The sequence below is a fragment of the Danio rerio genome, chromosome 1, assembly GCF_049306965.1.
Source record: "Danio rerio strain Tuebingen ecotype United States chromosome 1, GRCz12tu, whole genome shotgun sequence".
NCBI lineage: Eukaryota > Metazoa > Chordata > Actinopteri > Cypriniformes > Danionidae > Danio > Danio rerio.
The window spans coordinates 22,800,769-22,861,419 of NC_133176.1; the positions used below are offsets into that span (position 1 = coordinate 22,800,769).

Sequence of the window (60,651 nt, forward strand, 5' to 3'; positions counted from 1 at the left end):
ATTTCATCTGAGCGATCAAAGCTCAGTCCACTCGTCTAAATAATTTTTGTCATGTCTTTAAGATTCTACTTGGTCCCAATGAGCTCTTACAGATGCAGGATTTTGCAAGGAATGTGTTGCTTCAAAGGTTTATGTACAATTTTGCGATTGTTTCTCTTATTTCAATTCACATTCTTTTGGATTAAGTCTTTTTTAAATTTATGAAATATTTGATCAAGTATGTTTTTCAGATGACAGACTTTAGTGTATGGCAAGCATTTTAACAGTTAATATGCTGCTACGAGTGCTACTCATTTTTCTGATACTATCCCAGTTTAACAATTTTAAGGCTCTAAAAATGTGCCCGTTCCTATTAAAGCTATATAACATTACTTTTTAATGTTTTTAGAATGACGATGCATTAACATTATGTTTTAGTTATAATAATGTTGTTCAAAATGTTTTCATAACATTTCAGTCTCATGTTACAGAGCTAAGCATTACTGAGTACAGCCCTTTTTGAAAATCAATATTTGTATCCATTTCTCAGTGAATATAGGCAATGTATTTTGGTGCATTTAAACAAAAGGGAATTATTAAACAGATTTATTAAAATAATATTTTTGTCACAAACAAATTTAGAAATTGAAAAATAATACAATCAAATCAAGCAAAATATTGCAAAAAATTAAATTAAAAACACAACCTACAAAATTTCAACTAAATTTAAAATGTTTTGCTTCTCTTGATTATTCCTCACATATAAATTTGGGTGTGGTAATTTTGGGACCGTTATCGTAAGTTATTTTGTTAGATAAGCTCCAGATTTTGCTTGAGTACTGACTAATCTAATGTATCTGCACAAATATAATATTGTATAGCTAATAAAATATGAATTTAAAAGATAGATTTGTGAGGGGTGTACTTATATATGCTGAGCACTGCATATGAATGTTCTCAGAACATTATTTCTAAGGTTATTAGAATATTCCATCCACATTATGGAAATGTTCTGAGAGCGCTTTCATAATGCTGTCGCTAAATTATTAAAAAGTTATTACGAAGGGTTCTTAAAACATTCAAAATGTAGTATTTTAGACTATGCATTAATGTTATTTTTTGGTTATGAAACGTTACTCTAAATGTTTTCATAACATTTCAGTCTCAGGTTATATTCTTGTTCTATACAAAACACTTGTTTTAAATATTATTTAAAACATCGGTCACGCTTTATTTTGATGGTCCATTTGTTGACAAGTTATACTGTTGTTAAGTCACATTGCATCTACATGCCAACTAATTCCCAGTAGATTATAAGAAGACTGTTAGGTTGGGGTTAGGATTAGGGTTAGTGTAAGTTGACATGTACTTGTAAAGTTCCTTATAGTCAGTAAAATGTCTGTTAAAGGAGCAGTATCAACAGATATTAAGCAGACATTCTACTAATACTCAAATGGACCATCAAAATAAAGTGTTACCAAAACATCATTTACATTATATAAACATTTTAAGAACGTTTTTATCAATATTCCAAAAACATTATTTTAATAATGTTGTGTGTTAAAACTGAAGAAACATTATGGAATGTTCTAAGAATGTTAGCTGGGATTCTAAAGTACTAGGATGTATTTAATAGCTAGTGCTTATTCTGTAGTTACTTGTACCTTTTTAAAATATGCAACTTATTCGTTAGATATTGAACTCTTCTGTTTTATTATTAGTAATCTAGAGAGTTCAATTAAATATCTTACTAGTAAAAAAAAAAACTTGCTATAGTCAAAAATATAATATAATACATGTTACTAATTTGTATTGAATAGACACTGGCAGCTAATCGATAACTACTATTCAGTAATTTATTCTGGCAGGTAATGATATGTACTAGTGTTGAACAAGCACTGGCACATGAAGAATTGTCACAATTGGAATACATATTATTGAAAATAGAACAATGACAGATCCCTAAAAGCCAATGCCAAAAATGTTGAATTTCTAATAGAAAAGTGACTAGTCACTAATGAATAGTGTCTTTAATATTAAGGGCAAGTGCCCAATGAATTAATGCTAGTATGTAATAAATATGTAACAAATTAATCCATGATACACTAAAAATATTTATAAATTTAGTAGTTTTCCGTATTTTGTGATTCATGTTTTTTTTTTCTTCTATTTTTCCCTGTTTATTTATGCTTTTGAATTGCATTATGGGGCCTTAATCTACTTTTATAACAACATTTACTCTTAAAAAAAGTATATATTTTTTTACATTACATTATATTATTTTTACAGTACATTATATTATTTCAAACTACACTGTAAAAAATGCTGGGTTCCACACAATCAATTTGTGTTGGGACTAGGCATGGGCCGGTATACGATTCTGACGGTGTGACAAACTAGGGTAAAAATATCATGATTCCAAGATTTCATGTTGTGAATACTGCTCTTAAATAAGGTTTTTTTTTATGTCTGGGTAAAAAACAACAATGTTTTAGGTAAAAACAACAATTAAACATGGTATATATTTTTTAACATTTAAAACATTTTTAAACAATAAATGTCAGGCTAAATAATTTAAATAGGCAATGGACTTCTGCTGTCTTTATTAGCTACAAAAATACAGATTTTTTTTCAACTTGAAAAGACATTTTGGATATCTTTCTTTTCTTTAGATATAAAGTAAGCCTCTACACTGTTCAGCTCTACAGCATGCAGGATGTTGGTTTATAAGAGATTTGTTTATCAGATGTTTACTGAATCATAGGCTGACCAGTAACGTGCAATGTGGAGGTTCCTTTTCTACTGTTGCCCTAAAAAAAGTAAATTAACAAAACTTACAAATACCTTAGAAACAATATAATAGTAATTTGAACGGTTTTAAAAACTTGACTTTTCAAAACCACGGTAAACCCTTTAAACCAGTTATCGTTCCATGCCTAGTTAGGACAACATGAAGGATTTAAGTTATTTATTTATTTTTTTTTACAAATTTAAGTGGATTCAGCATAAAACAATGAAGTTGTCCCAAAGAAATCTCAATAATTGTGATGCTTAAGTTTATTTTAAAAAAAAATTTTTTTCACAAAAATGTCAATAAAAAGCACTTTTTTAAAATGTGAATTTGAATTTTTAACATTAAAAGTCAACAGAGCAGAGATCAAGGGCTCATAATACAATTCACAACCGTAAATAAACAGAAAACACTTGTAAACCACAAACTATGGAAACTTAAAGATTATTACAGTGTAGTTTCTAATGAATAAGTTCTAGTACAGGGGTCTCAAACTCGCGGCCCGCGGGCCATTTGTGGCCCTCAGTGCAATATTTTGTGGCCCGCGCCGACCGCTGTACACTGACAGAATCAGCGGAGCGGGAAGCGCTCTCTCTCCCCGCTTCGCTGATTCTATCCGTACACAGCGGTCACTGGCATTCCCCGCCCGCCGTGTTGTCGCGCGCGTTCTTATCAGCTGTGTTGACACGCGCGTACTCAAGAGCGGTGTTATTGCGCGCCTACTGAAGGGCGGGACCGAGGGTGTGTCGCGTCGCGGGGGCACTTTTGATCATTTTGGAAGGGCACTTTCGCAAGACTACAAAGGGCATGTGCTCTACACAGGTTGAGCCCTATGTGTGCACGTGCCTGCTCTGCATCTTAGATATATCATAGGTAGATACAGACTGTTACAGACTGATGTGACTGGAGTGGGGTGGGGGTGTTTTATTTATACATATATACACCTTTTTTTAGGTGAGGGAATGGAAGTTTTGAGTGAGTTCCCCCACTTTTTTCCCTAGGACTTCAATAAGTCAAAGTACAGGTCTAGACTTAATGATGATCATCTTCAAGCCATACTGAGGGTCTCAACTGCTTCCGCTCTAAAGCCAAATGTGGTTCAGAAGAAGCGCTGTCAAATCTCTGGCAGCAAGAAATAGGCAAAAGATGCCATGTTCAGAAGAACTGTTCATAATCTTCACTCAATGTTCTATTAATGTTCAGGACACTTCATGTTCAGAAGAAATAATTAAAACTGTTAATAATGACATTTGAGGACTTTTTTTTGTGAAATCCCTTATGCGGCCCAGCCTCACCCAGACTTTGCCTCCTGCGGCCCCCAGGTAAATTGAGTTTGAGACCCCTGTTCTAGTATCTTTCAAAATGGTACTAGTATCTAATGTTAAAATGGCTTGCCATAACGAGTGTCACTCACAAAACTCAGAGATCTAGGCTACTCATTTTTAAAGACATCTTGGACACGTCTGTGTTAACTGTGGACATGGCGACCATGTCATATTCGTTTTCACGCGTCGACACAATCTTGCAGAGTCGGAAGGCCCTCAGGTCACGCTGGAAGTTGCGGTTCAGAAAGCCGTAGAAGATGGGGTTAATGCAGACCGAGCACATCGCGGTCAGGTGACACAGAGAGAACAGAAGGTTGTGGGTACAGTTCATCGCCACTTCATGATTCCAGTCGATGACTGCATTAAACACGTTCAGCGGGAGCCAGCAAACTGCAAATGCCACCACAATGGAAAAGAGCATGATGTTTATCCGTTTAGACTCACTGCTACGGTATTTGTTTTCACGGATTCTTTCCATCATGTTGTTTCGCCGCTGCAGACGAGTGTATATCTGTGTGGGAGAGAAGAGGACAGACAAATCAAATCATTCATACATGCATTTAAGGGTGAACATCAGCATATACAGAATTCTCTCTTTCCTTGTATGTGTGTGTGTGTGGTTGAGTATAGCACAAGTAATGGTTCTTTTGTTGTTCTTTTGGGCGGTTAAGGTGCTACTTGATTTAGTTTTATTTAGCACCCTTTTAGGAGTGTATTCAAACAAAAGCTCAAACAAAATCCAGATTAAAATTCACAACAAAACAAACCAAAACCTAATACAAGTCATAAGACCAGGGTAACAGTAAAAAGGTCACTATGAGTCCTGGCTGGACCAGTTGACATTTCTGTATGGAGTTTGCATGTTCTCCCCGTTTATGTGTGGTTTTCTCCGGTTTCCCCCACAGTCCAAAGAAGTGAATTGGATGAGCTAAGTTGGCCTTTGTGTATATGTGAGAGTGTATGTGTGTTTCACAGTACTGGTAAAACCTATGTCAGAATAAATAAGGGACTAGAAAAATGAATGAATGACTGAATGATTGTAAGAAAGACATACAAACAAACTTTTAAACAAAGGAAAGCCGGAAACGAGCCATTAAACAAAACTTAGCGAAGCAAAAATACCAATAAAGCAAAAGCAAAAACACAACAAAGAATAACAAAAACAAAAAGAAAAGCAAAAAAAAAAAAAAACAGAAACTTATTCAAAGGAAAGCAAAATTCTCAAAAAAAAATTATTTAGAAACAAACTTATTTTATGAAACTTAAACAAACATATTTAGAAATTGAAAGATAATACTATTAAATTCAAGCAAAATATTGAAAAAAAAATTATAAAACAAAAATACAACCTACAATTTTTTAAAAACAAAACAAAAATAAAATGAGAACAAAGCAAAAAAATAAAAATAAACAAATTAATAAAAATAACAACTAAAGAGTAGAACAAAGGAAAGTAAAAATTGCAGCACAATAAAACAAGGTTAAAACATTTTAGGCAATTTATATCATTTGTATATCTGTGTGGATGAACAGAAGAAAGATTAACAATTATTTATACATGTCTTAATTAAGGGTGAACACAATTATTTCTGTAGACATTTAGAAAAATATGATACGCCATGTCCATCAGCATGCATTCATGAGACTTTTTCTCTTTTATATATTTTTGTATATCTAAATTAAGACAAGGCAAGGCAGGTTTATTGATATAGTACGTTTCATACACAATGGCAATTCAAAGTGCTTTACAAAAACAAAAATAAAAAAGACAAGTATAAGAAAATTAAAACAAATAGTAAAAATGATTAAAACAGATTAAAATGTGTTAAAACAGGTTATAAAAGACTGAAAAAGAAAAGAGAGACATAATAGTGTGATCTGTCGGACATAGCACAGTGCTCATTCAGTAAAGGCACAGTTAAACAGGTTACTTTATTTTTTAAATAAAAAATGGGATTAAACAGGTTTCACTATTAACTATGTAATAATAATAATTATTGGTAATTATTATAATTATAATAATAATTGGCTTTTGAGACTTTTTTATATCTTACAATTGTATGCTTGTTTGCTGTATTTTTGACATTCTCTTCAGATATAGAGAAAAAAAAAACTGAATTTTGAGCTATAAACTCAAAAAAGAAAAAGTGGAGTATAAAAAATCCACAATTGCCATATAATAATTTGCAATATTTTTTACAAACACTATTATACTATTCACACTACTGACAAACGCTTTCCAAAACTTGCTCATCCACACTTAAATAAAAAAATAATAAAATAAAAAATCATCTTAATGATCATGCATAAATCCTATTAAAAGCTCAGCGAGAGATGATAGTGAGAGACTAAACATAATAAAGCTCTATCCCCTACTGACACAATTTTATTTTTTTTAAATAGTAAATGATTTACTTGTCCAGGTCACATTTCACTGCCATTGAGCTCTCGATTACCTTTTTGTGTTGATGACTGCAGATATGAGTAGATCGTTCGTTGCAGAAATATAATGCAAGTGTACAAAGTAACATGTACTGTATACCATCACTGTGAAAAGGTACAGCACATAGCAGGAACACAGCGGTATATTATTTACAGATACCACTGCTTTCACAGTCCACAGTACGGTGGACAAAAAGGTGTTTTCAAATGTATCAGCTCAGGAGAGTGTCTTCAAAAAGCTGTGCTTTCACAGAAAAAATACATGTCTCAGTGTGGACAAAAGGTCACAACAGAGAGAAAAAAAATGCTTTTTTGCAAAAAGCATTTTGTAATGTATCCACTCTACTGTAGACGTAGCCCATATATCAAACAATGTGTTGTGCTGGAAAATAAAAGATAAGACTTCCCTGTTCTCCAAAGCTCATATCAGAGTTAGGATTTTCTGTATTATTTTATTATATGTAATTTTATTATGTAAATTGTTCATGTTTTAAATATAAAAATAGTTTATCCTTGTCTCCGAATTGTTGTAGTTTTACCCCTTTATAAGAGACTCAGCAGAAAAAGTTACTGGGTGTTATTACAAGACTTTTATGAATTTAAAGAATATATTCTACAAAATATCTGTGAAGTTTTCTTATACAGTACAGTTCCTCACTTAATAACGAGTAACACTGTGTAATAACAACACAAGACATGACACCATGACATGCAATAAAAAGTATCTTTTCCATGTTTTTGTCCTAACTATTTGCGATGGCGACATACAAAATTTCTATTTTAGAAATGCTTTTTATTTCTTAATGTCAGCAGAACAACAGCCTATAGCAATGATCACCTCAGGTACATTATGTGCTTTATTTACAGCTAAATGCTCCCAATGTCAGTTTAAAAACCATTTTATGTGACATTTATATCCATACTGCTGAAAGCAGCAGCAGATAGTTCACCTCAGATCTTGAAAATAAAATAACAAAAACAAAATTGTCACCATGGTGATTTAGTGCAAACCAATGACTGTAAAAAATATGGACGACGCTGCAGCATCTTTTCCCATTGAACAATTTGAAGGCAAAATGCCTCGTGACGAGCACAAACAGTCACAAAAGACTGCTGAAACTGGAGTCTGCACTTTAAAAAGTGAAAACTTAAACAAATTACTTCGACTTGTTACAATTAAATGAATTAAGTTTGATCTCCCTGCGTTCGCGTGGGTTTCCTCCGGGTGCTCCGGTTTCCCCCACAGTCCGAAGACATGCAGTACAGGTGAACTGGGTAGGCTAAATTGTTCGTAGTGTATGAGTGTGTGTGTGAATGTTTCCCAGAGATGGGTTGGCGGTTCATTCCGCTGTGGCGACCCTGGATTAATAAAGGGACTTAAGTCGACAAGAAAATGAATGAATGAATGAATTAATTAATTAAATTTGACAAACTTAATTTATGACAGTTTTCAGTAATTAATTTAGTTCTTTTAGGTGTAACAAGTTTTAGTAATTTATTTAAGAAAACAAGAATGGAACAGTGCATACAGTACAGTACAAATCATTTAATTTATTATTGTTAATATAATGATAATAGTAAAAATACTTTTTTTGCAGTAAAAATATTTCCGTTCTATGTTAATATAATAATAAAAATAATACTGCTTTTATGTTTTGTTGCAAGCACAAGTATTACTCCTTAGTTATAGTGAACAATACTTGTACTTGCCAAAAATAAATTACAAAAACTTGTTCCACTTAAAATAACTAACTCAATTTACTACTGAAATCTGTTATAGATTAAGTTTGTCAAAGACATAAATAAATACACACCATGGATAACGATTTACCATGCGGGAACAATCATGCAGCATTTAAAAGATAAATACAGCAAGATGTCTAAATATCCACAGGATATTTTCACATCTCATCCCTGCACTATAGAAAATAATCCTGGTCAATTTGTACAATAAACTTAGCAGTATTAATACATCAGCTGATGTCCGTCAGCTGCTGCAACATCATAATTGTTTATCATTTTTTTGCCTCCGTTTTCATTAGGTTAATTGATGCCCTAATTATATATGACAAAGAGGAATTTACATTTGTTTTAATGTTTAGTAGGAGTTTTCAAATAAAAAGCCAATGGTAAATAATGTAAATAAATAATCTTAACATTCACAGCTGTATTTGTTATATAAGATTCTGTTTCTAGAACATTAATATTTCCTAACAGCAAATTCAGTAGATTAACTCAATAACATTTTGAAAACTCAAAATTTCAGAGACGTCCTGTAAATCAAATTCAAACAACGTTACAGGGGATCAATGTGGAGATAGGCTAGCATTAGTTTTGTCTTCCTACGTATTATTTCAGACCCATTCATTCATTCATTTATTCATTTATTTTATTTTTGGCTTAGTCCCTTTATTAATCTGGGGTCGCCACAGTGGAATGAACTGCCAACTTATCCAGCATATGTTCGATGCAACCTTCCAGCTGCAACCCATCTCTGGGAAACATCCATACACACCTATTCACCCTCATACACTACAGACAATTTAGCCAACCCAATACACCTGTACCACATGTCTTTGGGATGTGGGGGAAACCCACTCGAACGCGGGGAGAACATGCAAACTCCACACAGAAATGCCAACTGACCCAGCCGAGGCTCGAATCAGTGACCTTCTTGCTGTGAGGCACAAGCACTACCCACTACCCCACCGCGTCACCCTATTTCAGACCCATAAAGAGAATTACTGCTAGATAACAATCACCTGTATTTACCCCATCATGGCTAGGCGTTGTATCAGCAAACTAATAAAGCCAGATGAAGCCCTGACCTTACCGAATAAACAGTGCTCCACCAGATCCTGTAGGTCAGAAAGTATAGTTTACTGCTGAACTCATTTTATCATGGTAAAATAAAACAGAAATGGAATAATAACACTTCAATCTCCTCGCGAAGCTCCGACGGTCAGCTTTGAGAAACTTTCAATCACAACTGTCTATCATGATGACACGCCCCGTTCTTATAGCATTAAATTACTGGCTAAAAACATATTCGTTACAAAAACAAAGATCTGCACCTATATCAGTGGGATAACCAGTGCCTTAAATTACCAAAACCATCTTTCGGGACATTTTATTGCAAGTGTAATAATTTTTTTATTTGGGCTCAAGTCTCCTTCATTTACACAGAGGAGGTGGCCTTTATGACTTGTATTGCAGGCAGCCCCAGGGGGTGATCTACAACCGGGACCTTCGCTCAAAAGCAGACATATAGCGCACTTGGTGCAAACCAACAACATCAGTAATTTTGTAGCCTATTAATAATGTTAAAGAGGTTAAATATGTATTAATTCTATTAAAAGCCTTTACCAGTTTATTGGGATTGCAGTGCGTGGAACCTAAATGTTTCTGCTGTGTTGCACCATGGTTGGTGCAGAAAGCCAAACTGCTTGTCGATGAAATATTGTAAAGTGTGAACAGTGTAGATCATGTAAAATTTATGATTTTTTGGGGGGGGATTTTGAACAAATAAAAACCATTAGCCTACACTATAGGTCTCAAACTATAGATTGTTCCAAAACAAAACAAACACAGCGGATCCAAATAATTAAGGTGTTCAAGACGATTAGTGACTAAGCAGGTGTGAATTGGAGGTGGTTGAAGCTAAACTACGCAGAGCTGCGACTCTCTAAGAATTGAGTTTGAGACCATTGCCCTACACCAGTGGTTCCCAACCTGGGGTCCGCGCCCCCCTAAGGGGGGCGCCAGAGTTCACAAGGGGGGCGCGGGAGAGGATAAGTGTTGAGGTAGAAAAAGGCATAAAAATGCTCCACTATTATATAGGGTTGTACAATTAATCCAAAATGCGATTTCGATTTCAAACAATTATAAAAAAGCATTAATCAAGATAAACGATTATATGCATCATATACCGCCCCCTTTCCAGTTGTACAAGTGTTGCAAAAGACCGCGTGTCTATGTGTGTGTGTGCTACACGCACACGCAGTCAGAAGCATGCGGCCGGTCAGCATTCGCACACTGAGACGAGCAGAGGAGCGCAGACATCTAAAGTCATCTTGAGGTTTAAAAGACGTGAAAGAGAAACCATTAAAGAGACAGCGCAAAATATTCCTGCTGCCGCCTGTTTTTATGATTAATCAAACAAGGAGAAAATGTTTCTCTGCTCTTGACTGAAGGATTTTTGTAGCTAAAGTGTTTTTCTTACAGTGGAGATGCTTAAAGCACAGTTTGTTTTATATTTTTATTCTATTGTATTTATTTCTCTTTCCTTTGCAGGGTGGAAAATAACTGTGTGTATACACTTGAAGTCAGAATTATTAGCCCTCCTGAATATTAGCAACCCTTTTCCTGCCCAATTTCTGTTTAATGGAAAGAAGTTTTTTTTAAACTTATTTCTGAACATAATAGTTTTGATATCTCATGTCTAATTACTGATTTCTTTTATCTTTGCTATGATGACAGCACATAATATTTTACTATATATTTTTTCAAAATACAACCATTCAAATTAAAGTGCAATTCAAAGGCTTAATTAGGGTAATTAGGCAAGTCATTGTATAACAGTAGTTTCTTCTGCAGACAATCAAAAATATATATTGCTTAAGGGGGCTAATAATATTGACCTTAAAATAGGTTTCAAAATATTTAAACCTGCTTTTATTCTAGCTAAAATAAAACAAATAAGCCTAGAAGAAAAAAAAATATTAGAGAAAATACTGTTAAATTCCTTGTTCTGTTAAACATAATTTGGGAAATATTTATTAAAAAAAAAAAAATTCTCAGCAGCGCTAAAAATTTTGACTTTAGCTGATAATCGTTTTGAATAATTGTGATTACAATTATGACCAAAGTAATTGTGATTATGATTTTTCCCAAAATCAGCCCTACTATTATATATGTATTTTTAAGTACCAAAAAAAAAATCAACACACATGCTTAAAATTCCAACATAATAGTAAAAATAATTAAAATAAATAACTTTAAATTATTTTTTACATTTTGCTCACTTGCGCAATGTGCTTGTCCAACTTCTCGTAAAGGCAAAATCAAAACAAAAATGGCAGAGAAACGTCAATGCAATGATTCTTCAGAGGCGAAGAAAAGCCAAGAAAAGATAAGACAAAGCCTATCTAAATACACATAAACACACACATACAGTAAAATATATATATATATATATATATATATATATATATATATATATATATATATATATATATATATATATATATATATATATATATATATACGGCACATATGTGTGTGCGTGCGTGTGTATTTATATGGTGGGGGGGCTCCAATGTTTGTATTTGTTCATGGGGGGGCCCCAGAGAAAAAGGTTGGGAACCACTGCCCTACACTGTAAAAACATTGTCATGATTTCAACGGTAAAAAACTGTACAAGTGCACTGTTAGACATTTCTGTAAATTACACAGTTATTTACTGTATTTCACCCAGTGTAATACTGCAAATTCCTTTTACAGTAAATAACTGTATTTACCGTTGCATTATGGGAATTTAGTGTGACGTCGAACAACATATACAGCGATGTACTGTATTTGTAAAAATTCGTGTATTATACTGTAATTTCCACAACTGCTTCAACGCCACCTTGCGGCGATTCGACTACTCTGCACCACATTTTGCCTGAGGACTCTGGAGCAATTCTGGAGGACAATTTATTAGTGTGCCTGAAGAACATACTGGATTTAACAAACTTTACTCTGGTAAGCTGAGGCAGTGTTTCATTTTACAGAATGTTTTGTGGACGAGAATAGAACATAGTAAAGTATAAAGTTGGCTATTATTATTTTCTCTGGCTTGGCGTTATTTCGCCCATTTGAGAAATATATCATCTATTAAGATGTTACCTTTATTTAATTTATTACATTAACACTACTATTACTTTAAATAAGACTGTTTATGACTATTAGCCATTGTTCTCGTCATATCTTTTTATTTATTTACATAGGAACCAGCGGGTTTTGGTTTAGGAGGGAACCAGAGGTATGCAGACAGTTTTGGAGGACACTTAGCACGAGACAACGGTCCGGCAGAGAGTGTTTTCCCCCAGAAGAATATGAATGAAAGACCAACAAATAATCCAGGTAAAAGCGCGTCTGTCTGTGCTGACAACACTCGACATTGATTTGAGCACCTCTATTAGCATTTGTTTGCTCGGCAACATTGGCTGAAGCGATCTTAAAATGGTAATGTTAACTGTTAGCTAAACTGAGCTAAGTTTATACTGAATTGGACTCAAACTCATTTTAACGTGCAACATTTAACTTATATTGATTTATACTATATATATTAGATGTTGTGAACTTATTTTTCTCTGGTTTAGAGTAACTTATAACGTTAGCTTGAGAAAATAACATCGCGACGTAACCTATAAGAACGTTAACGTAAATCTATAACGTTACAATATGCATAGAGGTAAAGTTGGTTTTATATTCCCACATTCGTTCATTTAGAAGACTCTATACTGTTTACCATGTTACTTTGAATATTCGATCAGAATTAGCATGCCAGTATGACTTGAAATCAACATTAACACTGTTTATTTGACCGTGAGCATGTTGTACTTTGATAGTCATTAGCTGCTAAAATGATTTCGCTATTTAGAGTTTGCAAATAATACTTTTATGAAATTAAATTATTAAGGGGGAAGTCTGAATCTGCTAATATAAAACCAATTTTACCTCTATGCATTATGCTAATAACCACCTTTTTGCTATTTATTGTTTGCTAATTATTTTTTTTATCACAACTCTTGACATTTGGTTTAACATAATTGTTACCATTATATTTTTTTCTGTTTAGATATGGCACTGGCACAGCAGCAGGTTTTGTCTGAAGAAACAAACAGCATTTCAGAGATCTTGATCAGCACAGCCTTATGCTTAAAAAATAAGCAAGACCAGTAAGCAACCAAGGTAAACAAATAAAAAAAAGTTGTGTGGAGGTTGTGGATTGTAGCATGGTATTCTTATCTGTATTTTTGGCTTTTTTATGGTCTCAATATAGAATACTGGGAGCCTGCCTGTGCAAACTGGACCTCATACAACAGTAAGTACTGTACATCTATTTGTTTCTCAATATATTAACGTTACTTTTAATACAAAATGTGTCACATGTTTAGTTGCTAGCTAAATAAAAAAATCGTTTTCCCTTTTTTATTAAACCATTTAGTAGTTTTTTTTTTCATCTTTGTTTATAATATTTTTGAGCAGATTGAGGTCTGTCATGGGTCAGACATTTCAAAATACAATAATTAGTATTGGGATACATGCATTTGTCTATGTATTAAATGTCTTTTTCCCCATTTCATGTTGCCTTAATATTTTGTAATAAATAAAATAATACAATTTTTTGTATAAATAATTCCAGAGGATGAAACAAAATGCACAGCAACAACCAGAGTGAGCCAGAAGATAGCAGGAGAAGTACTGAAGAGAATGACAACCATGAACAACAGTGAGTTATCCTTCTTTCACCAGCTAACTGAGAACTTGGATTAGGTGAGACACTCTCAATAGTTTTATCAGTATTCAGTCAGTTTTAGTTTATTAGGAATACATAAAACAAATAGTCTAATCTGTCCTGCAGTGAATCAACCCATCACAAATGCTACAATGTTTTTGTAAAACCTTGTTAGGGAAAAAAATAAACAGGACATTCTGGTTAGTTATCTTTTAAACATGGTAGTGAGCAGGTTATGAGCAGGAGCCAGTTGCTCAGTACCAGCTGAAAACTACCCCAACCTAGCTGCCATGCTTCAAAATAATTAACCAGTATATGATTTATTTTTTTTAAACAAGCTTCTTCTATGCTTATGTTAGTCTGTTTGTCCTTATCCAGAGTTCTTCATAATCCTGGACTGGGCCAAATCCTGACCAGATGCTGTGGTGGTCATGGAGGAGTGAATCCTAAAAGACACACGTGATCAATGAGTTTCCGCATTGATCCAATGGGCCAGCCTGACCACCCGCTGGTGAACTTTCAAGCCTCTGGTGCCTAGACTGCGGCATTGCACAAGTTTGGCTAGAGGAGAACTGGTCGTGCCCAACTGAGCCTGGTATCTCTCAAGGGATTTTATTCTACACTTTCGTCAGTTGGTGAAGTTTCTTCCATGCCACTGTCGCCACTGGATCACTTGGCTACGATCGGTGGATCGGTGGATTTGCTCTTCAGTGTTTGGACTTTCAGCAGTGACATTTACTGCTTCAATTCTGAAAACTGGACTGAAGCAGCTTCAATTTACAAGAACTTCTATGTTAAGCTGCTTTGACATCATTGATCTACATTGTAAAAGTGCAATAGAAATAAAGATGAATTGCATTTGAACATGTGAATTCAGACCTTGTTGAGCATTTGACACCAGAATTAGTAATATTTTAAAGTTGGGTTGTTTCTGAGTCGGCTAATAGTTACAAATATTTATTTTTCCAACAATATGCAATTCAGAAGTTTAAATTTTTATTGTACATGTATGTTCTAGTGCTTTGTGTGATTTATTTATTTTTAATGTGTTGATTTTAATGCTTAATGTAATTTTCACACATTTTCCTTAAATGCTTTAAGCATTTTTAATGTTTTAAAGAATGGAATATTTTGTAATTGTGTCTGGTTTAATGTCAGTAGTACTTAGTACAATTGGGTTTTTTTTTCTCAACAATATGCAGGTCAGACACTTAAATTAGTTTTGTACATGTATGTTAATGTGCTTTGTCATTTTCAATGTTTTTTTTTCTTAAAATAAAATATTTTGAATGATTGAAATGTAATGTTTTTACACATTTTTAAGCTTGTTTTAAGCATCTCCAATGTTTTAAATAAAGAGTGTTTATTTTGTTAATATTTTGTAATTGTGTCTTTTTTAGGTCTATAGTATTAAAATAATATTAATAAAATTATATTATAAAATATTTAGGACAAAATTAAAAGGTTTACAGTAGCTAACTGTTAACTTAGGTTTTTACAGTAGTTAACCATTTTCAGACACTACAGTAACATGCTGTAAACGGATTTACAGTTGTATACTGTAAATCTAAAATACAGTAACTTACTGGCAACAGTGTTGCCAGTAAGTTACTGTAAAAACCCTTTGAAATGTCTAACAGTGTGCAACAGTAAACGTGTTATATGGTTAACAGTAAGTTTCTTTAATATTTGAGGCAACACAAACTGACAGACTGAATAAAACAGCCATATTACCCAGCAGCCCAAGACCAATTACTCACTGGAGCTAAGCACTGTAAGCAGGGCTGAGCCTTGTCAGTAACTGGATGGGAGACCACATGGGAAAACTAGGTTGAAAGTGGTGTTAGTGAGGCCAGCAAGGGGTGCTTAACCTGTGTTCTGTGTGAGTCCTAATGCCCCAGTAAAGTGAAGGGGACGATATACTGTCAGTAAACGCTGTCTTTTGAATAAGTCGTTAAACTGAGGTCCTGACACTCTGTGGTCATTAAAAATCCAGTGGCACTTCTTGTAAAGAGTAGGAGTGTAACCCCAGTGTCTTGGCCAAATTTCCTCCATTGGCCCTTAACCATCATGGCCTCCCAATCATACCCATCCAACAAATTGTCTTTATCATCATCTCTCCACTCCATCTATAGCTTGTGTGTGGTGAGCACACTGGCACTGTAGTCCTGTGGCTTTTGTTTATGTGACTTTGGGTGTATGGCCATACATGATAAATGTGCTATATAAACACATATTACATTACATTACATTACATACAGTATATATGGTGAGTAACTGTAAATCGACTCTCCCAAAATTCTCTGCAAAAGACTTTTTGTTGCTGTTGTTGACATTACTATGGTTGTTTTTAGTTATTTTCTCATCAGTGATTTTTATGTTATATTTAACATACATAAAAATTTTTTTTTTCATTACTTTAGTGTTATTTGTACCAATAATACCATAATGGTATTAAGTAGTTGTGTGAAGGATATTTGTTTCTTTGCTTGTAAAAAAAGCTGTTTGTTATGTGCACTGGTTCATAATTTTTTATGTTTTTGTCTGATTCAAGAGTTAGCTGATGATTGATTATAAAGCTTGTTTGGCATGCTGTCCCAAGAGAGAGCATTAAGCTCATAAGATCCTTGAGCCAGGGGCTCCCTCCGGTTTGCAAGGCGAGAGGAGAGTTTGAGCTCAGGTAGATCTCGAGAACTCCCCTGCTGTAGTAGCTAATGAACAGATAGTGATTGCTCTTAAGAGATAACTGCATACTAGGAGCATGTCTATGGTGCTGATTTGGACTATTCAATTAACTTAAGTTGCATGTTTTTGGACGATGGGAGGAAACCGGGGAACCCGGGGGAAACCCACATGAGCAAAGAGAGAACGTGTAAACTCCGCACAGAAACATCAGCTGGCTTTGTAAGGGGTGGAACCAGTGACGTTCTTGCTGTGAGGCAACAGTGCTAACCACTGTGCGACCCATCTAGGAAAGGATGAGGAGTAGGGGTGGAAAGGGGGATTCTTCAAAACGAAGATGGCTGTTATATGGAACTTATGGTATTTATTGTGGCCTAGGATTCGTCTGATTGGTGAATCATAAATTGAATAATGCAGGACCGGCTGCAAGCAATCATAAGCATGTGATCCTCTCGAAATTAGTTTATAAATAAACTTTACATAACAGTAGTACTTCAAAACAGAGGTGCATTAATGCTGAATAAATTAATAAAATACAGTAGCATAGTATAAATTCATTTGATAATTTTCAACTGTATTTTGTAATGGTAACATTCTGGCAACCACAACATTTAAGTTTTTATTTTATAATTTTTTTTTACAAAATAATGGTCAAAAGTTTTCCAAATGTTTGTTACGGATAAACTATATACTTTATTTAGAGCTGCAGTCTGAAATCAACACCCTCCTTCAACAACCTCATACTCAACCCTACAACACGCTGTCCAGAGCTCATAAACTATAGCTGACCCTGAGGGCAGGCCATCATTAAGAACACAGTGGGGGGAGAATCTTCTCTGACATTTCAGATGATGATCTGAGTGTGTGTGTTTTCAGGCTCTATGTCTTTTATATTATTGAGGCAACACAAACTGACAGACAGAATACAAACGGCTCTCTCTTTATGGGCCACAAACAAACACAGAGTTGCAAGCTACATAACGGTGTTACAACATGATTGTGTAGTCGCAGAACATTAATATGCCTCAGTAAACACAATAAACATGTTAAAAACAAATCAAGGCTAATGCAGGGAGATCTCTCCTATTCTACTCTAATAGCAAAAACAAAAGAGGACTCATTAGCTCTTGATTGTTGATATTAGAGTTAATGAAATCAAATCAAAACGATCTTCTTAATTAAAGCATTGTTAATTGTTAAGCAATCATTTGTTAAGAAATTGCAAATGTGTTATTATAACATTTACACATTTACATATCCCTTTGAAGGGATAGTTCACCCAGAATAAAAATGTACTTCGTGATTTTCCTTTTTCAACAGAATTTCTATCTATTGTCAAACATAGAATCTCAAACAGGTTTGGCACAAGTAAATCATAACAGAATTGTTTGGATGAATTATCCCATTTAGCTGCTACGTTGTTGGGAAGGGTTTAAAAGATGCATTTATTTATATATCAATGAAAAATATATATTTAAAATAATTTTTGCTAATTAAAATTATGTTAAAATAAAATATTAACTATAGATTAAAAAGTCTAGTCTAAACTTAAAAATAATAATAACAATATTTTCCAGAGATGGGTTGCGGCTGGAAGGGCATCCGCTGCGTAAAAACTTGCTGGATAAGTTGGCGGTTCATTCCGCTGTGGCGACCCCGGATTAATAAAGGGACTAAGCTGACAAGAAAATGAATAATAATAATAATAAAAATAATAATAATAAATGGTAACCATATATATTTATATTTACACTCACCGGCCACTTTATTAGATACAGCTTACTAGTACCGGGTTGGACTCCCTTTTGCCTTCAGTACTGCCTTAAACCTTCGTAACAGATTCAACAAGGTACTGGAAAATTCCTCAGAGATTTTGGTCTAAATTGACATGATAGCATACCGCAGTTGCTGCAGATTTTTTGGCAGCACATCAATGATGCAAATCTCCCGTTCCACCACATCCCAAAGGTGCTCTACTGGATAGAGATCTGGTGACTGTGGAGGCCATTTGAGTACAGTGAACTCCTTGTCATGTTCAAGAAACCAGTCAATGTTTTTACAATCTTCTATTGTCCAATTTTAGTGAGCCTGTGCGAACTGTATCCTCAATTTCCTGTTCTAAGCTGCAAGGAGTGGCAGCTCCTGTGGTCTTCTGCTGCTGTAGCCCATCAGCCTCAAGGTTGGATGTGTTGTGTGTTTAGAAATGCTCTCCTGCACACCTCAGTTGTAATGAGGTTATCTGAGTAACTGTTGCCTTTCTATTAGCTCAAACTAGTCTAGCCATTCTCCTCTGACCTCAGGCATCAACAAGGCATTTGCGCCCACAGAACTGCCACTCATTGAATATTTTCTCTTTTTTGGACCATTCTCTGGAAATCCTAGAGATGGTTGTGCTTGAAAATTCCAGTAGATCAGCAGTTTCTGAAAAACTCAGACCAGCCTCCATTATTCCATTAGGTCATTTGTCATCTTATTCCATGGTCATTTGTCATGGTCATTTATTACAGACAAATCAAAACAAATTTTGCTCTTTGCTTCACTACATTTGACAGATTTTTATATTTTTATACACGTAAGAGAGAGATCACATCTGTGCATGTAAATGACACAGGCATATTTAATAGCTCATAGTAACATGTTAGCAACCTTTTCGCAAACATTTTTGAGCCTACTGGGTGTTGGATAATCCTCATTGGTTCCCTGGTGAAGCACACATCAGTGTCCTTCATTGGCTTTAAAGTGATTTACCCAAGAAAAATGCTCATTTTAGAAGAAAAGTTCAGATGGCACTTGGAGGATTTTCTATCTGGACTCTTCATATATACCCCAAAATCTTAATCTTTATAATATTTGATGGGTCAGATCAGCTTATACATTAACTTAAAAGAGTCTAGAAATTTTAATTTAAAAGTTGATTATCAAGGTGACATGATGGCTCAGTGGTTATAGCACTGTCGCCTCACAACAAGAGAGTCGCTGGTTCAAGTCCCGGCCGGGTCAGTTGGCATTTCCGTGTGGAGTTTGCAAGTTCTCCCCATGTTTGCGTGGGCTTCCTCCCGGTGTTCTGGTTTCCCCCACAGTCCAAAGACATGCACTATAGGTGAATTTGGTAAAGAAAATTGGCCTTCGTGTATGAAAGTGTGTGAATATAAGAGTGTATGGGTGTTTCCCAGCACTGGGTTGCAGCTGGATGGGCATCCGCTGTGTAAAACATGCTGAAATAGTTGGCGGTTTATTCTACTGTGGTGACCCCTGATAAATAAGCAGAAGGAAAATGAATGAATGATTGAAAATTGATCATTTATGGAAGTTGCTAACTTGTATCATTTCATTTCATTTCATTTGATAAAATAAAAGAAACACATTTTGAGAATCCAAAATATTCACTGTGTGATGAAGTCGGATAGAATGCAGATTGAACGGATTTATAATTCAAGCTAATAAAAACTAACCTTTTGCTTATTCTGTTTGCATATTCTATAAAGGATGATAGTTAACACATTAAACAATCACACAAGCATCTTTTTCCATGATAAAAGTGCCTTTTTCGATCAGCATGTGAGCTTGATTAATTGTGATGATGTTAATTCTATTATTTAATATTTCTTAACAGTTTATTAAGTCAATATTATTACTAAATATTGTATGTTTTTTGTGTTTTGCTGATAAAAAAATCCAAGCAAAGTTTAGCCATCTATATATCTTTTACTGCTGAGTTTCAATCTTTTATATTTATTTATAAATGGCGTAAACCAGCCAAGAAACCAGCACAAACAAAATAGTTTATGTTACCAAAATGATTTAGATTGCCAGTATTGCACACTTGATTTTGCATTCTCAGAAGCCTGATTTATCTTTCCCAATGATGAAATAGAAGTCTGCCCGCTTAAAATCTCCACCCACCATGTGTTCATAAACATGCCTTATTATCTTGACAAGACAAAGGAATTAATCAATAGTTTATTAGACACAACAGACCAAAGTCTTGCAAGCCCATTTGACTCAGACTTTTATTTTCCAGCTTTGCTCTCCTGCGTTTTTCGGTTCTCTCTCTTCATTTGATGAATGGCAGCACTGGCACAGAGTCCTGTGACCTGAAATAACTGCATGACACAAATCCCAGAGGCAGAGAGAGAGAATGAATGCATGCGTTTATCTGCAACTTATTATTTACTTCAGCTCAAATCTAAGAGCCAGCATTAGCCCAAGTGAAATACTGAATCTGTAAATAGCATAGTATGTAATTTAGCATGTTCTCCCCATGTTTGCGTGGGCTTCCTCCCGGTGTTCTGGTTTCCCCCACAGTCCAAAGACATGCACTATAGGTGAATTACTGAAATTACTGAAAGCCCAAGTGAAATACTGAATCTGTAAATAGCATAGTATGTAATTTAGGTTTCTTTCCATTTTTTTGGTTTTCATGGATAGCTAGCTTTGTTTAGTGGCTGATTAAATGTGATTCTAGGTCAATTTTACTGACAGCTGAACATAAAAAAGTCCCTCAATCATTAGGATTCATAAAGTCGTTGGCTCATACAGAGAAAAAGAGAGAGAGACTGATCTAATAGAGTCCGACACTTGCTGCCCTGACTGGACAGCCAGAATCTTTGTTGGCGTCACAATCTGAAGTATTAGACTGTGGGATGGTTGGAAGACAGTCGCTCCTAAGGATTTGACCGAATAAAAATGCTGTTGTCATACTCTTTGGTACTGCACGTAAAACCGTAATATTGGGCAAAGTGATTAATTGTCTTCTCCATGCCGAATTTGAGATTGCATGAACTAAAAAAAAAAGTGTAAAAATAATGCAACCCAGGCTTACTGGAAATACGTGCCGAGGGTTACATCTTTGTGAACCGTAAAACATTGCTCCGACGACACTTACTTGCAAATTTTGTTGACAAATCCACAATTTTGTTAACAAATCCACATTTTTGAGAATTTCAAATACTTTACTGGTCTACATTTTCTCATATGTGCCATTTACTTGTAAATCCACTAGAGATTTACTACGTAAATTTTTCCATTTTCTTGTCGGCTTAGTCCCTTTATTAATTAGATTAGATTAGATTAGATTCAACTTTATTGTCATTACACATGTACAAGTACAATGCAACGAAATGCAGTTTAGGTCTAACCAGCAGTGCAATAGCAGCAAGTGCAGGATACAGGAATAAGTTATAAAGTGCAGTTATAGAAAAACTATGGTGATATTTACAGATGGATGTTCTATCAAAATTATATACAGGTTGGATAAGCTATGAGCAGATTTACAATATATGAATATATGTGCAGGTTGCTATTAATAATCAGTAGAGTGCAGATAAATAAACATGATTACAAGTGTATACGTTACAATATATGAATATATGTGCAGGTTGCTATTAATAATCAGTATAGTGCAGATAAATAAACATGATTACAAGTGTATATGTTACAATATATGAATATATGTACAGGGATAGATGAACATGATTATAAGTATATATATCAAATTTTAAATGTGCAAATGTTAAACAGTGCAGTTATTGCGAGGAGTTTAAGTTAGAGGAGAGTGGGGGGTGTATTGGGGGGGCAAAAGAGTCAGTGTGGGGCAGAGTTCAGGAGGGAGACAGCTCTGGGGAAAAAGCTGTTCCTCAGTCTGCTGGTTTTTGTCCGGGGGAGCCTGAAGCGCCTGCCGGAGGGCAGGAGAGAAAACAGTCTGTGAGCGGGGTGAAAGGTGTCCTTCAGAATACTGCGTGCTCTGCGCAAACAGTGTTTCTTCTGGATGTACTCTATGGCTGGCAGTGTGGTCCCTGTGATGCATTGGGCAGTTTTTACCACCTGCTGCAGTGCCTTACGCTCAGCAACAGAGCAGCTTCCATACCAGACTGTGACACAGTTTGTCAGGATGCTCTCTATTGTGCAGCGGTAGAAGTTCACCTAGACGGCTGATGAAAGCTGGTTCTTCTTCAGTTGCCTTAAGAAGAATCGGCGCTGGTGAGCCTTCTTGATCCAAGTGTGCCGCAAGCCTACGTTTGAGTGAAGGTTTCGGCCGTTAGATCGCCCCCTGGGGGCTGGCTGCAGTACAAGTCATAAAGCCCGCCTCCTCCGTGTTAATGAAGGAGACTTGAGCCCAAATAAAAAAAAAATATTACACTTGCAATAAAATGTCCCGAAAGATAGTTCTGGTCGATTAAGGCACTGGTTATTGTGCTGAAATAGGTGCAGATCTTCATTTTTGTAAACAGTTTGTTTTTAGCAGTAATTTAATGCTGGGCGTGTCATCGTGATTGACAGCTGTGATTGACAGTTTCTCAAAGCGCGGCGTCTGAGCTTCGGCAGGAGACTGAAGTAGACTGAAATGTTATTATTCGATTTCTGTGTTATTTTACCATGACAAAATGAGTTCAGCAGTAAACTATAGTTTCTGACATACATGATCCTGGTGGAACACTGTTTATTCGCCAAGTTCAGGGCTTTTTTCGGGCTTTATTAGTTTGCTGATACACGCCTAGCCACCCAGATAGCAAAACACAGTTCCGGCTAGATTCTCGCCTGCCGGAGACTTATCTCTTAGAGCTCAGACTGACTAATGTTACCTCTGCTGGACCTACTCCGGATGCCTGGACTCACTACCCAATTCCAGCCCGAGTCAATCGAGCCAGATGCGGCGGCCGAGCGAGCAGGCGCTGCCGCATGCGAGCCGGAATCAGCCCGCGACGCCGCGAGTAAGTTATGCGCTGTGGCCCGGAGCTGGCGCGATTGAATATATAAAACCCTCATATTTGTTAACGTTATTACATCCATTTGTGTTGATATGACAGCAAACGCATGCTGAGAAGTTCGGGGGGCGTAGTTGATTTTACATAAAGCGTTTGATTGGAAGCTCGACTCTGCTCATTTTCGCGGCTCCTCCTCTGGCTCCATCAGTCAATCCTTCTGCGCATGTCTGGCTCCAATTTCAGCAGTCTTTTGCGACAGTTTTTGCCCATCAAGCAGGCGTTTTGCCCTCAAGGCGTTCAATGGGAAAAAGGGCTGTCGCGTCGTCCATATTTTTTACAGTCATTGTCTTGATCAGGCTGGAGGTGTTGGTGGTCCAGGAAAGGTCCTTTGAGATGTGGGTCCCCAGGAACTTAAAGGATGAGACAGGCTCAACGGCCATCCTATTGATGTGGATGGGATCATGTGAGCCTGTTCGTCCCTTTCTGAAGTCCACAATGAGCTCCTTGGTCTTGTTGGTGTTAAGGAGCAGATTATTGTCGGTGCACCAAGTGGCCAGATGCTCCAGATCTCCTCCCTGTGACCAGATCTCCTCCCTGTAGGCCGTCTCATCATTGTTGCTGATTAGACCAATCACTGTGGTGTCATCTGCAAATTTGATGATGGTGTTAGATCTATTAACAGACCTACAGTCAACGGTAAAAAGGGAGTAGAGGAAGGGGCTCAGCACACAGCCCTGTGGTACACCAGTGTTAAATGTGACGGTGGTGGAGCAGATGTGACCTGATCTAACATTCTGAGGTCTGTTAGTCAGAAAGTCCATAATCCAGTTGCAGAGTGATGTGTCGATATCCAGGTCTCTTAGTTTGATCAGTAACTTGGAGGGTATGACAGTGTTGAATGCTGAGCTGAAGTCCACAAACAGCATTCGTGCATAAGTGTTTTTATTGTCCAGGTGTGTGAGTACAGAGTGCAGTGCTATAGAGACTGCATCCTCTGTGCTCCTGTTGCCACGGTAGGCAAACTGATGTGGGTCCAGTGCTGATGGCAGAGATGGCAGAGAGTCTTTTAGATGTGCCAGGACCAACCGCTCGAAACACTTCATGATGATGGGTGTGAGTGCTACAGGCCGGTAGTCATTCAGGCATGTTGGGCTGGAGTGTTTGGGCATTGGCACAATAAAGGTGGTTTTAAAGGTTTTTTGGCACAGTTGCTAGGTTGAGCGACGGGTTGAAAATGTCTGTGAATACCACACGCCCAGGAATACCGTCTGGTCCAGCAGCCTTACGCACATTGATACGACTCAGTGCCGTGTGTACTTCTGAGGAGGTGAGTGTGATAGGTGAGTGGTCGGTGGAGGAAGTGATCCTGGTGTAGGGTTCTTTATTGTCTCTATCAAAGCGGGCGTAAAAGTCATTTAGCTCGTTCAGGAAGGAGACGTCTGTGGCTGTGGGTGTGGACTGGCTGGGTTTTTAGTTGGTGATGGCCTGGATGCCCTGCCACATGCGCCAAGGATCAGAGTTGGAAAAGTGCTCCTCTAGCTTTAGCTTGTAGCAGTGCTTGGCCTTTTTGATGCCCCTCTTCAGATTAGCCCTGGAAGTGCTGTAGGCCTGTGCATCCCCTGGTCTGAAGGCAGTGTTGCGTGCCTTCAGCAGGAGGCGCACCTCCTTGTTCATCCATGTCTTCTGATTCGGGTATGTGGTGATTTGTTTCTGGGTTGTAACACTGTCTATGGTGGTGTTGATATATTCCAGAACAGAAGAATTGTAACTGTTAATGTCTGTGTGAGAGCCGTGTGTGGCCTGGGAAGCAAACATACCCCAGTCTGTGTGTTGAAACCTGTCCTGAAGTGTGGAGTCTGCCCCCGCTGGCCACACTTTGATGGTCCTCACTGATGGCTTCACACGGTCGATGAGGGTTGAGTATTTGGGGGTAAGGAACAAAGAAAGGTGATCTGACTGACCCAGGTGGGGGAGGGGGGTCACAGCATAGGCTTCAGCTATGTTTGTGTAAACATGGTCCAATGTTTTGTTTCCCCTTGTGTGGCAGAGAATGTTTTGATGGAATTTAGGGAGCACTGTTTTTAAGTTTGAGTGATTAAAATCCCCCGCAACAATAAAAGCAGCCTCCGGGTGAGCAGTCTGTTGTTTGCTGATGGCTGCATGAAGTTCGTTCATAGCCAGCTTTGCATCAGCGTCGGGAGGATTATAAGCAGCAGATATTATGGTGGATGTGAACTCCCCGTGGTAGGTAAAAAGGTCTACATTTAACCATAAGGAATTCAGGTTAGCAGAGCAATGTCTCCCAACGACGACAGAGTTTGTGCACCAAGCTTTGTTAATATAAATGCATAATCCTCCGCCTCTGGTCTTCCCGGAGTCATACGCCGTTCTGTCCGCTCGGAATGTGTGGTGCTCCGTTAGCATTGTCTGGTATCCCGCTGTTTAGCCATGTTTCTGTGAAAATCATGACGTTACAGTTCCATAATGTTTTGCTGTGGTTGATGCGCAGTCGAATCTCATCCATTTTGTTCACCAGTGACCGTACATTGGCGAGAAAGATGCTGGGTAAAGAGAGCCGATGTGGTGTTAGCTTTAGCTTAGCTCTTAGCCCGGCGCGCTTCCCCCGTCTTTGTTGACGTTCTCTGCGCGGTCTGCGAGCACTTCCGCCCAGGGCAGGGCGCCCAGCTGTTCTGGCGATCTCATGGATGAGTCGAAGATTGCTAATAAAACTGTCCGGAATGCACAAACCAATATCCAAAAGCTCCTGTCGGGTTAACGATGTAAAGGCACCACTGTTCTGCACGAACAGACCCGAAATGAGCAGGAATAGTACTGCAAAAATGCAGAAACTGGAGAGACCCTGAGCCTCGCGTTGTACACGCGCCGCCATCTTGGATCGATCTTTAGTTTCCTCTGTGTGCTCCGGTTTCCCCCACAGTACAGGTGAATTGGGTAGGCTAAATTGTAGGTAGTGTATGAGTGTGTGTGTGTGTGGATGTTTCCCAGATATGGGTTGCGGCTGGAAGGGCATCCGCTGTGTAAAAACTTGCTGGATAAGGTTAATCTGGGGTCGCCACAGTGGAATGAACCACCAACTTATCCAGCAAGTTTTTACACAGCAGATGCCCTTCCAGCCGGAAACCGGAGCACCCAGAGAAAACCCACGCGAACATAGTGAGAACATGCAAACTCCACACAGAAACGACAACTGAGCCGAGGCTCGAACCAGCAACCCAGCGACAGCACCACCTACTGCGCCACTGCTTCGCCCTAGAGATCCCCTAGAGAATCTCATATATTCTACCGGGCTACATTTTGGACCGACCCACACCTTTCCCTAAACTTAAACTACAATGTTTTCAAATGCAAGCAAGAAGAAAAACGTACATGGTTTCTGAAACCATTCTTCACTGGATTCAAACCCAGTCCACTTTTTGCCCCAAGTACAACACCATGCAAGATGAGCTACCAAGCACACTGACCAAAACACCATCCAGATGATATGGAGATAAGCAGGTAAGGCGAACTCATTAAATTATGGATCACAGATGCATTAGAGTTGTTTTTGTAGTATTTATTTGGTGCTACATGAACAACCGCACAAAAAGAATAATTTCCCAGTCCATAATGTATCCCTGTAAATGTTTGACACTGTAGTAGGAAAACAATAGTTGTCAGTGTGACAGAGGTCAGCTAGTGATGTGCTGTACTTCACTCCTCGGACCTCTAAAAGGTCAATCGAGAGGCGACAGACGCTTGAAGCCATGGTCTTTAGCCACCTTGTTAGCAATCACCTCCCATGTGGAGAGTTGTCCGTTCAATTAGAGTGGGTTGGGTGGTGTGGGACCAGCGGAGTTACATTGGTGTCATGACCGGGATAAGAGTATGGTTTATGTGGATGAGTGTAGCTGGTGCTGTGCAGGTAAACCTCACTCCTCTGACCTCTAAAAGGTGCTCTAGCAACAGACACTAGGGGTCATGGTCTTGTTACAGCAACTGACTACCATCCGGAGAGTCGCCGTTTCAACTGAAGTGGGTTGGATGGTGAAGGACATTGATGCTATTACCCAGATTAGGAATTAGGTTTAGGGGTGAGTGTAACAGAGGCTAGCTAATTAAGTGCTCTGTAGGTAAACGTCACTCTTCTGACCTCTAAAAGGTGTTTTAGTGATAGACGCTAGAGGCCATGGTGTTTAGTCTCCTTGTGATAGCAACCAACTCCCATGCAGAAAGTTGATGGTTTGATCCCAGTTTGGAGCAGGTTGGGTGGTGTAGGACCAGCGGGGTTACATCAGCATCACACCAACCCATAGCGTTAGTTTGACACAGAAATGTATGTCAAGGCACATATTTGCAGATTCCCTCAAACAGGCTTGAAACAGGTAAAGGGTCAGTAAATGATGACAGAATTTTCATTTTTGAAATGCGCGCATACACACACACACACACACACACACACATACACACACACACACACACACACACACACACACACACACACACACACACACACACACACACACACACAGCATGATGTAGGCTGAACATGGACAAAAATAAAGCCAATCAGAGTGACGTTAACCTATTTTGCTCGCCAGATCAGTTGTGGATAAAGGCTAATTTCGTATTTAACCTGAGAATGGAGTGTGATAGAGTTGTATCGCATTGTATTTTATAGCTATAGCCAAAAAATAAATAAATAAAAATTCCAGCAGGAATTAATATCAACCTCTGCATGTACAGATGACAGTTTATCTCAGTGATTTGACAGGATTCAGCAGTATACAGCAGTGTTTTTTGAAACACAAACACAATAAATTACCCAAAGATGTAACAAAACATAACTTTTGCCTCTTCAGGGAGGAGATGAACAAATGTGTAATCTCTAATTCTTACATTTTGCATCCTGAGACCAGTTTGAAAGTGCCTCATGCTGTCTTTGCCCACTAAAGCACAGTAAACAATTTGGGGCTCATGTTTTTAAAATAAAAGTCCAAAATATATATAGTACCTAATATATGATTATAATAACTAAGGGAGGAAAATGATCACTGTTGTATCACTAGAAACATGGTTGCTTATTAAACGCAGCCTAAGGCATGCATATTAATGATTTCAGAGCAGCATATCAGATTTTGTTCTCTTGATGACACCAGCTACTCGTCAGGTCTGGATGAGCGACCTAAAGTAGGCATACATGCAAATGCAGAGGGCATGGCCAGTGAGTTTCATCACAGTTTGTTTTGTCTTCTGATTGGCCTGTTGTCCATTGAGGTTTTACACTTGTGGAATTTACATGAAAACAAGGAAACAGTTCTGTCTGAGGTTTACAGTTTCCGTATTTCCATATACTGATCTTTTATTAATTTACTATGCCTTGGTATACCCAGATTTTCATTGCAGGGTGCCTTTAATATTGCAATAATTGAAAGAAAAGAAGCTAACAATGCCTGCATACTACAAGACATATTCATTATCTTTTTGGCTTAGTCCCTTTATTAATCTGGGATCAGCGGAATAAACCGTCAACTTATCCAGCACATGTTTTATGTAGCGAATGCCCTTGCAGAATACACTTATTCACACTCATACACTTCTGACAATTTAGCCAACCCAATTCACCTGTACCGCATGTCTTGCGCAGGACTGTGAGGGAAACCGGAGCACCCGCAAAAAACCTATGCAAACACAGTGAGAACATGCAAACTCCACACAGAAACGCCAACTGACCCAGCCAAGACTACTACCTACTGCGCCCCTGCATCGCCCACTACTGGACATTGTAGTAGCTAAAAAGAAGTAACTAGACAACAGAGCTAAATTAGAAAGAAAATGAAAAGTGCTTATTTTTCTATGGCACAATTTGATCCATTCACACACAGACACACACAACTTGAAAATAATAGAGACCGAGATGGGAAAACAATGCAAGTGAAAAAAACGAGAGACTGATTGGGACAGATATGTATGTGTGTGCGAGTGGGTGTAAGTGCAGTTCCATTTTTAAACTAGCCGCCTGTGGTTAATTAGGTGTAAAAGTGACAAGCATCCTTGATGAAACTCGGCCATTTCACTTGAACACCAACAAATGCTCGACAGCACTTGACAGTCTGAAGAGTGTACCATCGTCACGATGACGGCAGAATGCTCATTCTGTCACCCCCCACACGCATTTTCAGTTTTACAACTCTATTAGCATAATAATCTCCATATTAAACCCATTACTGGAAGCTGGAGCTTTTGCACATGAATCCTCCCTTTCATTTATGCCATTCGTTTACACAAATTGTATTTCCTTTGTATTATCACATATCTCTTTGTTTCTATATTACTATGTTTCTATTATTATTACTATTTTTGTACCCTTTGCGGAGGAGCAATGATAAATCATTTTTGTGATCTCGGAGGTCGAGTTTTTTAATGATCGTTTTTTTTTTCACTCTCTTCTTTAGATGTTCTTTCTCATTTATTCTGCCATTCTTTGACCAATTGCATCTTCTCTCGCTTCTCTTTCAAAACCTGCATCAGCCCTGGGTTTGTGTTAGCAGTGAGCTGATGTGGCAGGTCATGTTGGCTGCTGGTCATTTTCAGTTAGAACATACACTCTGTTTCACTGAGCCACGTTGAAAGCCACTGGATTCTGGGACAGGGGAAAAAACTCAGCAATATTTTTTGACAATACAGAAGACCTGATGAGACATGGCTTTTTTGTTTGTGAATGTGTTTCCAAAAATCTAAAATATTTTATTAAACTATTAGATACCATATTTTATCCAGAACCCACAGAAGATACATAATAGTTACATAAAAACAACAACAACATGCAAATAAAAAGTCATCAGGCTTTCAATTGTTTTCCATTTGATTGCAACCCCTTGGGTGTTAACCTTAGATTGGCGACACCGCAATAGCGTCAGCTGCAGCAGATTGATTTTATGGCACCAGATTAAACTTTTAAAACACCTTTATGGTACTAAAATACATTAAAAACAAATGCAGACCACAATTGTACATGGCGGTCTGCAAACGAAAGCAAGAATAGACTTGTGCTGTAAACATTGTGCCCACCAGCCTTATTAGTCAATATTAAATAAAACAAATTAATAAGTGACTATAAAATATATATATATATATATATATATATATATATATATATATATTTGTTTGACTGTTGCACTTGTATTTCTGTTTATAACCGCCATGAGTGGGGGTCATGAGTCACTGGCATTGGTTTTTTTGGGGTCGCAGGCTGAAAAGTTTGGGAACCACTGGCCTAGTTAACCAAATTAACCTAGTTAAGTCTTTAAATGCAACTTTAAGCTGAATATTGGTATCTTAAAATATCTAGTAAAATATTATGTACTGTCGTTATGGCAAATGATAAATTAAATCAGTTATTAGAAATAAGTTATTAAAACTATTATGTTTAAAAATGTGTTGAAAAAAATCTTCTTTCTGTTAAACAGAAATTGGTGGAAAAATATACAGGGGGGCTAATAATTCAGGAGAGTTAATAATTCTGACTTTAACTGTATGTTTGACAATTGACAGGTTTGACAGGTTGCTGTTTGAAGTGGTGTTAGTGAGGCCAGCAGGGGGTACTAAACCTGCAGTCTGTGTGAGTCCTAATGCCAGAGTATAGTGGACACTATACAGCAGTTTCTAGGTAAAATTAACTATATGGGGCAGCATGATGCCAACAACTTTTGTTCCTTTCACACTAATGATATGTACAGAGATATTTAACAACAACAAATAAATACCACAAGACAACTTAAAAGTGTAATCAAATATGTTTGCCAGTCTATTTCCATATGAACAAATGTTACGGTCAGTTTCCCTTGTGACTGACTTTTTGTATGGTGATGTACCTGAGATGCAGAGTGCTCATACTTGTATCTGTGTATCTGAAACGTACATAAAACAAACCCTACGTAACAAACACTATAAAAGATGTTGGGTTCCACCCAATGAATTTGTGAAGGAATTAAGGTAACGTGTTAGTTTTTACAAATTTAAGTGCATTGAACATGAAACAATTAAGTTGTCCCCTCAAAAAACTCAAGAACTATGGTGTTTCTGCTCATTTTAAATCAGTTCGTACATACAGCAAACGTGGACAAAAACTTAGAAAGCACCTTAGTCTAGAGGATTTATTATCAGTGGATTTGTGAAATGTGCAGCATAATTGTTTTATGTGTAATCTACTTAAATTTGTAACAAATAATGTTAACTTAATTCCTTCAAATCGATTGTGTTGACAGTTTATTTTTAGTCGGCCCGGATCGGTTTGATTGCATTTCTGAGACTGCCATTCTAGTGTGGCAAAAAATATTCTACTTAGCATTTAACTTATGCTTATGCCACAGCCATATCACCCTGCAGCCCAAGACCAGTTACACGCTGAAGCTAAGCAGGGCTGAGCCTGGTCAGTACCTGTATGGGAGACCCAGTGGTGTAGCGGACGGGCCCCGCGATTTTCAATAATTGAAAATCTGGCAACCGCAATAATCAAACTCTTGGGAACAACTGTGGTCGGAACCAAAGTTCACAGGTCTGTGTTCTCTGAACACCTCTCAAGCGATGGACTACTTCATTCTGATTGCTTGCCGCCAATGTTGCCAACTTAGCGACTTTGTCACTAGATTTAGCGACTTTTCAGACCCCCCAGCGACAAATCTAGCGACTTTTTTGTGTGTTATTGGGGATTTTTTTAGATTGTAATTTGTCCATAGTGTACCGTCCCTACTCTTCTCAACAAGCTGCGTCGCCCCTCCCCCGCCTCACAGCACTGACAGGCGGCCCAGTCAGTCCTCGTACAGCAGCCTCTCCCACCTGCAGCCCGAGAGCAGATCACCCCTCTGCGTACCGACGACAAATGATTTAGCACAGGCAGTGTGAAGGTATTTCCCTTGTACAGTCAAACCGATCTGCTTCTCCTTTATTTTAACAATTTAATTGGACCGTTTATTCTTTTCTTGTTCACAATCACAGATATTTTAGTGACAGTTTCTGAACTTGTCTGAGTTTATTACATATGAGAGAGTACTGCACATTCACTACATATCTATAATGACATACTGTATTCAAACAGCAATAAATTTAGTTAAATAAACATGCTTATATAAATCCCCCCCCCCCCCCCCCCTCGAATTCATCAGGCGGCCCCGTCAGGGGGCCTCCGCATTTTGCGCTACGCCACTGGGGAGACCACATGGGAAAACTAGGTTGCTGTTGGAAGTGGTGTTAGTGAGGCCAGCAGGGGGTACTAAACCTTCAGTCTGTGTGAGTCCTAATGCCCCAGTATAGTGAAGGGGACACTATGCTGTCAGTGAGCGGCATCTTTCAGATGAGATGTTAAACCGAGGTCCTGACTCTCTGTGGTCATTAAAAATACCATGGCACTTCTTGTAAAAGTGTAGGGGTCTAACCCTGGTGTCCTGGCTAAATTTTCCCTTACCATCCTGGCCTCCCAATCATCCCCATCCACCTAATTGGCTCTATCACTATCTACATCTATAGCCCGTCTACATCTATAGCTGGTGTGTGGTGAGCGCACTAGCACCATTGTCCTATGTCTGCTGTCGCATCATCCAAGTGGATGCTGCACACTGGTGGTAGTGTGGAGAGACCCCCCTCATGATTGTAAAGTACTTTGAAATGCGCTATATAAATACACATTACAACTTAACAAAAATCATTTCAGAGTAAAACAGGTCATTTGAGAGGGAAAAAGGTTTTAACCGTTTGAGATTGGTCTGAATAATGAGTATCCCGACTCCCTATGCAATTCGTACTAAATGGTATGAATGAGATCATACAAATCATCTGCTAAATCTAAAAGTTCGGAATTTTCATTGGATTGCATAGACTTTTAAAAAAGGGAGCTGATACATTTACTGTATGTCAATATGTTATGTACGCTGTGCTTTTTCTGCGTTTCAGTTATACGTCCTTGTACAACTAAGAGAGTTGTAGCAAGCAAACTGCACCAAAAGAGATCATATTTTGCAGTACAATTGAAATAAATGTTCACACCCTGAACAACTTTTATAATTATACAATTGTCACGGACGGGTCTTTAACCCGGGGCTCTGGTGTGGAGACCGGTACATATCTCACTGAGCAACAAGGGGAGTTGTGTTGGACCCAAACGAAAGCACTACAAGAGGGAATCCAAAACAAGCATTTATTTAAAAAAAAAAAAAAAAAAAAAAAAAAAAAACTACTCAAAAAATGAGGTAGCGAAACAGACAACTGTTCTTGTCAGAATGACTGAATGAGGTTAATTCAAAAGGTTTGTATAAAATATTCTAACAATATAATAAACATGTAAAGAAAACTCCACAAGGGGAGAAAACAAATAGACAATAAGGCAGCCAGCAACAAGGAAAATAAAACAATCTTACTAGACTTAGCTCAGGAGATCAAGGGACCGCAAGGGAAGTTCACCAGGGATGACTCAAAAACCAAGTGAGGAACACAGACAAAGCGACAACTCAAATACACAGGCTGGAATAAGTCACAGGTGATCAAAATGAAGTAAACAAGAACACACGAGGAAAAACAAACGCAAGAGGAACATGGGGACCTCTAGCGGAATGGAGACAAAGTGCAGCATAGTGACAATTATAATATATTTTGACAGTTTTTTTTTTTATTTAATTGTGTCAAAACTTCACTAAAGGACACAGTCTAGTACCTGTGTCATTATTTAAGTCTGACTTTCATGTAACTATTTGCTTCAAATCAAAGTGAATCCCCTTGTGGATGTTTGGCTTGACTCATGGTAATAACACTTTAGCAAAGACTTTTTTAAAATCCCTATAGGAAAAATCAATGATAAAAGTACTTTAGAAACCATTACGGCTAAAAAAGTGGGTAAGCACTAATGCACTCTATTGAGCCTGCATAAATACAACAGTATTGAAAAATCTCAGGTCTCAAAACATGCATGCAAGAAAGTGTCATCGAAAAAAGGTTTATTTAATCAAGCACCTTTCTGAATGCTCTTGATTTTGCCCTCAATTGAGGCTATTCTAAACACTGATTGCTCTAAACAACTGCTGCTTTTGCTTTTGCTTTTAAAATATTATCAAATAATGGAGCTTCAAGCAGGGATGTTGAAGTACCGCTGTCTGTAAAATACTGATAAACCCGTGTCAGTGGAATGAATGCATAAAGACCTGAGATGATTTTATCTAGTAATACTTCAGCCGTGCGTGTTTTCTATCAGCTGCTAGCACCAGATTCACAAATGTATCACTCTTTGAAGCATACCAGTCAAACAGATTAGCAAAATGTCTGAAAGGGTTCCCTCAGTTTGATTCATTCGAATGGTTCACTCGCAAACAATCATATTTGAATGAGTTTTTGCATATTTTATGTGTTAAAGATTATATCAAGGATATGGACAAATAAGGAAACAGAACCTATAAACAACGAAGGAGCTCTTAATGTTATGTATGCTGTGGTGGGGTAAAGATGATTTTTATATTTAAAAAAAATGACTTACAGAATGTCATGAGAGTTCAATTTCATGAAATCAAGTCAGTCATTCGCATCACTGGTCAGTGTAGGTCAAACACTGACAGACTCTTTGCTCTTTTTGCTTGAGGCTTTCTAAAGTGCCTTGTTACTGTAATGTAATATCCATCTTTCACTGTGGCAGAAATTTAGTGCTAGGGGATTCTTGGGAGAATGTGAAAACAAAAGCTGTCAAAATTCATCAAAACATATCAATTACAGACTTTCCTGCTGTATGGAAAAGTGTACCTTGAATAAAATGTAAGTCCTTTTTCATATAAATGCCAAATGCACACATTAAATAAATTAAATATCCTTAACACAGTTGAAATAATTACTGTTCATTCATACTGTAAAAAAAGAATGAAGCTATTTTGATTGCATTGACAGCCGTTATTTTCAATAGTGAGGCGAAAAAAATGTTAATACAAAATCTAAAATTACTGCAGTAATAGAAAAAAAAAAATGTCGATTAAAAACAATGATAAAAATTCATTAAATAATAATAATATTTTGATACAATTTGAACAATTGTCAAATTGTGTGTAATTTGTGACCATGGAGTCTTATGTTGCACATGTATATTTATAGCCCAAAATACAAATACATGAGTCAAAATTATTATTTACATATTTATTTTATGCCAGAAAGCATGAATGTTAGGTAAATATCACGTTTCATAACAAAATTTTGTCAAATTATTTCTATAAATAACTGAAAACATTTTGATTAGTGATTTGCAGTGCTAAACATCTGATTTTATTATTTAAAGGGGATTTTCTAAATACTTGCATTTCTTGAACTGTCAGATTTCAGTTATCTCTGTCAAATATTGTCTTGTCCTAACAATACATTAATATAAAGATATTTTTTTTTATTTCAGATGTTTGAATTGGGTTTTATGCCTCAGGTTGAGGGGGGTCTCTCATAAACAGTATAAACAAAACAGTAAAAAGTATAAAAAAAACTTCTCTATTACTAAAACTACTATACTTTATTCTAACTACCTATTAAAAATGAGCTAAAACAACACAATTCTTGAGTTTTTTTTTTTTTGGGACAACCTGATTGTTTTATGTTCAATAATCTTAAAAATGTAAAAAAATAAGCTAACTTAATTTGATTTGTGGCAACGCAGTGGCACAGTAGGTAGTGCTGTCGCCTCACAGCAAGAAGGTAGCTGATTTGAGCCTCGGCTGGGTCAGTTGGCGTTTCTGTATGGAGTTTGCATGTTCTCTCTGCGTTTGCGTGGGTTTCCTCCGTGTGCTCCGGTTTTCCCCACAATCCAAAGACATGGGGTACAGGTGAATTGGGTAAGCTCAATTGTCCGTAGAGTATGTATGTGTGTGAATGAGTGTGTATGGGTTTCCCAGTGATGGGTTAGGGTTGGAAGGGCATCCGCTGCGTAAAACAAATGCTAGATAAGTTTGCGGTTAATTCCATTGCGGCGAGCCGAGGTTAATAAAGGGACTAAGCAGGAAAGAAAATGAATGAATTAATAAATAATTGATTTGTGAAGGAAAAATATGAAGGGATTGTTTGCAGCCTTTTTTACAGTGTATGCAATACACACTCAGAAAAATGACATTTGCCATTTGTTCAAACTACTTATATAAAATTGAGTTTTGTTTAGGACAATGCACAATCCACTTAAAATGTAATAACAGAAAGTCAAGACAACAAATAAATTGTAGTAAGTTAATAAGATTTAAAAAAAAAATTGAAACCTGTTTTTAAAACAAAGTTGACTAAGCTAAAGAACTGGTTATTTGTAGCGAGTTAGGAATCAGCTGATTGGTAAATCATGCATTAGCTAATGCAGGACCAGCTGTGGTCAATCATAAGCACAAGATCCTCTTGAAATTAGTTTAGAAATAAACTTCACTAAAGTTAATATTTTAGTCAGTTTGAAGTTGAGATTACTAGAAAAGTTCATTTGAGTCAACAAAGAAATAAAATAATAATAATAATAATAATAATAATAATAAGGCAGCAAGACTTTTTTACAGTGTAATAAGTTAACTTGTTAATTCCTATATGTTGTCCCAAAACAAATTGATTGTGTGAAATCCAGCATTTTTACAGCGTAAGAAAGAAATATGAACCATGTAAATTATTAAAAGACTCTTTCACTTTTTTCTCATTTACTTCTTGCCATTAGACTTCATTATTACAGCCTCTTAAAGCTCTATGATGGATCACCACTGACTATTAAATTGAAATCTATCAAGTGTGCCAGCTTAACATTTACAAATAAGTACCAGGTCCACTTAGATAAGCCTGAATAAATGTCAAACTGCAAAGCTCTCGGTGATGTCTCACCCACCCTTAACCTCACCGGTCAGACATATAAGCTGAACTCCAAAGACAAGAAAAAGAAACAAACAACATGCACACTACATCTGCTTGAATATCTTCCTCTTCCTCTAGAGACGTGTACCACGCTGTGATGCACCAGTCAGGATGATGTAGGAGGGATTTGTTCTGTTCAGACTAACATTGGAATATGGAATAAATTGGGCTCTCCACAGCCCACAGAGTGTCTTTAAACTGAGTGACAGAAATGAGCCTTCCCTGTAGCACTCTGAAACGGTACATTTTTTTAATGCTATGAAAAATTGTATTAATTTGTTTTACTTTTTTGGGTGATGTAAGTAAGGGGATGAAAAATCTACTAAAATATTGTAAAGTGAGCCATTAGGAAAGAAAATAATATGTGAGACCTCTATAATATAGCAATGTTCTGATTTTGTTTTAAGCAAGAAGGTCGCTGGTTCGAGTCAGTTGGCATTTCTGTGTGAAGTTTGCATGTTCTCCCCGTGTTCACGTTGGTTTCCTTTGGGTGCTCCGGTTTCCCCCACAGTCCAAAGACATGCGGTACAGGTTAATTGGGTAGGCTAAATTGCTGGATAAGATGGCGGTTCATTCCGCTGTGGTGACCCTTGATTAATAAAGGGACTAAGATGAAAAATTGACCGTAGTGTATAAATGTGTGTGAATGTGAAAGCATATAGGTGTTTCCCAGTATTATGTTGTGGCTGGAAGGGCATTGTGTAAAACATATTCTGCAATAGTTGGTGGTTCATTCAGCTGTGGCAAACCCTGATAAATAACGTACTAAGCCGAAGGAAAATTAAAGAATTAATGAATTTAAAGCCTGTATTTATAGTGAATTAAAGGTATTCTTAAAGAGATAGTTCACCCAAAATTTAAAGTTTACTCATTCTCGAGTCAAGTGGTTCCATGCCTTAATAAATTGTCTTTTTCTATTGAACACAAAAAAAAGATATTTTGAAAAATGTTGGAAACCGATAAAAATTAGACTTCCATAGTAGAAAGTCAATGGTTACAGCTTTCCAACATTTTTCAAAATATCTTATTTTGTGTTGAACAGAAAAAATAAACCCCAACAGGTTTGTGACATTAAGATTTAGTAAATAATGAGAAAATTTTCAGTTTTGGGTGATCTATCCATTTAAGTCATGAATAAAGACAGGCCATTGAAACATTAGAAAAGTAATTCACACCAGAATTATGTTGAGAAGCATATGCAGTATTTTCTAACAATAATTCTGATTATTTTATGGGTTTACACACCTGTTCAGATGTTGTATTGTAAGACATTTGTCAGGTTTTTGTCCTCAACGATGGGCCATTGAATTATTTAGGAAAAATAATGCACACTCAAGGTAGTGAAGCAGCCATTGGAGTGGCCATTACCCCGATGTGCATTATTTTCTAATAACTCAATGGACCAGAGTCTATTATTCTGCTAATATGGTTACTACGCCTAAAGAGATTGTTGATGTTGTATTTTCAAAACATTTTCCATATTATTTGTCCTCAAACATCTCATGTGTGTGTTTCTGTTACATCTCATTCAAAGCATTCTGATATATATATATATATATATATATATATATATATATATATATATATATATATATATATATATATATATATATATATATATATATATATATATATATATATATATATATATAGTTTTTTTAGAAGCATTCAGCGTACTGATATGAAACTGATACAGTCAAACCTGCCTGGAACTACTTTAGCTCCGCATTTATCTGTAAAATAGAATGTTCAACTTCTCAATGTATTATAATGCATGCAAAATGCAAAACCTAATCAATAATCCTAACAATGGCAGGACACAATATCATTTTATCCACTTTAGTTACAATGGATTATATATACCATAGTTTCATGCCTTAAGTTTTCCTGGGTTTCATATCTTGATATTGCCCTCCGAAAACAAACAATCAATAAAAGAATCAAGATTCATTCATTTTACTTTCAGCTTAGTCCCTTTATTATTCTGGGGAATGAACCGCTAACTTATCCAGCATATGCTTTATGCAGCGGAAACATCCATACACACTTGTTCACACTCATACATGGACAATTTAGCCTACCTAATTTACTTATACAACATGTGTTTGGACTTGTGGGGGAAACCGAAGCACCCAGGGGAAAGCCACACAAACACAGGGAGAACATGCAAACTCCACATAGAAATGCCAACAGACCCAGCTAAGGCTCGAACCAGCAACCTTCTTGTTGTGAGGTGAACATGCTACCCACTGCGCCATCGTGCAGCACTAAGAGCCCAAAAAATCAAGTTAAAGTTTACAATTAAATTTTTGTAACTTTTTGATTTTATTTATTACTTAATTTTTTTTTTTTTAAAGATTTGTTGTTAGATTCCTTAGAATCAATTTAAATCTGTTAAAATCCAATCCCATTATATTTAATCAGTTAAAAGATATGAATATGGTGGAAAAAGACAGATCCATTTAGTTACATTTTATGAGATTGGTTTACTTTTGGGGGCAAAATTGATGCAGATCCATACTCCACACAATAAATTGATAAATTAATGAATTTATGACTTAATAAGACACATTTAAAACACATTAGATATTATTACATAAATCTTGTTCTGATTTGTTTAATTTATGATTAACTAACCCTTTAACTGCCTGCTCGACCAAATGGTTGACTATATTTTGACTATATTTTACTGGGAGGTTTACCTAACTTAACTAAACCCAATTGAGCCACCTCTACTGTCTGGTTGAAGTTGGAGTCAGAATTATTAGCCCCCCTTTGATTTTTTTTTCTTTTTTAAATATTTCCCAAATTATGTTTAAAAGAGCAAGGAAATTTTCACAGTATGTCTGATAATATTTTTTCTTCTGGAGAAAGTCTTATTTCTGTTATTTTGGCAAAAATAAAAACAGTTATAAAATTTTTTAAACACCATTTTAAGGTCAATATTACCAGCCCCTTTGAGCTATATTCTTTTTCAATATTCTACAGAACAAACCATCCTTATACAATAACTTGCCTAATTACCCTAACCTGCCTAGTTAACCTAATTAACCTAGTTTACGCCTTTAAATGTCACTTTAAGCTGTATAGAAGTTTATATAAAATAAATCAGTTATCAGAAATGAGTTATTAAAACTATTATGTGCTGAAATGTGTTAAAAAAATCTTCTCTCTGTTAAACAGAATTTGGCGAAAAACAGGGGGGCTAATAATTCAGGGGGGCTAATAACTCTGACTTCAACTGTATGTTATGTCAAAAAAATTCACTAGCTGTCAATAACAGCACTCGTCACAACATTGCTCCTACCATTAATGTCAAAAACAAGGAAATCACTCCTGACATGTAAATTGTTTTTGGTGAAAATTTGCAAGGTAAGCATATATTTTTCACATATTACCCTCTAAGAGCCCTAACTTTACAAAGTTATGTTACTTGGTGCCTTGGAAATTATTTAGTATGTTTGTAGAAATTAAAAAAAACATGCTCAACCAAATGGTTAATTTGTCACTTAACGGTAAAAGTAGAAAAGCAAAAAAAAAAATGTTATAACACATTATAACAACAGTACATGAATAATGATGTATTAATATAACAACTAAGCATTACTTATGATATGAACTAATGATGAGTTAATGCATGAGATAATCATCAACTAACTTTAACTACAACATGAGTGACATGAGTTCATGTGTGAATAACGGCTAGCTTAATTACTTGTTAGAACATGATTGTTTGTTAATTAATGTATTAATTACCAAAATTAGTTTATGCTTAATTTAACTATCATGATCTCATGATATGTTAATGTATAATTATGTCATGACTTTACTGGAAGGCGCACATCATCATTTATCCATTCTTAACTACTTATGAACTCCTTATACACATCCGTCTAGTGCGTTTACACTGACAAAAAATGTTTTGTCAACATCAACATGAACAAAAGTTCATGAGGAGTTAAGGATGAGTTAATGGTGATGTGCTCCTCCAAGTAAAGTCATGACATAATTATGCATTATTATGCAACTCATGTGTTCATGTTGGTTACATTTAGCTTAAACTTAAATGTTAATTGATACATTAATTAACATGTACTAACAAGTAGCTAAGGTAGCCATTTTTCATACATGAACTCAAGTTCATGATTAGTGCATGCCTTAACTTCATTAATTCATAATAAAGTAGTTTAGTTTACATATTCATACATCATTATTAATGTACTGTCATTGTAAAGTGCTCCCTTAAATGTTTTCATATCATGCATTTCTGCAGTCAGAATGGAATGTTCGCTGAGAAATATTAACTCCTGATCATTCACAGAATAAATATGACACAGCTTGTTATTTATTCATGAATATGCTGAGATAGTTTCTTAAATATATATTTTTATTGACACTTTTGGGATATTTTTTTGAGTAAATTTAATAAATTCTTAAAGTTCGTTAGTTCATTAGTAATTTTAAAAGTATGTAATCCAAATGAATGAAAACTTTATTTGCAATCAAAATGCATACATCTCATTTGTTACACCTAAATATTTTTATTTTTGTTTAGAGAGCTGAACAGCATCACATTATATTTTATGGTTTATTAAAGGGTAAAATGACAAAACCAATGACAAAATTTGTATTTAAAACATATAAAAAGCTTTTTGATGTGTTCATAATGTGGAAATACTTTAGTATGAAAACAAATTGCCATTTTTAAATCAATTTTAATCCTACCCATATCTTAATGAATTCCTCCAACAGCTAAATTACTAACCGTTGTGCATTATAATTCATCAGGTAAACTAATGTATTTCAGTCACTGTCACAAATCAAATTAAACATCATATTATACAGTCACATTGTGTTTTTATATCTATGAAATTGACAAAACTAGAGCTGTTCTTTGTGACCTCAGCCTTTAACCACCAAACGAGGAAGAAAAATGACCATAAAATTGGTCTGTATGATTCATGCACCATGCTTTTGGTGAGGAACAGACAGAAATGTAAGTAAATTATTCTCTGAAAATCTTGATCTCCATGGCAGCTCTCAAATCAACTGTTACGCCTGTGACTCCTCTGATGACGTCTAGGGTTTTACATCATGACATTAAGAGACATTCAAAGACCAAAGCATCTGCAACATGCGTCATACAGTTGGTGACATTTCTGATTAGCCATTTCTTAATCAATGAATGATGACTTCAGCACAAGGTCAGTCTAAACCTGTCAATCAAATATGAGGGACACGTCCACTTTTATGGATTAACAGAGATGGATTACTTTTCTATAAATCTCTATTTTTGTTTGACTGAGGAAATGATGGCATGAATGTAAATGATAAGAGATTTGAGCTTTCAGGTATACCTTGAAAATCATTTAATTGGAAAAATGGTAATAAAATAAATTTAAATATCATTATCATAAGTAAATAATGGCTGAATGGCAGGTAATTTTGTTTAACTACCACTAAAGTGTTGTCAATGTAGCTCACACATTTTTTTAGAATCATCGATTACTTTTTATTTATTCCAAATTACAAAGCAACAAAAAAAAAAAAAAAAAAAATACAATGGTAATAACTAGTCAATAGTAACCAAAACTGGTAACCATTCATTTATTCATTTTCCTTCGGCTTAGTCTCTGATTTATCAGAGGTTATGAACCGTCAACTATTCAGGCATGTTTTTTAATGCAGCGGAAGCCCTTTCGGAAGCCATTTTTGACAGCACTATCTACTGCACCACTGCATCGCCCCTGTAAATTACAACCTTTAACAATTCATATGATTTATATATGAGATTAGAATGCATGTTAGCAATGTGGTTTTATGTTTTAGAATAGAATTTTTAATGTTGTCAATAATATTTGTAAAGGAAACAGGCTCTATATGTGCCGTTTACATATATTTCAGTTAATATAGAAATTTTAAGTCGTCACTACATCATCACTACATCATTCATTCATAGTTCAGACATGAGTTATGTCATTGTTTGGGAAACCCACCACAAGCTGGGACTCAAGTCAGCGACCTTCTTGCTCTGAGACAACAGTGCTAACCACTTAGCTACTGTGCTGCCCAACTGGTAAACAGTGTTCTTTAATACATATCCTATTGTTTTCTGCATAAAGTTGAAAGTCTTTGAAATAATATAACTGTGGGAAAGTTTAACCCTTTATCAAAAAAAAAAAGTTAAACATAAAAAGTGTTTTGAGATGGATTATAGGTAATTGGATGTCAGTCTGATAGGGTATATTTACCTGGACATAGTAAATTTAAGACCAGTTTAAAATTATTTAAGACCTACAACGCATTATTTCAGTGAACTAAAGACTTTTTAAGCCGTAAAATTTAGTTTTTGAAATTTAAGACTATTTAACACCCTATTCAGGTTTATATAATAGTTCAAATAAAAGAACCATTTATTTAAATATACAATTAATATCAAAGTAAAAGAAAATAATTTTGCATTATTAATGCATCCTTGTAAATAAATATATTATTATCTATTAAAACATACAAACCAAAAAGGCCATGCATTATAACATCCATCTTTTTGAAATAGAAGCTTCAACAATGCAATGATTTATACAATGGCAACCATTGCAGCATTCTGGCATGTTGCATGTTTTGGTATCAGCTGTTTTGGACAAGCATAATTTTACAGCGACAAACACTCATTATGTTTGGCAAATTTGAGCTTAACCACTGTTGAAAAGAGGTGTCATATTTTTGCTCAGTTTTGGAAGCCGGCTTCGCAAGGCACACTCTGGAAGTATTGCCAAGTCCACTTGTTTATTGTATTTGTGCTTGGCTCATAACACGAAATGGTTTATGAAGTTGATAAAGTAGGCAGGTGCAGTTTGTGACATTTTGGTGTGTGGCTTCTTTCCAAGATAAAGTGTTTGCATTTAAATTTATTATGGGCTTGTCCTGTCGCTGTCAAGATGTATCTCTTCCCTGTGATTTCTGAATCATAGACTGAAAACAGACACAGCTGTAATGCATTTAAATGGTACACACAGCAAAATTATATGGTATGGTATGGTATGGTATGGTATGGTATGGTATGGTATGGTATGGTATGGTATGGTATTGTATGGTATGGTATGGTATGGTAGGGTATGGTATGGTATGGTATAGTATGGTATGGTATGATATAGAAGTGTATGGTATACTATGGTGCAAATGATATTCTTATGATAAAATTCATGTCATGCACACTGTGTCTCTAGAACCTTATTGGCTTGAGACTCAAGATTAATTCACTTCCATTGATTTTTAGCCATAAATAAACTCTTTATGCTCCTTGATGTTGCAAACTTGGATTTTCTTATTATATAATTTTTATGTATAGTCATGAACATACATGTTTCTAGGGGAAATAGTTTGACCGTTTATTACTGTTTGTTATTCCTAGTCATTTCTCCACAGGCAAGTCAATCAAAAGAGCTTCTCATTGCAGAATACATTTGGCTTTTTATGATTCTCTGATCTAAAATTAGAATATTTGTCAAAAAACATTATATAGTATGCATTAGCTGGCTTTTTACAAATGAAACAATGGCAGAAGCAGCCATTTAGAGATCTTTTTCAGTTAATGATGTCACAGAGTATATATATTTTTTATACATATTTAGTATTATGAGTGTCTTTGTATTTAGCAGGAAACTCATTCCAGTTATAATCTGTATTAGCTGTAATAGTTACTCTGCGAAAGGTGCTAATAATTCAACAAACCATTCATAAAGACAGTCATTGCTTCATTTCTAAATGAATCTGCAGTTTTGAATAAATATCTTGAATTAAATAACAGTCCCTTTTCATGTAAGTTTTATTTTACATGGCATGGTTTATAATTCTGAGGAAAATAAGGTTTCATTAAAAAATTAAGTAATTTAGCCTGAGAGAAGGACATTTTCTTTGATCCAACTCTCTGCCTTAACACCAGAACTACATTGTATAAAAGGCTGGGTTCAACACAATTGCTTTGTGTTTACATAACATAAATAAGTTTAGGTCAAGATGCATATGTGATCTGCCAAAATGCAAACCGTTTAGCATATCTTTGAAACACAGCCCCACCCCTACTGTCCAAAGCCACGCCTCCTAATATCATGAACGCACACCTTAAAGATGACAGTGACAACCCATTAGATCATGTCATTTGCCAGTGAGAATATTGTATCTAGCACGTTTTCATTAGTGTAGCAAGCAAAACTTGTCGTAATGTGCAATATTTCATCAATGCAAAGATGCACTCTCAGGTCTCACTCTCAAAGCTTTGTCCTATAGCCACTACTGTATGCTTAGTTTGGTCGGCGGGGTGCAGGAATTACACTTACTACTAAGCCATACTTAAAAGCAATTTCAGACTGAATATTCAAAGTAGTATGGTAAACAATATAGGGAGCGCGTCACAGGTTGCCATTGTTCAAAATGAACCAATGTAAATGTAAACAACTTGACCTTAGTAAAGCAGGCTGTGCGGAATAGCGCAATTTACTTATGTTTTGTTGTTAAAAGGCCATGAAACCCTCCTCTTTTAGTTCAAATCAACCTCAGAATTTATTTAAAAATGCTCTGAGATGGGTGTGGAGCTCTGCGGACAGAGGGAGGAATGGGAGTGGGTGGCAGAGCAAGGGAAACAGAGGGAAGCGACCAAATGTCAGTTGGCTCACAAAATGAGACACAAACCGAGAGGAGACCCATGATTTTATAGTTTACAAAGTTAAAATGCAATGAAATAATGTCATTTAATGGCCTGCTACATTTGTTATTCATAATTTACAATACACATAACCACAATTTGTTATATCATTATAAACATAATCATGTAAACCGTATAAATAAGAAAGGACTTCTCTCCTCCTCAATCCCCGGGTCTAAATGCAGACACAGTGGATAGCAGTGCAGCAGATCTCTTGCCTTGTCTATTCCAACCATTAACCCTGCTAGTAATCTGTATGATTTTAAACATAGGCGAACACATCAGCACGGATATAGGTAATGTGTCTAAAAGTCTGTCATTCTCCAATTCTCTTACAGCTCTCTCAACAAAAATGCTTGCTGGAAGCCAACAGCTTTGCTTTATTGGCCCTGACAGCTTCGTGGGAAAAAACATGCAACAAACCCAATGTATCATTGAAACAGACACATACGACCTGTGCCGTGCGCAGTCTTACTCAGTCATTGAGTCTGAAAGCTTGGCAGGTCAGCCTTGCCCTCACAAAGCACGTGCTCTCATGAATAATTAAGAAGCAGGGTCTTCTCATATAATAAGAAAACTCTGCAATGAATTATAATGAGAAACTGCTGCATTATTACTCCACTCGCAGATTCGCGCTATTTCACTGATTTTGATCCCACCCAAAAAATTATTTTAAACCTAGAAGATGAAATTAGCTGACAACATATCTAAATTATCCAGGTTTTCCCACAAGTAAAGCTGACAGGTTCTAACTTCGTCTTAACTGATGCTCAACACACACAAATCTATTAAAATAAAAAAGTACTCCAGGGTTTCTTGAACCTTTAAATTTAAATTTAAAAAATCTACATTATTATCATTATTATGAAATTGAAAATAGCCACATCAGTCACTCGCCAGAAGATTTCAGTGGCTGAACAATCTGTGCATAAAACCCATTCATAAAACAACACGATCTACATAAGCTTTGTGTGACTAAAATACTTTTAAAGCAGAACATTACCTGTCTAAAAGAAATACTTCAGCCATGGTGTCATCCTTCCTCCAGCGTGCAAAACTAACTCTAACATTGATTCAGGATTTTAAAGTTTTGATTCAGCATTTGTTTTTGCCACTGTCACTCACTCTCTCTCTCTCATGTGCACATGAATGCATGCACAAACAGCGGATTTGTGTGAACAAGTGCGCAGATGTACAAATCTATATTTGTTGACAGACGGTTTGAGCTACTTATCAGAATTATGGATATTGTCTGCCCAACAAATTTTAATTGGATGAACATTTTATTCTTACGCCTTACCCAGATTATGAAAATAAATATAAATAGATCCTTTACTTCAATCATTACTATTGGAATGTGAAGAGACTTTCAACCAGCACAACAAAAATGTTTTTGAAGACAATCACCTTCTGCACTTTTAACACAATTCATTTTTATACATTTAAGTGGATTGAACATAAAGCAATTAAGTTGTCCCCCAAAAAACTAAATAATTGTGTTGTTTCAGCTCATTTTAAAAAAGTAGTTTAAACAAACAGCAAACATCATTTTGCAAATTAGCAACTTTGTTGAAATAAATCCCATATAACTATAGTTTGCTGTAGTTCTGAGTATTACTACTTTGAATGTCCATGAAAAACATTGCTCTCCCGCTTGCTATTCAAAATGAGGTACGCATTTTAAGGGCGGTCTAGTAACTTGCACACAATTATAAGCTATATAACAATAAAACATAATATTTTTAGATGATGTAATGATGTTATCAAATATGACAACATACATTGAAAGCTTCATTTTACAATCTCAAAAGAAGCTTTAAATGTAAATACTGTAAGATGACAAGTTAAATTCAGCACAGTCTTATATGAACATCATTCTAGTAATAGTGGTAGCTCCATTATTAAAAGAGTTTGACACCCTTGCTGTTGAAAATGTGTAGAGTTTTGTAGATCTGACCTGATTTATTCAGGAGTTGCAAAATACAAGAGTCACTCCAGTAAATTACTGAGCTGTGTATGTACCAAACAGGATTTGTCAGGATTAAGTGGATTGACATCTGAATGTAACTGCAGTGTTTACCTGACCCAAGTGACCTTTCTCCCCCCCTCATCTCTCTGCTCTTACCTTCAGGTAACAGATGAAGATGAATGTGAGAGGCGTGATGTATTGCAGCACCAGCATGCCGGTGGTGTAGGTGAGTTTGATTTCTCTGGAGGGCCACTCCTCCACACACACCACTTTTCCCCGATACTGCTCCTGAAACACTGAAGGCAGCTGCTTGAGCGGGGCGTCTGTCACCCGGGAGAACAGTAGAAAAGGTGTAGCGGTGAGGACAGCCAGGGCCCAGGTCAAGCTGATGCCCAGGCAAGCGTGGTTCAGGCTGGGCCTCCATCCACGAGGGTGCAGGATGAGTTGGTGTCTCTCAATGGCGATAAGAACCAAGGAGAATATCGACACTGAGACGGAGCAGCACTGAACCAGGCTGTTGAGTTTACACATGACCGCACCGAAAACCCAATGGTCCATGAAGGTGTAGATGAAGGTGAAGGGCAGACACACCACTGCCATCAGCAAGTCTGAAACCGAGAGGTTTGCGATTAAGACATTTGTGACATTGTGAAGCTCCCGCTGGCGTGCGATCACAAGGATGAGAGCCAGGTTTCCAATGACACCCAGCAGTACAACAGCACTGTAGGCAACAGCCATGATAACAAACAAAGAGTGGCTGCCATAGCACTCGTCGCCATATGCAATCGCAGAGAGGTTCGTGATTGAACAATTCGATAAGTCCAGGGAACAGTTCAGAGCAGCGATTGGTGGAACTGGCGGAGAGAAGGCGGAGTCTGGCATTGTTCCGCCTCCTCTGTAGTCACAGGGGGTTAGTTTATATCAGGTGATCATAGACTCCTTCCTCTTAGGTAATGATTTTTCCATGTCTTTGTAATTCTGGTAACACACTGTTGGGATATAAGAAAACATTCCAATCAATACTCAAGAAAGACAAGACCGTCTCTACTGTCATCTTTGATTACCAACCAATCTAGTTATAAAAAAAATCAATAAATGTTCCCTTCGGATTTATTTAATAAAGAGTTATTTTAATCTTCTGGCATCACCTTTTCTGTTGACCCCAGGCTTGTTGACCTTCATTTCTGAGACTTATTATTACACTTTTAAAGGGCAAGTCACTTTAATCCAAATTTAATTGTGCGATAATCATCTAAGAGCATTCCACGGGCAGTTTAATAATATTAGAGAAAAAAAAATGATAATAACGTTCCAGATTTCTTTAAAAGCTTTAATTAAGCTTGCGTTGGTGTTCATAGAATCAGAGAGTTAATTAAGATTTTGGCATTTGATTTTTTTTTTTTTTTTTTTTTTTTAAATGAAGCCATCAAATGCTCCCAGCTGAGCTACTGGGAAATAATAATATGAATAAAGCCACTAGATTTTGGCCCATATACACAACTGCACACACACATGCATTTTCATATTTAATGGGGACTTTTTATAGACGTAATGGTTTTTATACTGTACAGACTGTACATTACATTCTGTAATCACCATCGGACCCCTAAACACAACCCCTTCTGCCTTTTTAGATTTTCAAAAAGCATCCTTCTGTATGATTTATTCCTTTATTGAGACAAAAATAAAATGTCCAACAAGGTCAAAAATGACTTGTATTACTATACTTGAATGGGGCTTCGTGCCCATAGGGAAATTCAGAACACATAAACACGCACACCACAGTATTTTTCACTCATTTTGTTTCTATAATTAGCTCATGATATATTCAGTCCTCAACACTGCATATTTGCATATTTATTAAGACAAACATTAATATGTTAATTAAGCCATCTGCAATAAAGAAAACTCATTTTGATTCAATAATGCAATAAAAAATTGAGACATTCCATTTTTTTAGTCTGAATCAAATATATTTAAAACATGATTATATAAACAGCATGTTAAAGGTGCATCTTTTACTTTAAAGGGCACCTATTTTACCCCTTTTCGAAGATTTAAGATGTGTTTCCAGAGTGTGTCTGTAAAGTTTCAGCTCAAAATACCCCTCAGATTATTTCTTATACCTTTCAGAATATTGGATTTGTGTGCTCTGAACACATTGTAGCTGTTTTGTGGCCTGTGCCTTTAATGCTAGTTTCCCCCGCCCACCGTTCCCACATGCCTGTTGGAGTGTGCCTCAATCTCCGACTGCATCAGATAAACAGCACAGTGACAGACATGAAGGAAGCAGATTTCATGAAACGTTTGTGAGAAATACTATAGTAAGAACTTTCCCAATGATTATTTTATGTATTTGTTGTGGAATTAATTCAAGCCTTCCTGCAACGACAAGTCACACACAATGTCGTTTCAAAGTTCATGCGCGCACACAGACACACATACTTTAACTTTGTTTTTGCACAGCAATTGTGACAAGATACATGTTAATATACACTGCTATTTGGGCATCTGTTATTTTCATGTACAAAATAAATGTGATTAAATGTCCACAAACAGGGATTCTTCTTTTATAATTGTACTGACTTGTGGCTGTGCTGATGAAGTAAAGACGTTGAAATCACTGTAATTCATTACAAAACATGCATTGTTTTAAAAATGTTTAAACTTGTAAAACTCATTCTTGATCACATTTGATGATGACTGATGATCACAGAGAGCTGAACAGATCTTTTAATCCCAGTTGCTTTGCGCACATCCTGTCTTGTTAATTAGATTATACGAGTTACTACGGAGACATGTTAATACACAGCTGTCAATCAATTCAGTGTGCAGGGAAACCGCACTCCTACGTCACATTGCGGTGGGCCTCAAAATGAGAGGGATTTGGATCCTACTTTTATAATCAGGAAATTAAAAAAAGAGACTTATTGTGTTTATATCACCCCAATATGACACTCTATACTTGCACACAGTTCTGTCCAAATAACTTACAAAAGATGATTTTCATCATAGGTGCCATTTAATATTTAAAATCATTTTCATGCAAAATATACAAATGTGATCATAGTTTTTTTTATTATACTTTAAAAGATTAAAAAAAATGCTTTGATTAGTACTTTGAATGATAGGGTCAAGGTAAGTATTTATTTATTTATTTATTTATTTATTTATCAATATCCCCATTAGCCACTACCAAGGTATACTCTATACATTACAGTATGTTGCCTTGCATTAGTTTTGAAACAGGAAGCAAAAAATTTCCTGATGATAAAGTTATGACTAGCATTACTCAACAAATGTTGACAGTACAATACATTTGGAGCTCTTGACAAAGAAATATTTCTTATGAAACACAACAGAGAAACAATTACCCTATCTTTCACCAATAACCAACCTAAAGCTTTATGCATTTACATAATAATAATCCTTCTATTGCAGTGTAAAATTTGTTGTGTCGCTCTATTCTGGACTAACTGTAATTTATCTTTATTTATCTCTATTTATCTATAATTTAATTCTTTACTTGATGTAATCGACCATACCTCTGAACAGTAATTAAGATAAGTGTAACACTTTTTTTTTCATTAGTATTCTTAAGTCACTTAATTTGATATTAAATGATTTGTCCTCTAACTATGGGCTCTAATGATCTAGGCACAAAGTCTAAAGCGCAGGGTGCAAAAGCATTAAAGGCGTGTCCGAATCCACGTTTGATATTTTAAAGACAGAAAAATAAGATCTGCGCTGCAGCGCATGGTCCAACCGGGTTATGCTTATTTTCTAAATAAGTTCTGGGTGTGTTTTGAGAATAAACCAATCAGAGTCTCATCTTCTGTTCCTTTTAAGAGTTGCGTCATGCCATAGTGCATTTGCCGGACTTTGTAAGTGGAAAAACTGAATGCTTCAATAGCGAGAAAATAGTTAAACAGACCATCTGCAGCACGAGGATAAAGAACGAGCCTCCATTCGGCCTTTACTTTCCCTTTCTCTCTTTTATGGATAAGGAAACGGTGTTGTACACACAGACATCCATTACCTACATAATTAATTTCGTTTGTCAAGTGCAAAGATTTGTTTCTAAAATATTTCAAAATTCATTTCTAATTTCCAGCAAACAAATAAATGAGCAATAATAACGAAGTGTGGTCAATATAGAGTTATATCCAAACACACGTCCTATTCTTATGCCCCAATACTTGACAAGTGGACAAATTTAAGCTTGTTTTTATTAAAACAAATAAAAATATGCATATAATAAACAATACTGCTAATAATAATAACAAATAACTGTCACGAATAAATTAAAAAAGCCCCCCGAGATGAAGAAGGCATGGAGGCAGTGGTTTTTATATTTATGTAGAAAATAATCATTTTTGCAATATTTTAATCCTTTAATTCTTTTGTAATTTATTTGAAAGGATATTCGTGTATTGCTGTAGATCCTGTGTGTTTTAAGCAATGTGTAAGCGAGGCACACAACTAAAGCGCTCTGTGCTGGACTTTCAGCCGGTCTGTTGCACTGTCTATTTTAGTTCCTCAAAATAGCAATGCGCCAACAATGTACCTTAACACAGGTCTTTTCTAAAAAAGAACACCCATGAGTCCACAAAGTGGCTCAAATGGATTAGCTATTTAAACAACGTGGCAGGAAATGGTAAAATTACGGTGGCTTTGGTCTGAAAATAGCAACACGTCAGGGCAAACACATCTTGTGCCTTAATGCACCGGGTGTATGGTGTAATGCCTTTAAATAGATGTATGAAAAAATTACCAGAACACATTCTAATACAGAAATTACTTAAGCTGTATAACCCTATTGTTGCTTTACCTATTGAAAACCCTTCTCATCTTTGAGCTAGTTATAAATATTGTAGTCGACATTAACCTAATGACCCTCTAATTCCCTAAATGTCTTTAATATATATTGTGAACACACATAAGACCTCCTAATTAGAAACAATTTGATTCACAGACATAAGCGCAGACACAGTTCAGACATAATCTCTCTATGAATGGTCTATATATCAGAGTCAGAAGCAGGTTGTCAAGGTAACAGAGGTGACAAAGCCTCCCGTTTTTAGGTCTCTGGTTCTTTCATCTCCTGCTTCCTCGTCTTCTCTAACAGCAGCCAAATTCTCCCCCTTCGAAACCAACCGCTTCATAATTCACCACGTTCAGGTATTGTAAACAAACCCAATGAATATGTATTCAGCGGAAACCTAACTGCAAGCCCAGCCGCGAATCTCTGAATAACCTTTCTTATTCATAGCAGGCCAATTCGTTTACAGTACAATAGTCTCCTGCACATGAACTGCAATGGGATCTGCAGACGGTGGCTAATCCCAGGAGACTGGGGCTAAATGGCAGGCCGTTCGCATGCTCCGTGCGGAATATTCCCTTGATAGTGCTGTTCTACAAAGTGACCTTAAGAGTAGAGTGGGCTACAAAGGGAATACGCGAGCATTTGAAGCGGGCACTTAAATTTCAAGATGGACTAGCAGTCATTCATTTGTCTTTGCATGCCTGTACAGTGAACATCTAATTAGGTGTACCGAGTATTAAAAATGCATTTCTGCTACAATTATATTGCGTAATTGTCTACCGAGAAGTGGCTCAATGTCATTTAGGACTGAAGGAATGTGCGAAGGTAATTAACCGTTATCGTATAAGAGTTTGTTTGATTTGGCTTATTTTTTATGGACTACATATGGCAAATGCCATGACAAATATTACACCCTACTGTTAATTGTTCCGGTGGATCCTCATTAATACTTAAACTGTGCATAATAGTCTCCTATCGCACTGACATTTACTTTTAATCATTTAGCAGACTCTTTTATTCAAAGCAGCTTACGAATGAGAGGCGATAAGGAGATAATAAGGTGATAAGGAGACGTTAAGATGAAGAAAGTTCTAAGATTGTTCAGGGAACGACACGCTAGAACAGAGATAAAAGTGAGAAGGTGCTTTTTTAAAGAGTCGAAGGCATTTGTTGGGTTGAATCGAGTGCTCATTGAAGAGCTGTCTTTAGATGTGTTTTTGTACGTTGAAAAACACTTGGCTGTTTGGGTATCTTGGGTATATGATGTGTGCATGAAGCGTATCTGGGTTATGTTTAAGATTTTGCTAGTCCTGCTTCAATAGAATTGATAATTTCTTGAATATCAACCTGACAGGTACTGTTAGATTTGGTATGGAATGGAAATGCATCCTATTTTTCAAAAGCATATCATATCTTTTTGGGAAATAAAAAACATTTCAACATCTTGCATAGTTTTAAATCAAAATGTCATAACTTTATATCAGTTTGATATCATATCCTTATAAATACCTTCCTTTCTCAAATAGCAACAATTAAATTAACCAACAATTAAGTCCCTGCCCTAAAATTTATTTTGGTGTTTTATTCAAAAAGATATGTGCTGGATCTGTTACGTTTGAACTTTACTGTAACCGAATTGGTATCATTTCTCTAGTGCAATGTAGACGTGTCAAAATTACTAATTGCCTCATCTTGTTTTTTTTTTTTTTATCTAATTGGGTGTCAATAATCCATATTCCTAAAAGTAAAGGTTGTTTTATGGAAACTGAATCATTTTTAACCAATTTTTAATTGCATAAAGAATCATTGAGTAAGGGCTCTTAAAAGAACCCTGTTATTCTAAACTTGAAAAACTTTTAAATAGACTTTAAACGTTTACATTTCAAATAGACTATTTACTTTATATACACAACATTTTGTGTAATGGTAAGGTTCCACACGTTTCATAGATTAAAAAGGTACTGTACCGAATAACTGATGCCAAAAGAATGTTTTTTTAAGAGAGACATTTTAGGTGCAAAAATGCCAATTGTGCATAATATAGCAAAGGAAAAGATAAACCAAAAATAATAATAAGTATTTTGTCATTATTTATTCATCTTCCATCTTTTCCAAACCTGTTTGAGTTTCTTAAGGAAGTCATAATGTTGAGAAAAAAAAAAAAAGAAAAAAAAAAAAAATATATATATATATATATATATATATATATATATATACACTGCCATTCACACACACACACACACACAGTATGGACAATTTAGCCTATTCAATTCACATATACCACGTCTTTAGATTTGTAGGGGAAACTGGAGCACTCAGAGGAAACCCACACAAACACAGGGAGAACATGCAAACTCCACATAGAAATGCTAACTGACCTAAATAAGGCACAAACCAGCGACCTTCTAGTTGTGAGGCGATCATGCTACCCACTGTGCCACCATGATGCCACTATGACTTTCTATAGTATTCACATTCACCAGTGTGTCTTGTTTTGTTTTCAATAGTACAAATAAATTCATTGTATATACTGTATATATTTACAACCTCTTGAGTATGAGTAAATGATAAAGTGTTAATTTTGGGTAAACTGTCACTTTAATGATCAACTGAATAATGGTTGTGTAAATATTATGTGAAAAAAAGTTGAGTAGATATTATTTCTAAAGTTTATTTCTCTGCACTCTTCTTTTTTTGTTTTGTTTTTGGCAGTAGCGATTCCATTAACCTTTCACATTCATAGACCTTTTCCATTGCACCATTCTTTACGGTATAGATTAAGTTTGGATTAGAATAATAGAAAAAAATGTTTTTTAAGAACCATTAACCTAAAGTTTTTTGGAAAATAATTTCTAATAATTTCTAAAATTATGGCAAAAATGCCCTTCAGGGTGGAGATGGAAAGAAGATGATTAAGTCATCTATGATTCTGCAGTGGCGCAGTTGGTAGTGCTGTTGCCTCACAGCAAGAGGGTTGCTGGTTCGAGCTTAGGCTGGGTCAGTTGGCTACTTTGTGTGGAGTTTGCATGTTCTCTCCGCGTTCACGTAGGTTTCCTACAGGTGTTTCGGTTTCCCTCACAAGTCCAAAGACATGCAGTACAGGTGAATTGTGTAGGCTAAAATTGTCCATGGTGTATGTGAGAATTAGAGAATTAGAATTAGAGAGTAAGAATGTTTCCCAGTGATGGGTTGCAGCTGGAATAATATTGTATTATATTATATTATTCCAGCTGTGACCCAACACTGGGAAACACTCTTACACTCTCATACACACACATACACAATGGGCAGTTTTAGCCTACACAATTTAATATAATATAATATAATATAATATAATATAATATAATATAATATAATATAATATAATATAATATAATATAATATAATTAGGATTTAAGATTAAATTAGCTTCTAAAATATTATTTAAATATACATTTATATTGTCCAATAAAAATGTTATATGAAATGTAATAAATTAAAAATAAATGTATATAAAAATATAAAGATTACGTTGAAAGATCAAAGTTCTCACAACAATTAATTTGACAATTAATTTATTTGACAACACCAGTACAAAATATTTATTGTCAACTGTTTCAAGCAGTAGACCAACATAAGTGGATTGAAAATTTTGTCATTATTAACTAACCCTTATGTTTTACATTCTGCATTCTGCTATTTTTATACCAGTCTAGGAAGGATTTTTCAACAGCTTTGCAAAGAACACTCAATGATGAGTCCCTTTTCCACCAACATCTAAGAGTTTTTTTTATTCACAAATGTTTTTTAAAACAATAAAAGTAGACTCCAATGCTTTTATTATGCTTTGTCCATTCATTAATTTTCCTTCAGCTTAGTCCCTTATTTGTCAAGGGGTCGCCACAGCGGAATGAACCACCAACTATTACAGCTTATGTTTTACGCAGCGGATGACCTTCCAGCCACCACCCAGTTCTAGGAAACACCTATACACTCTCATATTCACACACTATGGGCAATTGAGTTCATCCAATTGACCTATAGCGCTCTGAGGGAAACCGGAGCACCCGGAGAAAACTCAAACAAACATACAAACTCCACAGAAATGTCAACTGGCCCAGCTGGGACTCACATGAGCAACTTTCTTGTTGTAAGGCAATAGTGCCGCTCATCCATAAAATCCCTTGTGTAAATTGTAATTTGATGTAGACACCAAAATAGGACACTGAATTCTCTCACAGCATGTGAAAGAATACTTCTTTTAAGCAAGGTCATTTCAATTAAGCAGTTGATTTAGTAAGGAAATCAGACTAACAATTTAATCACAAATCAGTCACTCACTCAATCAATCAACTCTCTCTCTCTCAATAATCCACTTGCAGCTCAAGCTGACGAGAAGTTACCAGAAGGAAAAATCAGTGAATGATTACTGCCGTGGTCTGTTCCTCATGCAAAAAATTAAATAATAAAATAACCCTGATGTGACTCAGAAGAAGACCTTCTTAATGTTTATTTTTTTTCTTCTTTTGTGAGTCACTTTAAATAAAACATTCAGCTAAACGAATAAAGTTAAATGTCAATGAGACAAGAGACTTATTCTCACGGTTTACGTTTTAATGAGTCTCCAGTGGAACAGTCAGATCATTTGCCACATGTTGTCCAAATGTGGTCTTGTTATATTTATTACAGCATTATTCCAATATTTTATTCATTACAGAGGCTTCACTAGACAATAGAGTGTGATATTTGACAGTAGATTATTAATTTAATTGTCCATAACCACAAAGGGAATTTTCAAGCTTAAAAGTCATTGATGGTATAAACAGTTGCAGAATGAATGAATAAATAATTAATTAAAAAGCTGTTTAAAGATTGTTGGAATATCTCAGTCACACAGGCTTGGTATAACTTTAATAAGATAATGTTAACTATTACATAACGATTTTGTTGTGTATCAGAATCTTCGAATTATTGGTAGCTCAGAAATTCAATGGAATTAGACTCAGAGTTTAGTACTGACCAACTTTTTAAAAAGAATTGATTAACCATAAAATGAACACATTTATGATTATGCAATGAATCAGCAGTGGGTTTTTAATGCCATTGCCATGACAATATAATTAGGTCATCGACTGTGGTCTTTCTAGAGCCCCATGGAGAAACTCACATATGTGCCCAATGAATCGGACGTGAATGACATCTTTTTCAAACTTCCAAAAATAAACGAGTTTTAAATCTGTCAGCAAGATGCTCCCACACCTTGAGGCTTAAAAATAAGAGATGAAATTATACAAAGAAATGACATAACATCTTCTCCACCTAATAAAGTCATTGGGAACCATGGGAACCAGACAAGGTAGAGATCTGTACACACAAACAAAATAGGTGAAGATGAAAAAAACACTGTGACATCAACTGACAGGAGAGGAAGAAAAAAATCTTTCATTATGTAATACCTTAAATCTTTATAGTGTTCGAGTAGATTAGTAAAACCATAAGAAACCATAATATTGAAATCTATGAAACCCACTGTAAACTATGACGAAATCAGGTCTAACACACACACGCACCAAATATCCTTCAGGCTACAAAGAAGACACCAAATGAACTTTGATATTTTCAGTCTGCACCAGGAATTTATAGAGCGCCATAAAAGACAAATTCGCAGAGAATGACAGCAGTTACAATAATAATACGCGCGTGGTGTAGAAACACAACCTCGATAAGAAACAAAGAGATTTCCTTTGAGCCCACCAACACATTACGTTAATGTCTTCTCTCAACAATCCGACATGTGCCATTAAATCCTGAAGCGAAAGATAAGCCCATTCAGGGGAATCGTCTAGGTGTTCGCGTGGCATCTCCTCGCTGTCCTCTCGTTCCCAGGGGAGACAGTTTCGAGCTTTAGGATCAATTATTGCGCGTTATTAGCCTTCAAACTCCCGAGTTAAGTGCTTTCAATAAGTTTATCGAAAACAGGTCAAAGTCCTGCAGGTACTTTAGTCCTCACTGCATAATGATCCATTTCTTCGAGCCCATCAGCCGCGCTCGGTGTCGCGCGTTTGGGCGCGCAAAGTTTATTTCATAACGCATTATCCATTCATCCTAGATTTCAGTTTCCTTAAGACAAATACATGTTCAAAATGTTCATAATGTTCAAACCACGTCCTGACTGACAGAATGACAGCAACATATATAGAGGATTGTTGAATGGCATTTCGTGACTGGTTGTTCGTAAATAATGACATGATATTTTCGCGCGCGGAAAAGCAGAAATAATGAAGTGAAAAGCTCGTTCAGGAGACTTACCTGCTGTCGGTCAGAGCTGAAGGCACACGCGCGTCTCAATCAGTCTAAAGTGAGTGGCCGTGTGTGTTTGTGTGTGTGTGTGCAGCGCTGACTCTGAACTGACAGCTGGCTCCACTGCGCGTCTGCACAAGCGTTACTCACGCGGGGCTCCATGGCTGTCCGAAAGCAACCAAACGCAACCACTTCACTGCATGACGCGCTGATGCATTCAGAGAATGACACTGACTTATTCACGAGCTTCTGATCTTCGTTCGTTTATTCAGGGTAACTGCTCGACTTTATTACAGTCATAAGAAATATGAGGCTCTTGGAACTATTGGAATAAATAAAATAGGTGTATTTTTACACTTACAGTACACTGTAAAAAATGCAGAGTTCCACACAATTCCTTCATATTGTCCCAACACAAATTAATTAAGTTAACGTAACAAATGTCAGTGTATTGAGTTTAAAACAATTAAGTTGTCCAAAACAATTCTTAAGAATTTTGTTGTTTCAGCTCATTTTAAATAAGAAGTTTGTTGAAGTAGCAAAAAAATTTTTTATACGATTTCTATTGATGCATGGTTTTTTAGGATGGGAGATACAAGTATTTGAAAATCTGTAATCTAAGAGTTAAAAAAAATCTAAATACTGGAAAATTTGCATTAAAAGTTTTGATATATTAGGAAATGAACAACATGGAATATGATCTTTAAACCTAATATTCTAATGAATTTTTTTGGCGTAAAAGAAAATAATGTTGACCTATTTGATGTATTTTTAAATATAAATTTGTGCAATGGCAATACAACTGAAAAGTAAACGTTGGTTGTTTTTCTTTCTGTACATGAAGGTATTATGAAGTCTTTAACATTCACAACCACTTATCATGCCACGAAACGTTATTCATAGTGGAGAAATTACTTTTAAGATTATTAAAATGCTCCCTATACAAAGGAAAATCTACACTGAAAGTAAAAACAGAAAGTAAAGCTTTTCTTTTGGTTCACAGCTTTACTGAAAAGTTCTTTTGGAAACCCAAAAGGGTTCTTTCAGCATCTTAGAGAAATCACTTTTTTTTTTGGAACCTTTATTTTTAAGAGTTATATAGGGAAATATAGGAGAGGTTAGGACTAGTTGTCACACTTCAATATTAAAAAAAACTAAATGCACATAATATTCCATAATAATGTATTTGAACTTTTGTAAAGAATGAACTAAACTGAAAGGTCATTGATCTGATTTGAGCTTATTTAGCAAAACATGGGGTAATACTTTATTTTGATGGTCCATAATATAATAACAATGTCTGTATAAACAGACATTTAACTGACTATAAGGCACTTTACATTTATACATGTCAACTTAACCCGAACCCCCAACCGAACCATCGACTTATAATCTAATGAGAGTTAGTTGGCATCTAGATGCAATGTAACTTACATTCAACAAAGGAACCATCAAAATAAAGTGTGACTGAACATGATTTTGGCTATATTGTTTTATTTGTCACACTCCTACAGTATTTAATATCAATGCTGCTTTGAATCTATCTCAGTCATTTAATGCACTATAAAAAGG

At 36.1% G+C, this 60,651-nt stretch overlaps 1 protein-coding gene and 1 long non-coding RNA gene across 6 annotated transcripts; one reads left to right on the forward strand and one right to left on the reverse strand.

The window, feature by feature from the left end:
• Positions 1-2,153: 2,153 nt before the first annotated feature.
• Positions 2,154-59,188, reverse strand: npy1r (neuropeptide Y receptor Y1). Of its 4 annotated transcripts, XR_012403408.1 has the most exons (4): positions 59,089-59,188; positions 48,132-48,964; positions 4,111-4,606; positions 2,445-3,245 (listed from the first exon to the last, which is right to left on the reverse strand). XR_012403408.1 is itself a non-coding variant. In XM_005170925.5 (3 exons), the coding sequence occupies exons 2-3, from the start codon at positions 48,855-48,857 to the stop codon at positions 4,190-4,192; spliced, it is 1,143 nt and encodes a 380-aa protein (XP_005170982.1). In that variant the 5' UTR covers positions 48,858-48,964; positions 59,089-59,188; the 3' UTR covers positions 2,154-4,189.
• LOC137490656 (uncharacterized) lies at positions 12,191-15,416 on the forward strand. Of its 2 annotated transcripts, none has more exons than XR_011015312.2 (6): positions 12,191-12,282; positions 12,528-12,663; positions 13,382-13,494; positions 13,586-13,627; positions 13,949-14,035; positions 14,420-15,416. It is a non-coding gene; the product is annotated as an uncharacterized lncRNA (long non-coding RNA). The 2 variants fall into 2 exon arrangements; XR_012406119.1 differs by having other exon boundaries at positions 12,194-12,282; positions 13,949-14,079.
• Positions 59,189-60,651: the final 1,463 nt, after the last annotated feature.

Excerpts from the sequence above, each read along its gene's own strand:
- npy1r (XM_005170925.5), bottom strand. The coding sequence starts at position 48,857 with ATGCCAGACTCCGCCTTCTCTCCGCCAGTTCCACCAATCGCTGCTCTG. Across the intron at positions 4,607-48,131 it reads TCTTCATCTGTTACCTGAAG|ATATACACTCGTCTGCAGCG; the intron begins GTAAGAGCAGAG and ends TCTCCCACACAG.